The sequence below is a fragment of the Corvus moneduloides genome, chromosome 4, assembly GCF_009650955.1.
Source record: "Corvus moneduloides isolate bCorMon1 chromosome 4, bCorMon1.pri, whole genome shotgun sequence".
In the NCBI taxonomy this organism is placed as follows: Eukaryota; Metazoa; Chordata; class Aves; order Passeriformes; family Corvidae; genus Corvus; species Corvus moneduloides.
In genome coordinates, this window is record NC_045479.1 from 19,613,460 (window position 1) to 19,685,548 (window position 72,089).

Sequence of the window (72,089 nt, forward strand, 5' to 3'; positions counted from 1 at the left end):
AAGGCTGGTAAGAAAAGATCCTGGTATATGGCCTCTCAGTGATTATACAGACAAAATACTTTCTTTGTTTCCAAATTTTGAATCTGATTAATTGAGGCCTAATGCTATTAATGCAGTTTAAAAGCAAAAAAGTTAATCTTTGGAAACCCATGCCATAAATGCAATCTGAAAATCCAAGCAGATTTTGAAATGAAAGCTTTGTCTCCATTTCAGTTTCTATACAGAAATAGGTTGTAGGATTTATTTGTAGAATGCAACTGGACCTGTATCCAGATAAAAACTGTCCGTAGAAAACTAGTTCATAAACTTTTTTTTAAAGCATAGGCCTTGATGAGGGTGATCTTGGAAAATCCAGATTCTGTTTATAAGGTTGTTTTCAATAAAAGTAAATGTGAAAAGGAAAAGTGAAGACAGCTACCAATGGAGTCTGTCTTTCAGACAAAAGTTATCATAAGCAAAATAATTTTAGAATGATATATATATGTCCCTGTTTCCATTATTAATTATTAGCTGAAGCTCAAATAATTCCACCATGACCAAAAAGAGTTCTCATATTAGCTGGGTTGCAGTCACATTTAGGTTAATAATTCATCTAGTTTTAGTTTCTGCCTTTTTTGTAGGCAAGAGGAGATGTGAACTAGAAGCGCATATAGCATGTCCCTGCACCCATGTACATCCATGTCTATGTTATTGTTGTTATTATTATTAAAGTGCTTGGGAGCTTTAAACACTGTGCTGATACTGAATCCTCATAATAACATTGAGTTCTCTTGAAGAAAGATATCTCCTGGTCCTGTACATAATGCCCTGAGACCCTGATTGTAAAAAGCCTTCATGGTCCTAGATTTAAGTACAAGTGATTCTCTGCGTCCAGGCTTAAGCAAATACATCACAGTTTAGCCTGTGTCCAGAGTGAAGACACAGATGTCTCCAAGCCTTTGGGAAGAAGGCCTTTCTGATTCCACTGTAGGCAACATCAAGCCTCAGAGCCTGTTGCGTTAGAGAGCACCTGTTTAAAGAAACATTTTTTATGCTATAACACAAATAGGAAAAATACAATATGCAACTTGAAGACTCAGAGCAGTCACAGTTTCCTACTCCTTTCCTACTTGCAGGGAACAGGAGTAAGAAAAATCCAGTTAGGACCACAAACAAGCAAAGCAGCATTTACCCTGTAGGCTTTCAGCCTTATGCCAAGAGTCAACCCACAGCTATGCACTGTGGATATCCTACTGTTTTATAGGTTTTAAACTAATCTTTGCCTCAAATATGTACATAAATAAATAAAATCAGCTGTGAGCAGATTGCTGTACAGCCATGATAGTGTTGCTGTGCATATAAGTCTATTAATCTATGAATGGTTGTGTAGCTGACACTGCCTTCAGGGCAAAGGATTGGACTAGACGAGGGTCAACAGCCTTTCAGTGATGCTCTTCTAGCCTGTGGTTATCAGTACCAAAGTAGGGGTTAGGCAGGACAGACAGAGACCATTGGTAGCTGGAAGATACTGCCTCAGAGAGGCAGAAACCTGCTGCTGCAGTGGGATCATTGGCCTGAGCGAGACAAACACTTTCCTGAGTCAGGGGGTGAAGCAAAGGCAGCAGCAGGGAGCCCTTCCACTCTCAGCATGCCATGGCCTCTGGCTCCCAGCCTTGCCTATGCCTCTGAAAATCACTGACTGTCTTCTCAGGTAGATGGTGTCTCCAAGTCTGTTTGGGACCCCTTTGACTTCACTGGAGTCAGGAAGCAACAAAAGTATGCAATTTCCTCACAATAAAAATAGAATCAGAGCACACCTTTACAGAGGAAATATTTTGTTTGGGAGCCCACAGGTGATTCTGAGAAAGATGAAAAAGTCAACAAAAAATTAATGCTAATTTAAAAGCATCTTTAGTTGCTTCCTCTGTGTGAAAGTTCCTCCGCACATTCACATCCATATGGATAATAACTTGGATGGGAGCAAGGCAAGGGTCCCCACTGGCATCAGACCTCCACCACCCTCTGTATAGGATGGCACTAAGAGGGACACAGAGACTCCACCACAGCCATGTCCTTGGCTTTTCTACTGGAACCAGCTGTTACAGGTGGGACGTGCTTCCTGTGAGACAGCCAGCTGCCTGCTGGGCAGTGTGATCAGCTCAGCCTTGTTTCACACCTCTCACCCTCTGTCTCTTTAGCTAGCTTAGTCTGAACTGTTGCTTAAAGGTGAACCGGAGAGAGATTTCCAGAGATCTTGGGTGGCTGAAGACCATGGTGTCTGGGTATGCAAGAGACACAGTTTATATTCCAAGAATGACTTGCATATAGACACAAGAGAAATAAGAATCACTCCAGCTTTGCTCATGACAACTTTTCATAGTCCAGGTGTTTCAGGAGGAAAGACTGTGGTCTTCAGTGATGGCTCAGCATTTCTGGAGGGCCAGAGTTCAAGTGCTGGAATTCAAGTCTTAAGGAAGTTAGAGACTTTTACAGGTGCCTGCAAGGCACAAACTAACATGTTTTGGGATATGAGAATGACTTAAGTCATACTTCTCCTTCGGTGAAAGTAAATTTTGTACCCCCGAGAATGTGGACAGATGTGTAATTTTACACATGGCAGTGAGATGAGAAAACTGAATTTCATCAGAAGCTGAAAATCTGCCCCAGAATCACCCAAAATCACTTCAAGCACTGGCATATCTATCAATGAGTAGTCACCAAACTAACACACAGTGACTCTCTCAGCTAATAGATCATTTATTCAAAATGGGTGTAAGAGACAATCACACTGGCTGTTAGCAAACAGTGGCTGACAGCTGCAAACACCGTTTTCACGGGTTGTTTTTAAAGTGAAAATTGTATAATTTGAGACAGGCAAGCAGGGATGACCACAGACATTTCTACGTAAGCCTGTCCACAGAAGAACAGCTTGCCCAGAGTTGTATCTCTCTGTTCACTTGGGAACCATCATTTTTGCCCAGCTTACAGAATCACATTTAGGATGCATGTCAGCCACTTGCAAAGGCAGGAGCTAGAAGTTAACCCTTTTAAATAAATAGAAAGTATTGAGTGATCAGTTCTTCTATAGAGAATCCCTTTCTCCATGCCTTTTTTAAAGTTAGTTGAGCACCTTTATGTGCTAAAGATAGGTTAAATGGGGTCATAGGGCTAAAATAGCTAAGAACGTCAGAGAGACTTGGAAAAGGAATATAAATACCTCTTTCCTACACTGCCTCTAGTCATGCAGAAGGACAACAGTGTATGTTCCAGAAATAAAAATCTTGGCCTTCTGAAATATTTTGCTTTATAGTTGCTAACTAAACACAGGGCAAGGCAGAAATCCTGATTATGTCTTATGTACTTCATTGGTTTTAGTAGGAACTATGGGACAGACGTTCCACAGACCAAGCTGGTAGGTTTTGATGTATTTGCCCCAAGACAAGCAGTGTAATCCAGAGATTAATAGAATAAATATCAAGGACTGAAACATAGTATTTTTCAAAGCTATGAACAGTTGTGTTATATGGACTGTGCTAGAAATCTGAGCTTCAGATTACTTAGATAGGGGATCAGAAACACATAAAGGGTTAATATCTGCTCTTCCAGATGTGAACTTCATTAATTTAATCTAAAACATCTTGAGAGATAATAATACACATATTTCCAATTACAACAGTTATTTAAACAGCCCTAATCTTGCACTTCATGAAACCATTTACATTCACTGTAATGTCAAGCTCTACAGGGGAATACGTTAACAGAAAAAATTTAGCACCTTCTAATTACAGTACTTCTATGAAACAGAAACAAAACTGAGATTTGAAGGTTGAGCTGAAAGCAGGAACTATTCCATGGCAGATAGGAATGCAAAAGCACCAGGGCAGATAGATGGGTATACTACTTTTCACTTCTCTGTGGAGACACCGGCACACAAGTCTGGGAAAAGATGTGTTATCAAAAAACCCACATGTAATTTTGGAGTAAGAACACTTTCTCATTGAATGAGTAGATTCCATAGTTGTAGGTCATCAAAGAGAGCTACCATGTAGTTATATGCTCTAATCTTTCTAAAAGTCTGACACAGCTCATCAGAGAGTCACATCCCAAAATCATATACAGGATGAGTTGCATCTATGCAATATTTTCGGATTCTTGCTCAGAATGAGAAAGTCAGCTCTGATCTTGGCCATCTACTGGGGAGAGAGAGCAGCAAATGGCAGCACAGTATTTCCCTGTCAGTCAGACCTGAGGCTATCTGAAAGCACCAGTCCCATTTCACTCCTGGGGCTTTGCTTCAGCTCTGAAGGCCTCCATGCTGCTCCCATGACAGGCAGCTGACTCAGGCTGGCCTCCTGCTTGGCTCTGGGAAGCTCAGCTCTTGGGGCTACCACAGCAGTGTGGAAAGGACAGCTAAGAAAAAAGTCCCAGGGCCAGGATGTCACATTAATGTACTGAAGCCTAAAGGACATGTCAGTAAACACAGTGTGAGTCTGCAGATGGGAAAATTTCAGATTATTACTCCAGACGTAGTGCTGGCACTGCATCAGTGTGTTGTCCTCCATGGCACCGGGAATGCACCCACTGCTATCATGGATACGTGGGTGGGCAGCTCAGAGATGTTCATGGTCCGTTGAAATTCACAGTGAGTTGGGTACCACATGGCTTCAGCAGTCTTTGTAAATCTTGGCCCTACTTACATTTTCTGGTTATCTGATAAGGTTTTCCCAAAAGTGACAATGACTTTACTGCTTTGTAGCAGTAACAATCTGCAAGTGATACGATAGCAGGCAAAGACACCAGCTTAGGCTGGAACATTTTCTATGACGTCACACAAAGAACAAAGACTATTTCTATCAAGCAAGACTTGCTGTAAAAAGCTTTTCTCTCATATCACTACATTTGATCACCAAAATACACATGCAACTTTTTTGAGATGCAGCAGCTTAGTTCCCTCTTTGAACTTGACTGAACCACTGACTGTCTATAGCTGACAAAATGACAGCAGAAATGCAAGCATAGGAATATGTAATTCCTGAAATAAATCCAGTGCACCCACAACACGTGATTACCTCAACCCTTTGGTGATGTTGATGTTGGGGGTGCCATTCTATACTGCACAGGTATATAACTGACCCCCTTCCCACCCTACATCCCCCTTGGTAACTGGTCATTTGCTGGTGGACAGCACAAGAAGTATGGTGGTTCCTGTAAGGGCTCTGGCGCGCACAAAGAAATCAAAATCTGTCTTAAAATAATGAAGCAATCTTTTGTGCAAAAAGATTCAAAGTGGAGCAAAAGCTCATCCATCTAATAAATGGCCCCCACCCACCTGCCAGGGGAAAGACTCAGCAGTGCAGGGGACAGAGGCTGAAAGAAGATGATAAGGAGGGATTTTTTTTTTTTCGAATTGCAATTGTTTGGGTTTCTGATCCAAGGTAAATGACAAGAAATCGAAAAACACCCCCAACACACATATTTCAACTAAAGCAAGTGCTTGGGATTTTTTTTTCCCCCTCTGTGTCTGTTTGAAGGTATTCTCTGAAGTTGACAAGCACGTGTTTTGGAGACCATTGAAAAGTTTCTGCCATAAATAGAGGAGGCAGCTTGGCTTAAGTGTTGCTAGGGAATACCTGGCAACAGGCAACAATAGTCCTTTTAGAGAGCCCAGGGCAAACAGTGACCGTGGTAATGGGGTGGGCTTAAGGGAGGCTCCTTGCCCAAAGCCCCTCCACTCACACTGCGCCTCCAGCCCTGGGCTGTGTTCCGGAAATTCCCTGCACAAAGCCTGCCATTCAATGGGAGGTGGGCCCGTGCGTGTGCTTTTCTGGCAGGGAGGGGGCTTTCAGAGGGAGGGGGCCTGCTTACCAAAAAAAAAATCCAAATTTTTTTTTTTTTTTTTTTTTTTTTTGCAAAGGCTAAGAGAAGCACAGAAAGTGCTAGGTTTGTAAAAGAAGCTGAAAAGGTTCAGAAAGGAGCATAATGGGGCCAGGGAATGCCCCATGAATTTTGAACAGAAAGCAGAAAAGAGACCCTAAAAAGCAATTAGTGATGCTGCTTGTCGCTGAAGAGGGAGCTTGAAGGAGGTGGGAAGGCGCAAAAGGAAGAGGGCAACTCCAATCACTTAGTAAAGTACGAGGGAAAGGGGGGGCAGGCATAGAGAGAGAGAGAGAGACTGGCGCCTTCGGGAATTTTTATAGTAAATGTAGATGGAGGCACACGGCAAGGGCAGCATCCAAGGAGCATCTAGAGCCAAAGGCACATGCCAAGATGCCTTTTAGCTTTGCCTCCCCTGCCCATTTCTGCAAAACCAGGGAAGCAGCAGGGCCGGGCTGCTGTCTCTCTGCTAGCCCAATGTGCCACAGGCTCAGCCTCAAATCCTCACGCATCCCTGAGAAGAGGATTCCTTAGCCAAGGGTCTCTGCCTGACAGTTGAAGGCGATGGGGACATTTCTAAAAGACCTCCACTCTCTCTCCCTTTGCTTTCCTCACCCCATTCCAATTTCCAGAGCCTTGCACAGACGCCTATTTAGCCATATATTCCCTGCACAAAATAAAAGTAACGCTGTCTGCTCATTAGCTGGGAATTGTTAGGGGGAAAAAAAAGAAGGAAAAAAGGGCTGTCTGAACAGGGCTGAATAGCTATAACCTTAATGGGTTGTCAGAAGTCTGCAGGCAGCAGGGTGAGGGGAGCCAATCCCCCTCTAGTCTTTTGTCCTGGACATTGTTTAGGATCAGTGGTAGCTCATTAGGTCGGGACAGTAATATTCCTAACGATTCTGTGGGGCTGAGGCCTCAGAATGTGTCTTCAGCTGTTTTCCTGATGTCAATCTGATTCATGAAGAGGCATTTATCTCGACAGAGATCTTTGGTGGAAAGCGTTATTTACCTTTCATACCCTGATTACTAACCTTTGACAAAAGTTGCAGCTGGAAGGGGAAAAGGGGGAAGCCGAGAGTCCTGTTGGCATAAACTGAGGTGTGTTATAGTGAAAGGCAAGCTGGAAAAGCCAAGTGGATGGGGCCTTGGCCTACAATTTGACCTTACAGCTTGCCTCCTTGTATTTCGGATTCCATCGGTAAAGTAAGGATAATCACCCATTTTGTGTTCTGGTAGTGGTGGAGAAGAAAACACTGGAGTGTGAGGTTTCCAGGCAATGGGCCAGAGAAGTAGCTAAATTAATACCTTTTCTGTATTCAGGCATCCTAGAAGGGCTGGGATTTTTTTGTTAGTCGTTTGCTTTTTCTGGTTCCTAACAAAAACAAAAACCAAAACCCAACTGAATTAAACTGTAAATCAGAATGGATTTTTCAGTTGTGTATGATTTCGCTTACATCCTATACTTATTTTCAGCCTAGAAACATGAATCTGCTGAGGCAGGGAGCAAAGTTAAACTCCCACTTTCCCTCAGGTATTTCTGCAGGCATGGGGCTGAAGCAGATGCTGTTTACTGACACAGGCCAAATCCCCCTCATTGGTCATTTGTGTTGTCCAACAGCGTCACAAATCCAAAATGACATATTATTAAAATGATGAAATTAAAGTATAACTGATCACATGGCAGATTTCCTTGTGATTAGGCAACACATTACATATCCATTTGCCAGTCCTGCCAAACACAGAGAGCAAAGTACATTGTCATTCTCTACCCTCTCCAAGACTTTGCTTCTTGTATTTAAGGCCTGGGGTTTTCTAAGGAAACTCTCAAAGCTCCGTGCAGCTGCCCTACATCCCTATTAAAAAACAGCCAAACTAACAAGTAATGATGAAATTATTTCCTTATTTATTTTGTGTTAGAAAACAGAGTGGACAATGAACTGCTCTCTGAAACAAAGGGGCAAGAACTACTCGTCCCTTTCACTCCAGTAAGAGGAGGGTAAGTACGCAAAGGTCAGTGTACAGACACTGAAAGGTTCAAACCAAGAGCACGAGGCAATGGAAACAACATCCCCACATCCTCAGTGAGTGCAAAGCAGCTGCCTCTGTGGTGCTCCAGAGCTGGCCAGAGCTGGAGCAGCTGCCGTGGGCATCCCGTGAGCCAAAATAGCCCCCAGTGGCTCTGTCACATTCCCTATGCTAAGACCCTGGGGAAGGATTTGGTACCCCATAGGACACCATCAAAACACATGGACAGATGCAGAGAAAAAGCTTTGGGTTTCTCCACAGAGGCTTAGCTGTGATTTGGGTAACTCTAATACCTGGGGTGAGCTGCAAAGGAACATTGTGAATGATGAGGTCTCCACAAAGAACCCTCCCACCACCCCAAGGAGGGATGGAATTTCAGACCCACATTTTTATATTCTTCCTGTGGGAAGCATTATTCAGCTGCCAGTGAAAACCCTGCTGGGCTAAATGTTATTCTTCACAGGTTACCTATTTTTGAGAGAGCATGAGCAGCAAGAGGTATCTGCCACCAGCAGACCATGACAGAGTGAGCAGGTCATGCCTCTTGAATAGATCCAGAATGGTTTTCTAGGTGATGAGCAGCAAAAGAAATGCTGCCCAGAAATGAAGCAATGCGATATATCTCATCATCTGCAAGACAGCTTTTGCTCATCAATTTTACTGGTTTCTCTCTTACCAGAAATATTAAATATCAATTTCCATACCTGGGCTACAACTGGCAGAGGTGTCTGTGCCCATATTCACATGAATGAATCAAGCTTGGCAGGCTGTAGCAAAAAGGGTGTTTTTAGTAGCAAGCTATTAAATAACCAGCAGCACTGTTATTATATGACAGAAATACTACAATAACTAATGGGACACATCCTGCTCTCTACCAGAACCAAGCAGAGAAAAAAAACAATCAGCAGAATCACTCAAAGGTTTCTGAAATATTTCAATCTCTTTTAAGATGGTCTCTGTGTGGTATTTCTAGCAGGGGAAGTAAAGGGATATGAAGACAATACTAACTCATACAGTGTTCCCTGGTCCATACTGATTTTTCTATCTTGTGCGAGGCTTAATAACTGCAGGCCTGTAGGGCACTTTTGAGAGTTGCACTGAGATTCTGACTGTGTGTAATGATGTCAAATGATATAATTTTTAAATTTTATTGTAAAAAGAGACTTGTGAGGCACTGGGTCGGGTTGCCCGAAGAAGTTGTGAATGCTACATCCCTGACAGTCTCCAAGGCCAGGATGAATGGACCTTGGAGCAACTTGGTCTAGTGGGAGGTATCCCTGCTCATGGTGGGGGGGCTGGAACTAAGTGATCCTTCAGGTCCCTTCCAGCCCAACCCATTCTGTAGTTCTGTGATTCCATGATGCACCTAACGCGTAATCACACCCAGGGCCCATCTGCACACACTTATACCCCACTCACGCTCACACCCGTGCTCACACACGAGTGCACAGACCCGCGCACGCCTCCCGCTCGGGGCAGCACCACGGACAGCGCCCGCCGCCCGCCCGCGCCCGGCCCGGCCCGGCCCGGCCCGGCCCTCCCAGAAACTCTTCTGGGAGCCACAGGCAAAACCACGCTGGAAACGCTTCCAGTTCCCAGCAAAATGCGCGAGACCAAATCCCTGCCGGGTCCCTTTGGTTTCAAAGGGGCTATTTTTAGAATCACCTGGTTTAAACACTGAGGAAACATGCCTACCTGGAAAACATCCCTACGGCTGAGCACATCAAGAAAAGCTCCCAGGCTGCACCTCAGGACAGCAAAGGCACAGACATTTTGCCTGCGATGGCCTTGTGTTCTCAGGTACATGTCTAATACTTTTTATGCAGCATGGTGATACAAGCCATAGCAACATTGCACCCCCTCATGCTCCAGCATGAACCCACAAAATAGCTTCTCCCTTAGCCAGTGAAGACTTCAGAAGTGATCGCCTGGTTGAGATGACATTCCTAGCTTAGAGGTGAATGTGGCTGTGGTTCTTGCTGAACATGTAATGGTTAAAGCACGCTTGACTTTACTGGGACACAACAGCTGGAGTTCACCAGGCTTAGTGCTCACTACTTGGGCACAAAAGAGGCTGCTTCAGCAGCAAGACTGAATGAGCTGAGGCTGCTGGCAATGTTTAGAAAAGCAGATTCATAGATGGATGACATACAGTCTATGTGTAGAAATTAACACCATGACTGGCAGGCAGGTCTGAGGGACATCAGCACCCTGAGAGTGACTGGCTGTGGGCTGTGCAAATTCTGCATGGGTCTAGATGTACTGCAGAGTTCACAGAGCTCAGGTGAAAAGTGTAATCTAGCATCTTCAGCATCAACTACTCAATATCTTTTTTGATCAACTATACAAACACTATTTTCTATATCAACTCCCCCTTACATGACACCAGAAGAAACAGATTTTGGGTGCTATACAGCAGTATTCAGCCAGCCAAGCCCTGAGCTTTGTAGAACCAGGGATGTGAGACTGAAACCAGTTAAACTGTGATTCTCAGGTACCATGTGTGGCCATTTCTCTAGGATTTTTAGAATACATCTAACAGAAAGGGTATACTGAGTTTCTGTGAATGTGCTGTGCAGAGCATGGATTTTGTCCAACGACCATGAGACCCTTCAGAGTGCTCTGTGGTGTTCAGCCATCCATAAGCACCTCCAGAATCTCTTGAATTAGCAATGTTTATGAGAAATAAGGGTGTAGATGTGCCAGATACAACCCCTTCACAGCTGTAACAGATCTGACAGTTTAAATGAGCACCAGGTGGGAGAAAGAAAGCTTTGCATTCACACTTTTACAGCAAGTGACCTGTCCATTCCCCAAATCAGTTTGAAGCTGGGGCAGAGCCCAGCAGAGCACAGTGCTCAGGGGGCCTGTCCCTCCGTGGGAGAGCATGCTGCCATGCAGACACACTTGCAGCAGGATGAGCAGCTTTATCAGCCTGACACACACACAGGCTTTTCCTCTCAGCCAGGAGAATTTGCCTGGGCTCAGCTCAGCTCTCTGCCAACACATGCACAGCCTTGAACTAGCAAATTCAGAGCCAACAGGGTGTCTTTTCACTGAGCTCCCTCACAATGCAGCCATGATCTCTCTCACCCTGTCTGAGGCTCAGCCAAGCATGCAGAGTAAAAGACCCTCCACTATCCCTCCCCTTCATGCTTTCTGGTTGTTCTGTGAGGTATGATGGGAGACAGGGAAAGAAACTCCTGTCATTTATTACCAATCCAAACTTCTTTGATTTATTTGTAATCATCCTCCATGACAAACACAGTACCAGATACTGTGTACCATGCTGTAACAAAGTACTGGCTTTATTACTGCATTTTTATTTTCAGCCTTGTGGCTGTCAAACAGCATTTGGGTCTAATTCATGGCATCACCACAGAGGCTGAATGCAGGCAATACAGAGCTGGGCAGCAAGTGATGCAGCACGTGCTTAAAAAGCCCAAGCTGGCCTTTGCTCAGAGAGGAAGCAAGTTTGCAGTAGCCCAAAACCTTAAACAGCTTATCCCCTCCTCCCTGCTGCAGCACAGGAGGCAATAGTGCAGTAAGGACTCCAGCCCCTGCCTGCTGATGCAGAGATGCTTTGGACTAGTACAAGGTTAGGATGTTCAGCAGAAACCTAAGAAACTGAAGACGAAGATCTCTGATCTGAGTTCTCAGAGAGGAGAATTGAACACACATCTTCCAAAGACAGAGGACCAGGTGCACGAACATAGTTGGAGGTGAGCACCACTTTGCTCTGGTGGGTAGCTGGTTAGTGATGCAGACTCTGACGTCCCAGAATGAATACAGATCCTATGCAGCCTGGAAAACAGGGCACCTAGTTACAGTTTGAACCTCCTGGCTGGGACTAAACAACCTGAATATTACAGCCTGAAGAGTGGAAAACCCTTCAATGATGTGAGCCAATCTATTCCTACCTAGATAATCCTGTGGCAATTAAAACATCATAATCAAAAACCCTCTTAAGGAAGGGTGGGTTGTGATTTGTAGAGCTCATTGAAAGGAAAAGAGTGAGATGAAGAAGTATGAAGGCCTTAAAGGACAAATTATCATCTCCCAGCCTAAATCATTGGTCAAGAAACTTTCCACAAAAAGAATAAACATAGAAAAGCATTTTCAAAATAAGTGTGGAAAAAAGGCAAATGTCCAGTAATGTATTAGGAATATTTTTCTCCAAAGTAATATATGAAGTGGCTGCATAAAAGAGAGGAAATGCAATTTTAGGTAGAGCTGTCTGAAATGAATCTGACAAGAAAACAAGATAAAATTGCCTGTTTATACTGTACGAAAAGATGTTCGCCACTCTAGCTGTGATGGTGGTGTCAGATGTGCGCTTGCCCTATTCCCACATGGATTCATGGTGGCTGCACAGAGCCAGGCAAATGTGAGAGTGCTGGTGGCAGCTCCTCCGAACTCCCACCTGGCCAAGACCCATCACACGCCTGCCCAGATACGTGGTCTGTCAGACCTGGAGAAGGTTCACACGGACACCCTCATGAAGCAGTGTGGACCTAACCTTGTGTCCACCACAGCACGTTCCAGAGCTTCCCACTGATTCTGACCATCACAGCGCCATGCTCTGAAACACGTCAGCAACTAAAACACAGTATCCCCTCAGTGGCTGCTCTGTATCACGAGACATGTGTGAACACACCAGGGAAGAAAAGGAAAATCTTGTCCTTGATTTTAAATAGCCATAAGGGTATAGATCACAGCAGCAGCAGCAGCCAGCTAACAGGCTCTCTCAACTAGGAAAAAAGCTGTCTTTTCCCAGGCAGAAATATCAACATGGTTTTTTTTCTTTCAGCTGTTGGATCAATAAATCCTTTCAGACTAGGACAATTAGCCTCTGAAATAACTAATTCTTCAAGGGAGAAAAGGGACAGACTCTTTCTCTTTGCTGAGGTAAGTGCTGCAAAGGTAGGCCTTTTCTTGCGGGCTTACCACTTATTAAGAAATTATGTCCTTTCCCCTTGATGCTGGAGGCTGAAGCTGAATCCATCTTTTTTGCTTAGTTGTTCCATGCCAGTTTAAAAAGCTTTATTTGTCCAAGCAAAGTTTCTCTGTCACTGCAATTCACCTGAAGAGATACTTCTTCAATGGTGACCCATCACTATGGGACAAAAATTCCAACTCTAATTCTTGAAAAAGACTGATTTCTGTAGCGCTGAAAGAGAAATTGAGAAACCGCATATTTTGGGGCATAGCAAAACATTCAAGAAACAAGTGGGAAATCATTGTTCAGCTTGTTTTTAGGAAGCATATAGAACAGTCTTTAGTGCAATAAATGACCAATGCTTGCTGAAAATTAATCTTAAAATTTTCATGAGCTGTTTTCAGCACTGTTACCAAGTTTTGGTATTTTCTTTTCTCAGAAATGTAGACTTCTTTTCTCTCTGTCTCTCTCTCTCATTTTCTTAAAAAAAATTATAGCTTTTTTAGTAAAGAAAATCAGTGAATTTTGAATTCAAAACCATTTTGACAGTCAAGGATGCTGTCCATCTCCTCCAAACAGAAATTGTGTCTTCACTCTGATGCTCCCATCCCTCCCAACACTCACTTTAACACAGGAAACCTTCTCTTTTTGAAGTTTCTCTTGGCTTAGATCAGTCTCTAAGAAGGAGAAGATCCTTTCTGCCCCATCCCTTGTAGTGCTGGCTCTTTCCTGTGTGAGATCACTTTGAGTAATTGATTTCTAAAAAGCCTGTGCCTGTATTTGCACTGTAAACACACACACTGCATCAGAAATCTCCTTTCAGTACATTCTGCTAAGCTTAAACAAAATTCTTGATTTTGGAAACACTAGACAGGCCGTTGTAAATCACCACCTTTGAAGGCATAAGTCAATGCCTTCCTTTTGCTAAGTACACTTGTAAAAGTGCACACGGACATTTTCCAGAACTTTGAACAATTCATTCTACCAGTTAGACGAAAAATGGTTTGCATACACCTGTATGGAAAGTGATATCTAATCTTTTATGTTTGCCATTGGAGAGTGCTCAGGTCAATCAACATGCAATAGAAGGTAGTGGTAACTCTTATTTTTTATTTAATTTTACAGTCAAGGTTGAGTATTTGTTTTTGAAAGATTGGAGGAGTTGGTTGGCAGTGCCAGGGAATCGGACTCTTTTTATCTTTAGTGTGCTTGTTATGAGGAGGAGGCAGGTGCAAAGCAAGCTTTCTAACACCGTCAGCAGCAATAATCCCCACCTGAGCACTGCCTGGCCACCTGCTCTCCAGGCACAGAGATAACCCAAGCTCTAAGTTCGTGCACTTCTAAGTCTTTGCTAAGTAAAGACTCATAAAAGACTCAAATTACGGTAACATCAGTGGGTATGACAATATATCAATATTTGATCCCTGACAGTGATTTCTTCCGGATTCATCCCAAGGCGTGCAGCCCAGTCTGAAAGGGCCTAACCCAATATAATGCACCTGTGGTTTATGGAGAGCCTGTTCAAAGCCTTGCTGAAGATGGCATCTAACTTCCTGATAACCCTCATGCCACCAGCCACCCAGCTTGTTCTTACAGCCAAGGCATCCTCAAAGCCACTGAATGCTGAGCTTGTCTTTCAGTCAGTAGTTAAAATCCATAAGCTTCTCATGCAGAGACTGGCCTTCAATTTACAGTGGGATTTGTCATTTTTATGGGAAATTACTTTCTCCCTGCTTAGTGACACACCCATCCCAAAACACAGTGTGAGGTGGCTGCCAAGAGGTGCAGCAGACAGGAGAAAGCAGAGATGTGCAGAAGCAAGTTTTTTAGCAGGCAATGCACTTCTCTTATGTAGGGTAAAAAAAAGAAAAGAAAAGACAGATGAGGCTTGGCTTCATTTTTCTGTTATCTAAATAGATTCATTTATAGCCTGTAAATTACAACTGTCTGCAGGCAAACATTCCTTACTCCCCAGTCCTGATACAACCACGTTCCTTCCCACAGGTTGAACTACCAGGTTTTACTCTCCTGAGAGATTTTGAAGCTGCACTTTACAGAGGTGCCACAAAATACACCAAGGAAACCAACTGCAGCAAGGAAGCCCTGCAGAAATAGAGCTTAACCTGCCGGTTTGCTTATTCCCTTCACAAAAATATGCTACATGCCATTGAAAGACCTGCCAGCTAAAAATCCTTGTTTACATCACTCTCCTGCAGGGCAGACATCCGTGGGCTAAGGGGAGGTGGCAATAGGAGAGCAGTTCTGGAGTCTGAGCTCAGCTGAGAGGATTGGAGGAAGATGTGTGAAGTAAAAAATACTCACTAAAACCCTCGTTAGCACATAATTAAGAAGCAGAGAAAGTTATTTGAGGCTGATTTTACGACTATGACAGGGGAAAATGAAATAAAGGCATTGACTTCCCCAAGTTTGCAAGGGACAAACTTGTCCCTTGGACATGATAAAAATGAGACAGTAAATGAACTGGTCATTGCTGACTCCTTACATGGACCCAGCTCAACAAACCCACTGTAAAAATCTAGCCCAAACCATCAAATTTTCCCTCATCCACTCCCCTCAGGAAACTGCTAAAATTCACAGCCTACTCTCTGAACTGCAGGTGAAGCAGGGAGTTACCAGTACCACCTTTCACAATGCTGTTGGCTTCTTTGATATGGCTCTCTGGGATGAGCTGCAGGTCTCATTATCACCACAGTGCACACAGATAGGGAATGGAGAGGTTGGATGAAATTGGGATAAAAATGGAGGGGAGAAAATTAAGCTACCTGGTGAAAATTAATGACAGGTATGTACTGCTGGTGAAAGATGGACTAGCATGAAATTGTGAAGGTTTCTAGTACTCTTTCACTGGAGATTATGCAAAAATATTTTAAACTTTTAAACGTTTTGTTTTTTTTTTTTTTTTTTTATCAAAGCATTATTTATTCCACCCCACTCTTTCAAGCAATGGGGAAAAGTAAAATAAATTTAAAAATTAAAGCCAAAGAAATCAGCAACTCTTCTGCTAACCTTGTTAGCAGACCTTCTGATGCTACTATCCTCACTACCTATAAGCCCTTCAAACCTCACAAAAATTTTAAAAATATCTTAAATCCACTTGAAAAGCACCATTAAGAAAACAAAGTCATGGTCTCACATATTCTAGGACCTCTAGAAACTATAATTTGTGAACTCTGTAAATGTTGTTGGTCACCATACCGCATGTCTCCAGCCTATTGACATTGTGTGTTCCATTTGTCAGAGCTTGTCTTTCATTCTGTTCATACGTGATACCTTTCCAAAACAAGTGCTGCCAATGGATGACTGAGGATATGCAGGCAATAAGAGTACAGGAAACTGCAGCAACACTGTAACTTTCACTGTTCCTTAAGGTGGAACAAGGCCAAGGATATTTTAGCATATTCAGGAAGAAGAAGAAAAAGAAAACAGCATGCAGAGAACCATTCTACGCTCAGTAGAAGTACAGTTACTTCATGCTGGATTTATCTCAGCACAACATAACAGCTTTCCACAAAGTGGTTTGGATGGAATTCCCAGGTGACTTGTTGTGTATTTAAATACTGCCTGCCTGAGATTTAAATAAACAGCTTTTATATTAATTAGAAACAAATCCTCTCAATTGGAAGGTATTAACTGTTTCTAAATTGCACACACAACACTTACTCAGACTTTGATTCAGTTACATGCTTTTAACTTGCCAGCCACTCGTAGTCTAATATGCTATAACCACAGTTTACAGCAGTGCAATAAAATATTGATTCAACTGTTTTAACCTTTCATCGATCGGCATAACACGTAATTAAGTCCTAGGAGCAAGCGAGCAGCTCATTGCTAGCACACCAGCCTAGGTACATATTTACAGCCTAAGCCCAGCAGAATTGTTTGATGCATGTCTTGCAGTAATACACATGCCAATTATCTCTTTGCTGGCTTCTGATTGCAGTTTAATCAAAGACACTCCACACCGCGCAAGTAGGACCTGAACATGGACCGCCAGGCTCTTCACTGACCAAGTGCATTGATTTCACCAGCTGAGAACCTGACTCAGATGCTTTGTACTACACTGATTGCACAACCCCTGTAAAAGGGCCTGTGGCTTCCAGAAAGCACAGGAGTTTTTAGTTCCACCTGATACTGGGAATGCGAACTCGCTCTAAAGGCAGAACAAAGCTCCCTCCTTAAATTCACTGGGTTATTTAGCAGCTCTAAAGTTTTTAGAGCCTCAGGATCATCCCTCTCCCTAAAGTAACCACCTTGTCTGGCTCCCAGGAACAATGTTCTGCTTCTCTCAGCTTTGACCCCATTAGGTAAATCCATGTGGATTTTTTTTTCTGGCTGACTAGCTGAAAAAAAGATGTTTTTTCTCTTGGTTTACCTCACACCATTCAAAAAAGCTAAACAGATTCTCAAAATGTTTATGATCAGATTGAATAGGCCAAATTAATCCTTTGTGCTTGCAGCCTGTTTTTCGTTAATTAGTGGAAACCCAACCTGACAATATTCAATATCACAGTTTCCAGACTAAGAGTGCATTGCTGAGATAAATGGAGTAGAAGGAAGATGTCAGTTCCTGGCATTATCATCCTCCTGTACAATAGCATTTTGTTTGTTTGTTGGAATATATATGATAGGGGCAGATAATTTTTTTTTTCAGAGCCTAGGACATTTCAATAAATTCATGTAAATAAAATATACAGACAAAGAAAAATTGTGGTTATACAGCTCTTTTGGAAATCTCCATCATCTTGTACAAATCTCCTCTCTTTTGGGTGCCCTCACAGACGTGTTGAACTCTGCTCCAGCCAGCTGTGAGAGGTAAAGATGACCATGGTGAGAATATTACTTTTTCTAGATATTGTCCCTTTTGAAATGAACACACTGGCAAGACATTTTAGAATTCTTTAAAATGGCTCCAGAAAAAAAGACTTTCAAGTGAGGAGCAGGTATTAAAAAAAACCCAACTCAATAAACAAACAAAAGAATCCAACAAAACAAAGCTAAAGTTATCCTGTCTCCTTTGTAACCTTCCTCCCTTGCTATGGAAGAGTGAAAGTTTTTCTTGAAAGCCAAACCCCTGTGGGTTTGCAGATTATTCCCTGCACACAGTGATCAAAGAGCAGGCTGTGGTTCTGAGCAGACCACAGAAATGATGGCCAGAGGCCTTGGACTGTCAGCAAGGCTGACACGCTGCCCCGGCAGTGCTGCACGACAGCACCTCCATCACTTCCAGCCACTGGGACACCTGACTTTTTGTGCCACACAAGGCAGTCTGACAGCCAGCACTTTTCTCATCCTTTTTATTCCCTTGAAACTGGAAAATAAGCTGCAGTTTCTCTTTTGCAAGGATCCATTTCTCCATTAGTCGTAGTTTCCTGGACTTTCACATTACTTCTGGACAGAGTTTTACTCACTGTTGTGACAAGTGCTGTGCTCTGTACCCCACACATATTCCTGTCGTAGAGCACTTTTATAAAGCACAATGTACCTGAATTTTTTACTAAGGGGTTCATCCCAGCCCACTTGACCAATAGTCATCTCTATTTAAGGAAAATTCTCCGTGCTCTAAATGGGTCATTTTGTAGTCAATGTGTCTGAACTTCAATTACAAATTAAATGTTTAACAGATGCAAGGGGGTTGCCTCTGGAACAGAGTCTTTACTCTCCTAGGTTTTTTTGATGAGTCCTATGAACGCACTAATCCAAAATCTAGGCAAGTTCTGTGGCCAGACCCCATTGTTAATGGAAAACTGGAATCATCCATGCAGAACCACTGATTTGTGTCCCCTAGCAGTCTGGCTTATATTAAATGAGATTAAATAGTGGGTTTTTAAGCTATTGCAGAAAACACTAAGAATGACTTTCTCAGGCTGACAACAAACTCCATTTTGCTGACATCCTTCTCAGTGGAACATTCTTGAAAGACATGGTGCCCCACAAGAGGTCAAAGGAATGAGGTGCTGTCCCAGCAGGCCAGCAGGGGACTTGGATCTGCATTTTCTTCACCTCTCCGCAGATCCTCTGCCAGTAAAGTACAGCTGAGATTAGGTTTCAGGCTTTCTGAATCTTTCTGGTAAGAAAGATTCATCTGGCTGTTTCTCTTCTAGCCAAGCAGACAAGTTCAAAAAATTGAGACCTGGAGCCAGCTTAATCATGCATTGCTTCCTAGGGAACAGGGCTAAAAAGGAGGAATACAAAAGAACTGCACCATATCCATACCCATGCATCAAACTCCAGGCAAAGCAGCGAGGCAGAAATACTTTGATTGGCAAGCTTTGCTGTCAGCCATATCTAATGAAAGAATGTCTTACCTTGGACACCTCTGCTGATCCCAGCTACTGCATTATCACACAGCAGGTACAAATTTTCTAGCAGAGCTTGACCTTCAGGAACATGAAATATTCACCCACTAGAAACTGTCCTGAGAACCATATAACTAGACTTACCCTGCATTTTCAAATTAAATACTTTCTTGTTAGGCAATACAGATCCTGTCAACAAAACTGAGTTTACTGTTTGTTTTTTTTTTTTTTTTTCACTAAGAACAGGAAACAAAAATTTGTTTAGATAATGCCAAAACATTTTGTTTCAGTAAAGTTGTTCCAAAACATAGAGAAGTGCTATTTATTCAAATGTATACATATTCAAATGTATAGAAATGAAAAAGTAACTCAAAGGGAATTGATTCCTGATTTCTGAGTTCCTCTAAACCTAGATGTGATCTCAGATGTCCCCTCTTGGCTACATTATGACACAAAGTGAGATAATGACGTTTAGTTACTGTCATCAAGTCAACACCACTGCTTTAAATTCAGATAGAATCTGAATCAGATTTAAACTCAGATAGAATCAAATCTGATTGACCACAAAGCATACTGTGTGTGTTATCTCAGGGCTCTTTTTGGGACAGGAAAGTGCCAGTCCTTCACAGCCCTGGCTGGAGGATTCAAGAGCATGTCAGCTGAAGGAGTAGGATCAAAATGACAATCAGAAGGGTGACGGGTCTTGCTGGGATGACAGGCAGGGCGTGCATGGGGAGTGAGCACATACATGTGTACTCTGTTGCCCCTAAACTCCCCGCTGGCCCTTTTCTTGTGAGCCAGCGGGGCACCAAGCCCGCTGAGAGGACTGACTTGTGCAATTTCAATGCCCTTTAGTGATGCACAAGAACAGAGCCGACAGGAAAACAGAGGAGATGGGGCATCGCAAGGCTGCTGTTTATTTGCACAGCCGCAAAGCCCACGATCTGCCCACGATCCAGGGACCATGATTTGCACAAGATTCAGGCACCAGCAATTGCAGATATTTATACTGATAATTCTTTGTAGCAAATATTCTAAGGAGATCTCCTTTCAGAGACTGCTACATTCTAATAATGAAACAAAGCAATAGATGCCTTCGAAGTCTCGCTTAGAATCACAGAAATCCCATTTGTAGGCATTAGTCAGGGGGAACATCAATACGTCATCCCAAGCCTGTCCTACCCGCCTATTATTCTTACACATCTTTGGGGGGACCAAAGTGGTAGTCAGCAGCCTATAGTTACCCAGAGGTTTACCTCAAAAGCAGTCAGTAAACTAAAATATGCCCCTGTTCTCAGTGACAGACAGCAGACAAAGGTAACACAGAAATCTGAGATGGGCCGCTTTCCTTAGTGACCCAAATTCTTGCTTCCTTCCTTGACCCAAAGTATTGCTTTCTTCCACCACAAAATGTTCCTGAAGCTACCCCGTGAGAAAGAGGGCAGAATACCCAAATGTCCCATTCTGTCCCTCCCCAAATTATTCTAGATATCCATATCCAAATCCTCAGCAGCTTTGTTTGTGGTAACTAACTGTAAATACTGAAATGCATCTCTTGATACATTTCATACTCAAAGGTGGCACCAAAAACTTTCTCCAAGTTTAGTCTTGCAAAGTAACGCTGCGAAAGTACATCATTATTTTCTGAAGAGATTAAGAAATATCCATGTGGCTCTAACAAATAAATCAACACAAATACAGACAAAAAAGGTGACATCATGTGCTTATGTTGACTGTTTCGCTGGTAAAGATGTTTTAACTTCATTTAGAAATGCCTTCCTCTCTCTTTCTGGATACACATGTGGAACATTCAAAAAGGAGTCCCAGCTTGCAACACCCAGTTTGCAAAGGGAGTTCTTGGGAAGCAAATTTCAGGGTCCATATTCTTCTTATGAGTCACTTTATCCACTGCAAAACTATTGCAATGAAAAGATTTTTTTTTTTTTTTTGAGGTAAAGCACAATTAAAATGACCTCCTTTGCTTAAGTTAAAACAGGAGTGAAATGAAGAATCTGACCCATTCCTCTAATTTTACAGGCTCAATAGTAATCTAGCTATGCTATTCACTTAGAGAAACCATTAATTTTGCTATGTGACTGAAACTAGAAGGCTTCAGCTTGCTTTCTCTCATTTTCCTCCCCTCTTTTTGCTCTTTGTCTATGCACCTGTTTGCACCACTTTACCATCCCATCTGAAAAACTTTGAGTAATCCTCTGGCACTAACCCTGGTGTGATAATACTTCTGTTATTCAGCAGCATAATTACAAAGGACAACACAGATAAAACAAGTCTTTCACTTCTGCTGTGAATATGCCAGTTTTGCCAGTCTTCAAGGTGAATGATTTCTAAAACCTTCTGTATTTAATGTTAATCTAAATTCTCCACACAATGAAATTTCCAGCACTTTAGGGAAAAATGGTTACTTTTGATACATCAAAGTGAATGCTAATGGTCGAAACTTTTACAGCAGCTTCTTTAGCAGCAACCTCTTCCCCAAAACACTTTATCAACCTTGAACGGATCTGCTGAGAGACAGTTCAGTATTAGATTTTGCTTTGACAAGGGGAAGCTACAGCAGAGGGAAGTGTAATGCTAGAACCAGGCAGCAGACCAGTGACATAGGCAGAAATAATTCCTTTCGCTGCTGCATCATAACCCTTTGGACCTTTATAATATCACCAAAAATTATAAATTGGGTGGTGTTTGTTTTCTTTTGGTTTTTGGGACAACTTTAACTAACTTATCTTCCACCTACAAGAAAGTTTGCTACCCAGTTAAAAGTTCAGCAAGACAATTAAATCTTGCTTAGTTCCCTAGCTCCTATTAGGGATAGGGAAAGTCAACGTCTTCACATCCCTTTTTCCCTCCTGCTTTGTCCCTCTACAGGGAAGGTGAAACTGCATTATTCTGTGTTTTCTGAGCAGGTTTGGATCATTTGGGCTGGAATCAAGGGGGAAGAGTCCTGGTGGCTTGGGTCTCTCCTCATGGATTTCAAACTGGTGGCTACTCTTGTTAAACCCCCAGATGCATTTTCCTGAAGGTCTTATGTAGGTTCAAGGGGTGAAACATGACTCAAGAAGAAACCTCACTCCAACAGGCAACAGGGGGCACATGGAGAGCTATAAAACAAGATAAATCACCCTGTACTCTCTTTTCCATAGCCTAAACAAATCATCTAAGTTTAGAACCAGTTTTTCTCCCCCACAGATAGACAAATATTATTCCCTTGTGCTCCTCACGCATGCTGCATTTTTGTCAGACTGCTGAGCTGTTTGGGGCCAGACAGCTGTTCTAGAGCCATGCTTAGCTCTGGGCCCACATCTGGGCATGGTGATGATACAGTGATAGCAGCAGCAAATTTAACAGGTAAGAGGAATTACAAGTAAGTACCCATCCGCCATGAATCTTTAAAATATTTGTGATTGTTTTTTCTGGAACGTTTGCTCAGCCAGAGAGAGTCCCCAAGGACAGGGCTTGCCAGACAGGAGCCAGTCTAGCACAGCCTCCTGTGATCTCTAAGAGAGAAGAATAAAGTTATTGATCAGTGCCTAGAAGAAAGCCAACCACGTTTCGTGGTCCAAGTCAGCAGGGAGAGCTTCGGGTACTCTCAAGGTCATCTCCAAACTAGTGGATTTTACCTTGCCCCCCAGAGAACTGAATAAGGCCTAAGGAGAAGAAGGACATCTTCAGCTGGTTCTTCACAGGCTTCTCAACAACCTTTTTAGCCAAACTAGGAAAATTGTCACACAGGAGCAATAATTGGCCACAATGTCAGCAAAAGGTAAGCTAAAACAGAGGGAAACATTAACCTCTCCATCCATGAGTGTTTTGCTCCTCACAGGCTGTTCCAGCATCTCCAATTGCTCTGTGACAACATCCAGCCTAAATCAAACCATGTGTGAAGGGGAACAGATCTCCATATAGTCTTTCTAGCACTTGCAGAAAAGCAGTGATCATTTCCAAATCCTGTCATTTTCCACTCAAGGAAACCACGGGATTGAGAAGTTGTTTCAACGTCTGAATCAAACCAGAAACTATCTAGGTTTGCAGCTTATTGTCCATGAAAACTTGAAATGCATAAAAAACATTATCCCAAATAGAGCACAAATAGCCTGTGTATATATCAATTCCATGAGGAGCCTTCCAAGGGCACGAAAAAATAACATCTTCTGCACAAAAAAGGCAAAAAAGAAACCTAATGAGTTAATTCTCTGTACACAGGTTCATCAGGTGAAGGATGTCAGTTATTTTGCGCATGGGCATAATTTCAAAGTTTCAATTTAATTAGGATAATTTTCTAACAGTTTGGCTGTTTATCAGAACCTCATCAGGATAGAAATTGGGCAGAAACCCTTCTAGAACAGACCTGATTGTGAGAGATCTTTCATTCCATGGTCCTAGCCAGCTGGAAACACTGTGAATAGCCTCTTCAATGGTATTTCAGTCTCCTGCTTTTGGACCCAGATGAAACCAGGAAGTGCTGTGAAACCATAAATACCATTAAAAGACAGAGAGGGAGAAAGATTAACCAGATTCTGGCCAAGCTCCAAAACTCTGCATTTCAGTTTGGGGCAAAGGTTCAGGCTGGTTTTCACAGATCAGTTTGTCCACCTCAGTTATTTCCCACTCTGACATGATATAAAGTGCCTTTGCTTGTCTTTTGTTCCCTTATAGACAAAGTGCTGGTCATATTCCTTATACATCAGGCAATGCATGTGCAGAAAGAGAAAGAGGACTGAAAGCATGGCAAGACTCCACAGCTAATTTAGGATCAGAAATAGTGGGCGGGAGAAGCTGATTCCAGCTGCAAGGGGTTATATGGAAATATCCCTCTCAATTTTTCAAAGTCTTGTCCCATGTAGCACTGTTGGTCATTAGCTAGAAATAATAATATGTATTATTGATCACAAATGAATAGAGAAATTCATTACATAGATCAGCAGAGACAAAGAAAAGGTTTTTTGTTCTGGTTGTTAACAGAGAGAGGAGCCAGGAGGAGTCCTTTCCCTCTTACCTGGTCCTGTGTCCCAAGAGTCAGACACACGGTAGGAGCTGGTAGGAGCAAGGAAGGAGGGCTGCTGACTCCTTAACCCCCTGGGTTTTAAAACAGCTGCTCAAATGCCTTTAAACACAAATGTAAGTGGTGTCCTAAGCAGAGATTGGTGTATTCTCTTACATTTGGAAACACTCTTCTCAGATGCTGAGCGGCTCCTGCATCCACAGGGTACCTTCAGCACTCAGCCTCAAACTGCAGCGTGGGGTACTGCCTCAGGATTTGAAATTGTGTTGTGGGATCATCTGAATGGGATAAACTGACTACTTCAGTGCCCACGGGGCTCCAGTGAAAGCACAGCCACAGATCCTGAACACACCACTTGCCACTGCTGAAACAATACGGAGTGGACAGACACATCTGGAGCAGACTGAGGCAACATCAACAAAAATGGCAGGTAGAAAGCAGCATATGATTTTCCAGAAATGATTTTCACACAAATATATTTACTTTTCCTTTTGGGGAGAGCAGGGGAAAAGAGAGCTGCACATCCTTTACAAACAGTGCTGGTATTATTCACACTGCCAACCAAACCACTTAAGCTACAGAACCTTTGCAGTACCACAAGTGTAATACAAAAAAACAACCAAAAACCACTTACTTCCTTTTTTTCCCCCCTGAGTATTGACATTCTTGTGCAGTATTAGGAGAGCTAATTTAGCTTCCAGTTCTAAGAATTTTTGAATCTATAGCCAGTAATTATTTGCATTCAGGGGTACAAAAGAGGAAAACAAAGCCCACAAATTCTAGCACATTCATGTGGGATTGGGAGTTGAATTAGGATCCTCACACCCCATTGAATTATCGGCCCCCCTATTAGAGCCTTATTAAAATGGTAATGATTATAATGCCAGTCATAGGCAGGCTGTCGCACCTGTCAAAAAAAATACCCCGATTATCCTGTTCATTCAACTGTCTGGCATTCGAATCCATGTCTCAGGTTTACTGTTCTATGAAGTTTTTCTTTCTCTTTCTTTATGTTTTTTTCCTTTTTATGAAGAAAAAGAAAAGATACAAGAACAAACACTTTCACAAAGGTGATAAAAAAAAGTCCCCTCTAATTTAGCACATCTACTACACATGTGGTGTTAAGGTATCTAGGACAGCAGTCTGAGGACATAGATACAATTTCACTGAATTTCTCTATAATGAGGAAGAATACAGAGGGCTACACTAAAATCTCTTTATAAAAAGGAACACTGCTTTTTAAGAACAAAAAGAACTGTTGGCCTTCCTCTTTCCCCACACACACGCTCCATTTCTACACACAGCCATGATTACGTTACTCAGAGCATTAAAGTCTTCCTTCATACACAAAATAAACACCTTGGATGGTTTAAAGGGACAGTCCTGAAAAGATCAACATTAATCCACAGGCTTTGCTAAGGATGAAATTGCATTAATTCATTTTCTCCTTTGAAAGTAGTGAACATATAATTCGAAATAAGCAACACTAATCTAGGGTCTAATTGTGAGCACATTTAGTAAAAGGACACTGGGGCTTGAAGACCTCTACCAGCTTTCAATTTAAAATCCTACAGTGATTATTCCAATAACCTGTTGTTAATAGCAAAAACAACATTAAGTTTAATAAAGATATATGGATACTTGGCTATCCCTAAAGTAGAAAAACAGCACAGACATGTTCCTGAGAATTTAAGTGACAGTCAGGTGGAGAGAAGATTAAATATTTTCCACCCCATTCAAAAGATGCCTTTTTCCTTTCCTCCAGCCCCGTTGTATGAGTTTTTCAAATACCACAGCATAAAAGAACGTCAGTGGAAGAGCATTTAGGGGCTGAATGCCTTCAATAGCATCTAAGACAGATGCTGTGTCACTGAGTGCCCTGGACCCTTTTGGGAAGTGAAGCAACCAACAAAAGACCGGTTGGATTCTGTTTGTTTTGGTTTGTTCCAGAAAAACATTTTTGATGAAACATGAAAAAAAAAAAAAAGCTAGCGTTTTCTTAGCATTGGGAATAATGAAACGTGTAAGAACTGCACTTAGCAGCTCCTGAGTGCATAAAGCACTGGATTTTTTCCTGTTTTCACAGAAGTAACTAGGAAAAAATGCCTTTATTTTAGAAGACCACATGTAAACTTGCAATGACTCCCGTTCTAGGATGATAGGGGTTGTATCTAAATGTTATTTTTTTAGTCATTCATTGTGTTTCTAAATACAGTTTTTCTGAGCTTACAACAGCTAAAATAATATTTTTAAGGTGAAAGGGAACAGAATTTGAAGGATGTTATAGTGAAAAACAAGAAGTAACCATAGAATTGTAGCAAATAAATGAGTGAGCAAACAGCATGCAGCTGCTGCCAATTACCTCCTTGGTTTAAACACACACACATTTTTATTTTTGGACCTGATGCTCCTCAATATTCTGTTTTCTGCTTTTTTAGATGGTAAATACTTAACAGTAGAGATGGATGCTGCTTGTTCAGTGACTGCAAAGGGAACACCAGGCCTTAAAGAGGACTTTGGAATGATGCAGTGATTCCTTTCTTTAAAATCCCAGTTATCTCCATGCAAGTAGAGTTGGGTCAAGCTCAGAAATCCTGTCTATAAACAACCATGCTCACTCAACCCAATCACTCACACAGTCAGAGACATTTGAGCAATGTGTTTGAACAGTGAGAAATAAGCATGATTTCCATTCTCCACTCCTAAATTCAAGGGGTGACCAGAAGGCTGAAGCATCAAATTTAAGTTTGAAGATCAGATGAGCTTTGGCAAAGGGTAAATGATGCCCTGAGACCACACCACTAACCTCATAGCACGTGCTGTCCCAACCCTGCTGCCTACTCACTTTTTCTTGCGTTAACTGGCCTCTGCAAGCTCAGAGCTCCTTATCCCCCATCCCTGTCTCCTCACTGTCTAAATTGCTGGAATAAAGATTCTCCCTCCTGCATGCTGACCTCAGGAGAGCTGCAGCACCCAAAAGTGATAGCAGGGAGCTGCAAGTGCTTGAAGGAATGAGAGAAACTAGAGAGGATGGAGAGACTGGGACAGGATAGATGCAGGTGCTGCCTGAACATGTTTCTGCAGGTGGCACATTGCTTGGATCAGGTGAGGAGCAGCTGGAGCAGTGGGACCACAGGCTGTTTCCCACTATCTTAATGCACCTCCTTTCAGATGCTTCAATCAAACAGCTGCAAGAAAATTCAGCAATCTGTCTTCTGAGAGCATTACTGAGTGAAAGCTGGAACTGATTAAACACTACCATAGCAATGGTGACAAATGACTTCACTGAGAAGGGTCTCAAGATCACTTCACCAATGACTCCCAGAATTTGCCTGACAGAGTCCAGAATGTGAATATTTTGAGGCAGTGCCCCAGGTTGCACCCTCCTCTTTGAGGCATTTTCCCACTTGAATTTCACCAAGACTCATGTGGTTCTGTGGCTTTTAATCTTGAGTGAATGAGTGTTGCCACCCTTGTGGATGTAGCTAGAGAAACTATCCATTCCTTCAAAAAATCCTCAACCAGAAACAGACCACCTACCCATTATTAACCAGGGTTACCAGTTAAAAACGTATGAAGGGGGTCACATGAATGGACAGCAGTGTGTATGTTTTATTAGTTTGAACAACAAGGGAATAGATGGATGAAAGATAAGGTAATGATTTGTGACAGGAGCCCAAAATTTGATTTCAACAATTAAATTACCCTTCTAAGAGATCCCCAAGGAAATCTATTAAAATACCATCTTCCCCTATCCCCAAAGTATACAAAAGCTGCCTAGTAACTGTCCAGTATCACTGCCTTTGTGACATGTTGGATGATTCCCAAGACAAAAACCATATGCTGTCCGATGAATGGTAGAGCAATCAACAAGGAAAGGCTATTCTTTAAGTTACTTGCCCTAAGGAAATAAAAAAAGAGAGAGAAACCAACAACTACACCACAAAGTTTGCACTAAAACATAGGGTTTGGTTTTGCTCACTTGGTTTTTCACCAGATAATTAGAAGTACTCCCAAGTCACAAAACCACATCCCTAGAAAGTGTGAGAGGATTTTCACTTTTGACGCCATAAAACTCTGCATCAGTGGCAATCCCCCATGTTCAGAGGAGCATGCAGCAGTGAAAAGTGCCTAATGCTTGCTCATCATATTAACCCTTTCACCAGTTCCCTGGGACTGTTACTGAAGCCTAAGCTTTCCCTCTCACCACCACTCTTTAGTTACCTTGTAGTGTTATATTTAAGGTTACCCCTGCTGCATAAATATTGCTGTTTAAACTCAGAAATTTCAGATGTGCAGCAAAGATGAAACAAAAGAACATATTATGAACATCTGCATCATTACAGAGCTAAGGGAGATCCTTGGTTTGACTCAAGTTAGATATACCTGTTTGGCCTAAAAATAACACTTGCAGACAAATGCAGAATTCAAAGACTGAGCAACAGAGGGCTTAGGTTCTTACTTACCTATGGCACATCTCAGATCCTCAATTTGCTTACTCACACTGAAAAATCTGTCTGCTGATGATAAGAAGCCACAATTCAGAAGTGGCATTTTGAAATACCAGCATGGTATCTGCTACAAGAAATCAATATCATGCACTGATGTGGTTGGTATCAGGAACAAAGCTTGCTCCTAGTCAGTTGCCCAGTATAGCTCAGAGTACTTCCCTACAAGCTACTTTCATTATAGATTATATTTAAAGAAACCAACTGCCAATCATCATTTCTCTATGCAGTGAAACATTATGTGTTCAGATGTGATTTTAGAAGCTATGAATAAAAGGCATTTTTTTAGTGAGAAACCTCAATTTTTTGAGGCAAGCATATATTTCAGTTTACTGCTTTGTCCACACGCATCCTCCAAATCCACAAATTTTGGCATTCACATAACTTTCACTGAACGTCTCTTTCAGAATAACAAAACCTCATCAAAATGTGCAGAATTTTAAGCAAAGGAGACGTTTATGTCTAGGCAGATGCATACAATTAAGTGTTTGCAGGACTAGGACTTAAGAGGTCTGGTATCTAGCTGTAGAGGGCTACGCGCATCTCAAGGAGGAGCTTTGTAAAGAGCACCAGAATGCTTTACCTACCTAGCCTGGAGCACTTTCAATTCCAAAGCCCTCGAGTCTATTCAACTAATCAACAATCTCATAAAATTGCTGCAAAATTCAACAACAACAGAAAAAAAGAATAAAAAGATAATTTTTTACACAGCACGATTTCCCTTCTCTTAGAGAAAACTTTCAGCTCTTAGGAAAATGAAAGAAATTTTAAAGTATGATATCTATAACTTTTCCAGATACACTTTCCCTCTATATTATTACTTATGATACTGAAGCCAGATCTGAAAACCGCTCAAACCCTTCTTCAGTCTGGCCCCAAGTCTAGTTAGCATTCTGTTCAGAATATCCTGCTTTGACTGTGAAAAGGAGCAGTTACCTCTTTTATAAGCTGCTTTAGAGAGGGAAAAAAAAAAAAAAAAGAGAAAAAGAAAGAAAGAAAAGAAAAAAGAAAAATTCTGTCCTTGAAAAGCTTGAATAGATGCATACCATTATGAGTCTGGTAGGAGTGACTGGGACAAGTACCTGAAAACACACTGAGGCCAAAACCTCCTCTGATTTACCACAGCCAGGGTTTTACTCCATTACTCCATTTCTTACTACACATAAACACATAAATTCTGCAAAGCTGCTGCCTAACCCCAGGGACAGGTGGGATCCCTGTTCTAGTATTTCTAAGGCCCCCTAAAGATGATGTGTTGATATGGGGATGCCCATTAAGGTCCTGATGTCTGGAATGCACTTAGACTACACCTGAACGCAACGAGATTCCTTGTTGTGATGTTCTCCTGCTTATCTTGTCTGAAAGACCTGACAATCAGTGATCCCTGTGCCCATCAGTAACTTGCAAAATGCAGCAAGGCAAGAAGAATCACCTGCCCTGCAGCGGTATAGGTTGGGTGTAACTCTCGAATAGATAATTACGAATCTCACATACAGCCCACTTTCCAAAGCCAGTCCTTTGGGATTGCAGAAGATCTTAAAGTGACAACAAGAAACACAACACTTACAAAATCAACTGTCGCAGACTGTCAGTTTGTGACTGTTTTTGAATGGCAATGATCACATAAAACATGGCCTAAAAATGCTCATCATGGCATCACTATTACCTTTGATGTTGGAGACTGCTGTAGGTCTACACCCAAAACTTTTATAAGGAAATGTGTTTGATACATGTGCAATGCTTCTTGGTACTTTTATAATACTCCAAGCCATAAAGTGGATACTGACCTGTTAGGAAAAAAGAGTAAAGGCAGTCAATTTTTTTTCCCATTAGGATTATTTCAACAGGTAAAAAGAGAAGCCTCTAGTTGATATACAGCATAAAATGGAATAGAAGACCATTTCTCAGTGCTTGCACTGAAAAGCATCTTTGGCTATGACTGTGGTTTACAAAAAGCTTAATTTTTCAGTGACAGACAAAAAAAAAAAAATCACCTTTACTTTTCTTATGAACACCTTTTGTCATCTTATAACTTCCTGGCATGTTAAAATGACCGGGAAGAGACTGTAGGACACTCACAGAGATTTCCAAATGTTTCCAAAAATTTCCAAATCAAATCCTTTTGACTGGAATTTAGCCATTAGTCCTGACTCAGGAAAAATCAACAGTGTGAACTCCACAGAGCAGCACATGGTAAGGAAGGGGTGGAAGAGCACAGCAAGCTCTCTGCCATGTGCCCAGCCAACATCTGACGTTAAGCACCGTGGCCACAGCGCAGTCTTTCTGCATCATCCCAAGTGTATCATTTGGAGGATGCTTGGGGCGTACAAAGCATGTCTGGACAGTAGTCAGTACACGATAAATGAATGTCTGATTTGCTTAGCAGTTAAGCAGGCAGGATTCTGCCCACTCAGTGGCAATGTAGGAAAGAACACAACACCATAGAAGTAATACATAAACTGACAAACACACACACACACATGCATGTTTTAGCTTTGATTCTCATCTGTGGCTTTTACAGTATGACCCTGGTAAAGCCACTACACCTTCAGATCTCATGTTTCCAGGTGTGAGATATCCATTCACTCTCCATTTAGCACAACAAGGGCTAAATTCTAGCCTAATACAAATAACAAGCAGCAGGTATATGCTTCCAGGAAGCATTTTGCCAGTCATGTTTCCAGTAGCCAGGAAAAATTCTGGTTATCCCCATGAATGGAAGGAGGGGAGCTTGCCCAGGGGCACCCTGTCTCTATACCTTTTGGATCCCAATAATGTAAGAGCTGCCTGTGCCTCCATGCCAAAACCAAGGGATTGTTTCCAAATCTGTGAGCCAAAAGCGTGATTATACTTTTTTTGGACACACGTCCATTTCCCTGGTTGCTCCTTCCTGCACCTCTAGTTCCAGCAGAAATCTCATTGTCTCTTATCTTTCCTCCACAGGATCTTGTCTATTTTTAGCCAGAGCAACGATGGATTTTATTTTCTCTTCTTTCCCTCCATCCAATCCCCTCACCACAACCCCCCCCCCACTGCCATCCTATGCATTTGCAACAAAAGTGGAAACTTCAGAAACTATTTGTATTTCATGGGCATTCACACATTGTGCCAAAACGATGGCCCAAAAGTTTGGCGGGTAATCTCAACCCTAGAATTCGTGAGCTGATGATGAATGGCTGTGAAGCCTTTGTGATTGCTCAGGCTCCATTGTGGCTGGAACAATGGAGGAGGACACAAGTCTGGCTCAGGAGAGCAACGGATAAAACTGTTGGGGAGAATAGCGGGCTCCTGCCGACATGACCACTTGTTGACATTGAAAGGATTCAAAAACAAGTGAGCAGAAACAGAAACGATTCTGTTCGGCAAGGCTATTAGTTGCAACGTGTGGCAGTGGAGCGGTCACTCCTGATGTGTTTCCTCGCTAATGAGCCCTGAATGCCCTATTAAACTGGGATGCTATAGGCCCAGCGCCACTGGGACAATGCTATGCATGAACGACTCCCCCAGCACCTATTGGCTGCCCGCACGAAGGAAGCAACTGGCAACACTCAGATTTAAACAGGGCTGACAGTACAGTTAAATGATCATTAATTAGAGTTGCTGAACAGATAGGGACTCCAAGCAATTCTTAATGACAAGATAACAGTCTAGTATTACTCAGCTTTGCGCAAGTTCAAGCTCAGACCCCATCTCGGTCTTTGTACTGTACATGATGAGTGTCAAGTTGATTTTGGTTTCATTCCTATATTCACAAACCGTCAGAAATCCTGACTGCGTGTTGAGGCAGAAATAGAGATTTTCATATGTAAAGATGAAAAAAATCCTGTGTTAGGAATAGATTTTGTGCAGAAAAATTCATATTAGAAAACCGAAAATAGAACAGTAAAAAGAATATCACTTCTATCAACACGTCTGTAAATGAATCCATAGGGAAGTCACCACTCACCCATCTTCTGTGCCCTTTCATCAGCCTCTCTCCCCAGTACTTAACACGATCTATTCATGCAGCTTCACTCCAGCCTTACAGCTCAAACCCCTGGTTTGTTCCATCAATTACTCAATACTAATCTGGGAAAATAAGAGAACACATCACCAAACTATCAAGCATTAGAAGCAAAAAGTCAGAGCAAGACATGAGCTCTGGCTTGAGGGCATCATTCCCCAACCATGGGTTTGGGAAGAGCCTTACTCTAAGAGTACATTACGTCCTAATCACCAGCTTCTGAGCTCTTCTGAGCTGGTGACATCATTTGGTGAAACAACATGTATAGCCCCTCCTTGCAACAGGATATGGGATTAGCACGGGTCTGATTTTCTACAAGAAATCCTGTTCGCTGAAGATTATTATTGACTGTATACAGTCTAGGATACAGTATAGTTCAAAACCACACAGTACAGCTCCTAAAGGCTTACAGGCCCAGGGCACTTGTGAAAGTTCTCCCACCAGGGACTGAAGTGGTGAGACAAGCAATGTGCATTTGTGATTAGAATAGTGATTATAAGTATTTGGCATTCATATTTTCATTTGGCATTGTGGGTTTTGTTAGAAAGTCTTCTTAAACCGTGAAAAGTATACTGCAATAGCCACCATAGTTCTGCAGTAGGTTAGGTAGGAACACATGTATATAAGTGATACTGAAAACTAAGAAAAAGTTTCTTGATTGAAACATAAGATTACATAAACTCTTAGTAGCACATTATTCTGAAACTTTTTATAGCTTTATTTGCACATTTTAACAAAGATACTGTAGAGAGGGAGGTAGATCATGGCTATGACAAGATTGTTGCAGATTGTTGAGCAACTCACTTTAGCAATTACTCATATTTCTTATGGAATTCTCTGACATGATGCATACAATATAACATGAGTACGTTCTACGAATCTTAAAGCACCTCCATATAGGCCCTAATACAAGTAGTCCCTGATCCAGAGGATTTCTGAGGCAGCACTGAATGCAACTGCCAAGTAAACAAATTTCTTCTTTCATCTCTTCCCTCCTCATCTCTGTTGAAGGAGGTAGCCTTTTTAAAGGAAATAAGAATGTCATGGTAAATGCTATCATATCACCCAAGAAATGTCTTATCTGCTTTTAATTTTTCTTATGGCAGATTTGGGGGGGGGGGGGGGGGGGGGGGAGGGGTGTTGTTCTTTTCCTTTGCAAATCAGTCTGTGAAAGCCTTCCCCAGAACACGCAATCTACATCCAGAGTATTAATTTCTCCAAAGGGAAAGGAGGTAAATGACAGTCAAGCCTGGGATTATGGGAGGAATATGGTTCTTCCTTTAGCAGCAGGGCAGCAGGCATTGCTCTACAATCACTACTGAGGTGCAAAACAACTTGTGAAATGGCATTCTGCTTAGTAGGCTCTAAACCTTGATTTCTAAGTGTAAAATTTTCCCAGCTAAAGAGGAATCAGAAAGATTCCAATACAAAGAATAGTATTACTTTTCAAGTAGTGTGAGTCTTATCATGCTCCACTGATCAACAGGATGAGTGGAGACAAGGATGAGGCTGCCTCCCTACCTCCCTCTTTATTTCTCCTTTCTCCCTCAACAGTACTGCATCCTTCCAGCACATACAGACTCAGCAGCACAGAGTGGACTTACACATTTTGATCCATTAAATGCTGGGCCAGGACATGGCAAAACTCACTCTGACATCATGAGATTGAGGATCTATTTTACAGAGGCAGCAGGTGGTCGGGCTCTTTGTCTGGCAGGAAAGGCAGTCTATCTACATCAAATTCCAGCACTGAGACTCTCAATCACATCTGAATTTTCAATGTCCCAAGAAAATCTGTTCTTTTATTTCTGACTTCTAGGCATTAAACATAGTCTCAGATAGTAAATCTCTAGATTTGTAGAGCCTGTCATAACATTGGGGTTTTTCTAAATGAACAAAATTTAGGCACCTCCCTGGAACTGTGAAATACTAGGATTGATTGACAAAGTGAAAACAGAGCCTAAAACCTTGCATTCTTCTGAAGATGCTCACGGATTTTATAATTCTCTCAAGATTTACATGACATATTCTGTGGGACTTTACACAAAGCAGGTGAAAACATGAGGGGACCCTGTGAGAAACACAACAGGAGTGACATAGATAAAGATTTGACTATTTGGGTATTCATTTCTATTTAAAGTTTTACAGAAACTGAGCTACAACTGCGCCATTGAGCACTTGCCTCAGACAATTTGTAAGTCAGCTTGTTGTGTTATTATTTGTACAATAATCCCCAGTTTACTTTTCCAGTTCAGGCCTCTGTCACACATGTGGTTGCTGCGATGTTCAGAGCTCCCATCTAAGAGGGGCCCCAGGAAGCTGGGTGCAGGATGAACATATAGGCTTTATTATGTTAAAGCCCACACAACAATTACATCCTCCTCTTGGCAAAGGGATCATTGAGGAGGTGTATTGTTCGTTTGCTATTGTCTCTCCCTCCTTTGATGCCTGGGTTGAGCTCTCATTAGGCCTAATTGGACATTTGCAGCATGCCCTCAGTGGAGGGTATACCTGTGTGTTCTCCATGCCCAAGGGCTGACTGGAAAACGGGATGGCTCCTTCAGGGAGGCTCTGGGGCCACGTTGTGCTGGCCAGATGAAGATCTCTGAGGGCCAACGCTGCCAGAGCACAGCTGACAGGCCCCATGAGCAGTGCTTGGGGTTGAGACCTCAGCAAGAGCAAGGCAGAGAACTGCAGCATCCCCAGAAACCCCCTTGCTTCATCTGGAGAAGGAGAGGGATGTCTAAGCCATGTGCAGTTTGTCCCAGAGGGTTTAATTTTTTCACTTTTTCTAAAGCAGTATTACAGCTTTCAGGTCAGACTTCCTCCATGGCACTCAGGCAGCCTGTTAGATTGGGTTTATTTATGACAAAACCAAACAAACCTTGCCCTTTTGCTTATGGTGGGCTCTGTTTTAGTTGTTAAGATCAGGAAAAATAATATTGCATTTAAGGTAAGCTCGGAGGAAATACATAGCCAGCCTTCCTACCTGCCTAATGTATCTGTTACAGGCCTCCTCTGTTGATTTAAACCTCCGTGTTCATTTATACTCCGAGATGAAAACCAACACCAAAACAAACCCCACTTTTGTCAAGGAATATTCAAAGGAATGTCGTGTCAGCAAAACTTCAATGAAAGCAAGGAGCATTGAGATGCATAAAACTATAATGTCTCCAGTTCCACATAGCTCTGTACCATATGGCCAGAGAGAAGCAGATGGGCCAGGTCACAGCGGGGGAAGAGAGACAGAGGCTTGGGATTGTTATCTGACCCAGTGGGCCAACACTAACAGACTGTCCCCAGTGACCAGGCTATTATTATCAGAAAGAGTTGATAAGAATGTGATCCCCACATTTATTTGCCCTCAGGTAGTTTTCACATGGGACACCTCATCAAAATGACCTTTTTTTTGCAGACGTTTATTTTGAGGCTGGAAGATTTGACTCATGAAGAAGCCATGAATTGCACTGCACTTGTCTTTTATTGATTTTAGATACCAGCTATTCATATCTGTTTACTTGACTAAAGTTCAGAAACTTGCTTGTCTAAACAAGATAAATTCAATAAATAATGCAAAAATTTTTTTAAAAAATTATTACTATTATTGCTGTTACATGGCTGTGTAAACATCAGCCCAGCAAAAATAGAACAGAATAGCATGGTTAGTGACAGAGAAATCCTGGGATGTCTGAAATGATTTCAGCAGGAGAGTTCTATGTTACTGTGTTTCTCAGTGAGCTGCCCAGTATTAGCAATAAGAAAAGTTCCCCAAACTATTAAAGTTCAAGGTATAGTTACCTAAATGTTGCACGGGAGGATTTTTTGAAGCATTATTTCAGGAAAAAAAAAACCACAATAAAACCAACAACAAAAAGGTACAAAACTGCGTGAAAAAATACTTGCATAGGAAAGTTGGAGACAGAAATCAGCTATTCCTGCTTATGATTCAAAGATGCCAAATATTTCACCTGAGATGCAGAATGGACCCATTAAGAGTAGTGACACTGCAGGTTTTACTCATGAGATTATCTGTGTTGCATTTTATGGCTTTTGCTCTCAAACACCTTACAGCTCCCAGCTGACACCTTCCTGGAGGCTCAAGTACCACTACTCTTAACTTTGCATCTAAGAGAGCTCAGCATCTGCCCCATGGGAGGGTGCAGACTTCCTAACCTCCTGGATCCCAGCTCTTCAAATCACAGCCATCCTTGTTCCTACTGCTGAAAGAGGGACCTCAGCCACGAACATGAGGGACCGATGCTCTTGCTAGAGCCAGGTGCCCCTGTGCTTGGAACAGTGGGGATCATGTCACCGCTCGGTATGTCCAACCAGCTGGAACATTTACCATGGTTTCTTTTTGCCCAGGACTGGATGCTGACATTCCTTTTGGGTGAGTTATTTCTTAGCTGTGCGACTTGGATAAACAATAGGTGGAGATGGAGAAGTCAATTTTACAACAATGATATTATTTGTTCCTCCCATTCTAAGCTGTTTTGCATAATGGAGACTTTGCTGACCAGACTTATGCACAACTAACTAGTTATTATGGGCTGCAAAAGCAGGAAAGCTCTGTGTCCAGAATCTCTAAACCTTATTAAAATGGCCATTTGGGACAATGTCACTCTAATTTAAACAGAGACTTATTGCTGCTAAATGACATTACTAGAGCTCATGGAATTTAGGCAGATCGTTACCTCTTGCTGAGCTTGGAGCCTCTGGCTGACCTCGATGTGCATCCTCTCCTCGATACACCATCCTTGGGAAACTCAGCACTTGCACTGAGCCAGGGATTTGGCATGGAGAGGGGTGATTTTCTGTTTCCCACAGCACTTACTCCAGGTTGGAGATGTGTTAGGGAAGGGGGATGTGTCTGTGTGTGTGCATCTGCATACGGGTAGGGGAGGTGGACAAGGGGTAATCAAGCCCTTCAAAGAGAATTTTGTCTGTCCAGGATAGTCTACACCACTCACCGGTGTTTGGGGCCATGGACTAGCTTAGGATTAGGATCCAATGCATACTGTGGCTGAGCACAGATTTTGCTGAGTGATACATCATAACTATTCATTGCAGCCTTTGTGGGCTTGAATTAAACTTTTCCGCTATTGACTTCCAATAGGAAAAGCATTCCTAAACTACAGGAGCATGTAAGGAAAGCCCATTTCTCATCTGTAGAAGTGTCAAGAGTACATCTAAGAGAGAAAAAGGAAGATGTTTGTTGGCTTATCACTCCTGGATTTTCTCCTCTGCTGAAAATGGTAAGGTTTCTACTGAAAACTAAGGTTATTCAAGGTAATTTGAACATTTCTGGGTAAAAGAAGTCCTGGAGTCCCTGCTGTGAGCATGGATGTGAGGACACAATACCTCTGGACGTGCCCCAGTGGAGCTGGTAACCCTCTTGTGGGAGACACATAGCACCTACCTCAGCCATATGCTGCCAAGTTACACAGACTGACATAGAGATACAGCATAGTCACAATAGACTACCTTTATTTTCAGTTCCATGGAGGCTCATTTCACCTCATCTCTACTTTTGTAAAGTATTTTTGCTCTTGTGCCTCTGAGGTAACTTGATCCAGTTATTTTTATTTAGTCTAATCTTAAAAATACTATAAACCAGCTCTGATTTGAATACCTGACTGATTTGCTTTAAGGATACTCTTTGCTCTTCTGAACTGACTGTCTTTTCTCTCCATGTCCCCTACTTTACAAGAAAAAGCTTCCATTGACTGGTCAGACACAGAAATACTTCTGAAACGCAAGCAGCTAGACTTCTGGGAAAGGGAATGATATATTCAGAAACTTCCTAGAAATGACAAAAAGCTATATGAGGGTGCCAAAACTCTGATCACTTACAAGAACTCTTTCAATATACACACAGAAGCAAGAATGACAAAGAACAAAGAAAACAGAAGATGTAAAGAGGGCAAGAAAACTAATTCCCAAAGTATTAAATGTTTAGAGACAGAATATTGGTCATTTAGTGCAAGTGATTTCCCCTGGTGACCGGGAATGCCGTAGAAACAAAAATCAAAGTATAACTCTGCTTAATATACATTGTCTCAGCTTGATGCTGCAAAGTACATTTCATTACAAGCCAAAAGAACAGCCCTCACTGATGCTTGCTCGAATGCTTCAGTTTCTGGATTAAGCTGTCCCATTGTTTTGAAGCATAGTTATGGTTTAGAGATCAATGGGACATAGACTATCCTAATCTACTATGAACAGCCCATAGCAGAGAAGGGATACTCTGCACTAGAGAGCCATCTAAGTCTTCTAATTACTTTGGCTACTGATAGATTGGCTCTTACCCCCTTGAATTCCTTTGTCACTGAGGAGTTAAAATTCATGAGCGTCTATGCTGCTGAATGCTTACTCCAGTGCTGCTATTTTCTGCGCCAAGCTAGCCATCACCGCAAAGAGTCGGAGGTCTGTCAGGCCATCTGTTACATAATAGTCAACAATCTCTAAAATCTGGGGAAACTGAGATGGAGAGAGCAAAGATGATGAAGGGTTTAAAAAGAACAGATTGCTGCCTTGCTTGGAAGGGAGGGAGGCTGGGGGAAGGGGGAAATAAAAAGCCCTGATGGAAGCAGAGACAAACCCGATTAGCACAGCCAGCAAAACAGTCCCCCCAAAATATTAATGCACCAGACTGGTGGGGAAAACAATGTTTTAGCGCTGGACAGCTGAAGGAGGCCACAAAAAATTACAACTGTAATTTAGGCATTGTCATAGACAAGCAGACACTGAAGATCATTTGAGAACATCCTCTAAATCAGTAAAGAAGACCACTGCAAATATTTCTGTCTCTGTGTTATACAACACACTGTTGCTGTACCACAGGGAAGTAAGTGTAGTATTTTCATTCCACTCTTTTCCTTTCCTAATTTCCCCCTCCCTTTGCAAAGGGGTGTTTGCTGATTTTAAGGCATCAGAAAGGTGATGACTCGGAAGTAGGGCTCAGCTACCTTGCATTTGTCTTGCTACGTGTCCACATTTTAAAAAAGACTGACTCTCAGAAGAAATATTATCCATTTAACTGCCTCTCCAGCCACTGAAATTGTACCAGCGGTAATACTGGCTGGGTGAGCCACCCAGCTGCATTTAAATTCTCCTAACATGAGCTGACTTCTAGTCTGCTCTGCCCAGTTGTGTCTGTTCTTATCCTTGCTCCCCTCTCTAAAGCTTGCAGAGCTTACTCTACCAGCAATAACCATAATGCTGGTGTCTTCTTGATCTCCTCTTATGGGGATGTGTCAGACTAAGCACACTGCAGGTCTCAGCACCAGACTCCTTGGAGCTTCCTCCAAATGGATGTCCATTCTACATCAAGGTACAAATTTTACCCCCAGACTCTCTTGACATGAAAATCCACTGAGAATCAGAGGTCTTATGGCAGTTTCAGGAAGCTGTTTCTGTTTGAACAGAAACGTGAAGCACCAAGCAGACTCAGGCTGTGGTTCTGTCAGCCCTCTGTCTTTCAGGGACTAGGTCCTACCCACGGGATTCAGTGGCCTCTCACATGAAAACACATGATCTTTACTCCTGTAAAGTTCATGTGCTTCAGACCATTTCATCAGACAACACTGGAATACCCATTATGTATGTGCTCTCTAGCTCAAGTGCTTTGCTTTGTTACCCCTTTGATCAAACAATTTTTAAACTACAGCAGAAAACACAATACATGGCAGTTGAGGAAGGCAGAGGAAAGGGATATTTTCTGAATGCACATAAACAACTAAAGATGCAGGGATAAATTTGCTGGTTAACTTTTCATATGACAGTAACCAATGCCAAAGCAAACACATCATAATGGAAGCAAGTAAAATCTGTGTTCATTCACTCATTGCTGCTACTATAGGTTAAGGTGGTTCATTAACTGATATACAAGTGCATAGTGTAATGCACCCCTCTTAGCTGTGTTAATGGATCACATAAGATAATGCTGACAGATGGAAAAGATGAGCTTTATTGGTCTGATAAAAATAAACAATAAATGCAGGCAGTGCTGAACTGGATTATCATAGTGCCACATGAGTTGTGTAATGATGTTAGCACTGGCGCCTGCCTCAGAGCTGATGCTTCGGAATACTAACATTGAGCCACTTGATACGTGTTTGATGTCTAAACAAGTCACATCCTTTGCTGAGAGGAACAAATTGCGATGGAGACTGGCTGTGGGGCTTCAAGTTTCAGATAAAAACCTGGCCAGAAGAATTCCATCCAAATAATTGTCCAAAAGACTTTCTACTTTTAATCGTATGAAATATGTGGTTGGACCCTTTTTGCTTCTTTTGTTGGTTTTTTTTTAAACATCCAAATAACTTGGTCCCTGCTCTAGTGCTAAAGCCTTGTCTAACATTTCGTGCTGGGAATGCAAAGCAGGGCACCAAGTACAGTAGTACAAATAACACTTTATTTACAGTTTCATGGCTTTCAGATTTCCTGTCTCCATAATCACTTCCTACTAATTTCCTTCTGTTTTGTTTGAAATGGTAGTCTTTTCAAAGAAAGTGCCCAAAGAAACAACGCCTTTGTAAGGTTTGGATTAAATCACGGAGGTTTTTATACTTCTTTTTCTGTATTTCCCAGTACCGGTTTTCTGCATTAACAGAGTTTGTGCTGTATGTCTGGATGGTTCAAACAAGATCGTGATAAGAGAACTGCAAAAAGGCCAGCACTGAAGGGCCAAAGTCTCAGCTGGAGGAAGCTGGCACAGCTCCATCAATGTGCATCAGCTACAAACCAGCCTCACTTGAAGAACCAAATAAATGTTTTAATGCTGGACATGAAAAACTTTCAAGCACTACCATGACACTTGGAAAATTTGCTAATACTTGAGCACATACAAAACATTAAGATAAAATCAAATATCTGTGCTGTTGGAAGTAAATAAAAGCAACTACCACAGAAGTGGTGTTTCTATACAGGGAGAGTAGCTCAATCTGAAATTAAATCCGCAGAGTATTTGACATATTTTTATCTTCTCTAGTGGTTTCAGTTGCCTAATGAGCAACATCTCCTACAGCTATATTTAGACTCCTCTACATTATGCCAAGTTGGCTGACCAAAATGGGACAGATCCCAAATCCTCTGTCACTTTTCAAACTGAAGCTAACAATTGAAAAAAAAAAAAAAAAAATCTGTGCAAAGCCTTAACGCTGAGTAGCATGAGTAGACTGTACCCTTAATATTACCTCCTTGTTATATCCCAACTACCTGGCCAAAATTACCTGTATAAAAATGAAGGCATACACCCCGTTTCCACTGCTGACCTCTGGCCTTCCCCTTCCTTCAGAGCTCTGATTTTTCTCCAGGCCTTCCAGACCCTGAACACTACTCTTACTTCCGAAAACGGAAGGGTAAGGAACGTGTGTTATTTAATTTATTAGTGGGTTATCTATAGAATTGTTTAATAAAAAAAAAAACCTCATACATATGCCAGTGCTGCTGCTGGTCAGTGTTGACCAACCAAATATCACAAAAATGAAGGTATGAATACTGGAAATGTTTGCCACCCTTCTCACACTTTTCCACGAATGGATCTTTGACTTTACTTACACTGTAAGTCAATAAAGGGGCAACTTCTTTCAAGACCATCAAAACTTGCTAGGGGTTCAAGTACCCATCTCATCAGCATCCTCTTGCAAGGACCCTCACAATATATTAGTTTCCAGAAAATTAGACAGTCGCCTCTGGGCAGAGCTCCAGTGTCTCCAAATGTGGCTTTTACGATGTGTAGTTAAGCTCTGCTTTCATTTTTCAAGTTGAGGGAAAACCCTCAAAACCTCTTACTCTTTCCCTTCACTGAACACAAAAGCACAGAAGTTTAGCTTTTTTTGGCTCCACACCACCTTCTTCATCAATTAGTCATTTCTCAATATGTAATACAACAGTAGTAGTAGTAGTAGTAGTAGTAGAAGAAGGAGAAGAAGAACTTTGAAAAATCAAAAATTTTATGAATACACAGAATTTCTGAAAGAAAGGAAGGATTTGATATCTGTCTATGGCTTTCCATTATACTAAGCTAAAATGCACTACAGTATTTCTACAGAGATACTAACATTCATTACTTTTCTCAGTGAGATGATACATCAGATATTTACAGGTACTGCACAGTCCAAATGGCTTTATGATCTTCTGGAGAGGACATAGAGACAGAGAAGAAAAGATCCGAACAGGCAAGAAGTGATGTGATTTACAGCTTCTTTTAAACAAACCAACACTTTTTACTTAAAAGTCATTCACATGTAAGACTAATACCTTTTTCTTTTTTTTTTTTTTTACCCCAGCTATCTCTCATGGAGCTTCACTGCTTACCTGGATAATTATGAGGAGCACCCAGCTTTTGACTGGAAAAATCCTTACAATAATCTACAGCACATTTACTAGATTTGAAAGATCCAAGTCACACGGGAGATGATGGTCATGCCTGCATCGCAAACTGGAGGACACTGCAGAGATTCCACAGCAGATGGAGCCCTGAAGAGCTATACCTCTAAGTTTCAGTGCCCCACAGCCTACACCAACCAGCACGGTTCTGGGAACAACTTATCCACAGTACAGGCGGTGCTGCTGTTGAATCTACACGTCATCCTCCACAGGACATGTTAGACTGTGCACCTTCTAACACAGCTGCTGAGTGTCTGGGCCTGCTTTGCCTCACACCCAGCTGAGTTGGCTCCCTCTGGACCACAGATCCTTACATATCCACTTTGAGGTTTACATGAATTAAGGTAAGTAAATGTGATCAGTGGAGACAATCTGTTCATATTGAGAGTATATTCTCTAATTACGCTTGAAGCTTTACCACTCTCGTCTTAGTCAGACCGGCATACTTAAAATACACATTCCTCACAGGATCATTATAAAACATTCCCTCTTTAGATTCAACAATCCATGTAGGACATGGTGTAGGGTTGTGAGCTCTCTTAGAAGTCTGTGTTCAATCTTCTGTTTACCGTCTCTGGGAGTTAGAGCAGAAGCAAGATCAATTTTCTCTCATTGTAGTGATAGGCAGAAAGACTTTTCTGGAGAAGAGCTTAAATAGGGACAGGACTGATCTCTTAGAGACTTTTATCAGACTCTGCCGGTGCTTAGAACCTCCAAAAATAATTAGTAATGGCAATTTTAAAAACCCAAACAAAACCCCCTCCATACTAAAATAGGTCTTGGTTACAAACCAGGAATGTCTTTTCTAGGAAAAGGACATAAAAGCTGAAGTTGTAATGGAGACATTGGGCACGGAGAGTATAGTTTCTGTTTTATGGGGAGAGAGAGCACATATGGAGGCATTCCATGCTTCTTATAACCACAAAGTTGTGGGCTGCCTCCCCTGCTCTCAAGTTCACCAGGTGTGCTAGTTTATACTTGCAGTTCAATCAAGATGAAAATGAAGTAATAGCATTCAGGAAATGACACATAGAAAGGAAGAACCAAGTGAAAAAGTAGTATCAGGCATAACCTGAAACTTGAGCATCCTACTTCAATCAACTTTATATCCCAAGTAAGTGTGAGAGCTTAGCAAATCTTTTAAATATGCCTTTGATCTGTTCAGATGCTCAAGAGAGAGTCCAAGACCAGAAACCTGGCACCCAGGGGAGCTTTTGTCTAAAGAAAGGTGCTCTTCAGGTCCCCACTGAATGAGAGAGGGGCAGAAGCTCTGTGGGAGGTGTTCTCCAGCTGTGGAGAGACGCAAACACTTTGCTGCTGTCCTAATATTTCACACTCCAGACCAGGCCACAAGACAAACAACCCGGGTGTTGTTTCAACTGTCTAATTTGACATGGTTTAACACTACAAGAAGTGAAAGAAAACCTTAGCACCCCTCCCACCCCTCTCCTTGGACCAACTGAGCTGTCACTGTCTGCACAGAAAGTGATTATTCGGTTGAAAACACATTTCGGCCTGATGCGAACGGAACAGACTTAAAAAGTGGAGTTTCCTTTTGTGCCTCTCCTCCAAGGAGAGTGAAAAGCAGCAAGAAGAGATGCAGGAGGGAGGGAGGTGACCACTGTGCACCATCAGCACTCCATGCTGCCTGTTCTGCAGCCCACCCTCAGCAGGCAGCCCCAAAGGCAGCCAGCTGTGGCCTTGCCAGTGGGGTGAAGAGTCTTGTGCAGGCAGTGACAGATATTTTCAGGGGGAAATGTACAGAGGGAGCTGGAAAAAAGTGTTGGCGTGATGGAGTTTCAAAACCAGAGCTTTGCTAAGCAGCAGGCTGCAACCTTTGGTTAAAGTTTATCTTGCAGAGGTTGGTAGCTTAGCAACAAGGAGTATTTTCATTTGTTTTGTACAAACAGAAGAAGCAGCATCAGGCATGTCAGAGTACAGACGTGTCAAGGCATCAGGGGAGAATCACTGGGGAGCAGTGATTTGCAGCACGGATGAGCAGGGATACCCATCCCCAGCAACATGGGACTCTCCTTCACACATGAGAATGAAATTGCCAGGACACAGAAAGGATTTTCAAGATCCCATCCAGAGTAAAGCCATTTTACTTATACATGCTAAGAGTCTATTTTCGATTTTAAAGATGTCCATGAAGCAAACTTCATGGAGTTGACTTCCTATTTTGAAGAATATCCCTGACTACTAAAGCTCACTTTAATCTGGGTGCAGAAGGATGTAATATATGAGGAAAAAAAAAAAGCAAGTCATATATGCAAGTAGCAAATAGCTGCTCTGCCATCATACAAACTGAGAATTTGTATCTTGGGGTGTTTTTGCAGCCTAACTGGACAATTGACCTCTGTCCCCATTCAACATCTTTCCAGGCAGCAGTTTTTACTTTCAGCTCAGTACTGAAAATCAAGAGTGAAGAAGCTGTCACATCCCACCACATCATGTCCTTCATTCACTCCCCTAAAAACCTGCACACACAGCCAGTATCTCTTCCTGTTCAAGTCAATAAATATTTTGATGGCTGAATACCAGTGCATTTCACAAACTCTCAACAGAGAAAGTACAGCAGCAGAAAGGAAAAGATGCCCTAATTATTCACAGGTAATGATCTCAGGTTCTCACTACACATTTATATCCCTACCCTCTGTTAATGAATTCATAATGTGGTAAGAGTTGAGCAACAGCAGAAAGCACACCTTACACAGCCAGTCTGATGTATAGCTGTGACACTGTTGCATAGGTCCTCCTCTGCTCCAATAAGTTTTCACCTTAAAAAGGTGAAACAAATTTCTCCAGAGCTTTCCATTCAGCAGAACTTAGGGGAAGCAAAGCCAGAGTACCCTACACCAGCAGATGCCTGGGGGACCACTCAGTGCTCCCATGGGATACTGCCTCCTCTCCATGTACCTGCCAGACATGCAGTGAACAAGGCAGAGCTCCAAAGAAGAGGGGAACTTTCACCATTAACACCAGGACATTCCTCTTAGACATTTTGAAGAGAAGCATACTGTACAGAAATGCCCTCTGACAAATTTGTGCAAACAGCCCTCAGACCACAGGCTGACACAGGTCTTACTGACACTGGCAGCACCACGGGGTCGTTTGCACACGGATGGTCGGGGCCTGGCAGCACATTAAGGACTAAGGCTTTTGTTACACTCTGCCACAAAGATCTTGTTGTATGGAAGCGTGCTTGAGCAAGCTCAGTTATCAATGTGGAAACTGATGTAACTGAGTGATTAGAAAGCATAGTCCCTTCTTCCTATCCAGTCACTAAACCACCTTTCACTGTCTTGGAAAACACTGTTTTTTCTGCAAAAATATTGTGGAAAGAGAGTAAAGTGGACTTAAGACACCACTAGGATAAGCTTGCCAGCTCCTTACATTCGAACATCTTGAAGTGGACCTTCCTAATCCAGAAGTCTGGTGAACATGTTATGGGTTGGTAGTGCTGGGGACAGGGGAAGGTAAAGCGTTGGTGTATTGCTTGTTTTAGTTTTATGTATTCAACTTCTCTCTCTTTTAGACACACACACAAATACACATCTTTCACAATTTGTGTGATATACAACAACATGAATTTTGTCAGGTTGCACAAACATTTATCCTAAGAAAACAAGTGTTTCTACTACTTGCACGAGCTCCCAATAAACAGAAGGTTCCAGCAGATCTACAGTGGCACCTTACCTGAAAAAAATTTCAGCGTCCAACTTCATCTCACCCAAAGCTTTCAAAGGATCAGAAATATGAAAGCAAATGATCACACCTTAAGAATTCCATTGGATTCAAAACTTACAACCTGCCAGATTAAAATCTTCTATAGCAATGATCCATGCCATCAACACCTGAAATTTTACGAACAGTCTTGTTTTCTTGAAAGGAAAATCTTGTTTTCTTATACCCATTTGTGATTGTTTTGCAGATCTACAGAAGGTCTTCCACTTCCACAGCAAGGCCAAAACACCTTCATTATGCATAGCACAACCCAATAAAATGTCCCCACCATGATGTAAGAGAGAGAACTCTCACTAATCAGTCTGAAAGACACAGCCCAAATTACATGAATCAAAATCTAAATGTAATTCCAGACTCAATATTCTAAATTCAAAGTGACTCCTATAATTATAACTTTTCCATATTTAAAACAATAGGTTGAGTGAACAGGAGAAAAGAAGGGTGTGGAATGAAATAAAGAGAAGAAGGATCTCTGTGTCATAGTGAGTCACAGATTTGTCTCATTCAGTAATATTCACAGATGAACGAAACACTCCTCTTCCTGGCCGGAAGCACTAAGCTCGAGTGAGCAAATACCTAGCAGGAGAAGCAGTCATTCAATTAGAAAAAGTTTAAAAAAGAAAAGAATCAGAGTCTCTCATAGAATTGGCAATTATGGAGGACTGGAGAGGCAAAGTTCAGGTCAGCGTCTGAAGGCTCATAATTCAGGGTTAAGAATAGGATTTTCTGCTGTTAGACAGGGACATGACCAATGAAGGTGACAGAAGAGATGGAAGTTCATGTGAGATCGGCCAAGAAAGACAGAAATGTGAGCTAGAAAGATGATGCAGATGTGAAAAATATGATGTAAGGTCTGTTGAGGAAGGTATTTACAGTAGAGAATTACCAGTAAGTAGCAGCGGACTTATTTTGTGCTGATGGCTGGAGGTCTACTTACCCCCTTCCAGATTGCCAGAGACCCCTCTCTGATCACCCCAAAAGGCTTGCTGCCAGTCCCCTGCTCCTGGGGCTGAGCTGCAGGGTCAGCCCTGATGTGGCACCACTGGCCAACATGGCTGATTGGACTGAGGGGAGCCTCACCGGGGCCTCAAGCAGGAGCTCCGGATCTGTGTTTAAGCTCCCACACTTGCCCTTGGACCCCACATGAGCGACATTGTTGACCCTGACCTGTGGTCTGACTCCTTGGCTTGACCTCAGACCTGCCTCATTGCTATGGATGTGTCTAGAGCCATTAGGCTGCATTTGACCCTGGTGACTGCCAGTGGAGGATGTGACCTGCTCTCCTCTCTTCAGTGCTGTGGGGCTTGCCAGGGAGCTCACTGCCCTGCCCATCCTGCTGCCCTGCCTCACCTTTGATTCCCAGCTCTCCTGCCCTTGCTGTGCCCAGATGCAGGAGGAGAGAGCCTACCTGGAGCAGGTTCAGGGTGATGAAAGGAGCGCAAGGGATACTGACAGGGCCTGCTTTGGCCAGCCTGGCAATACCAGAGCTCTGAGCTGGAGCACAGCCCCCTCACTAAATATCTCTAAGGTAAGCAGGCGGAAAAAGGAACAAGCTAAACAAGCTGGCAGTGTTAGCATGAAAACAAATGTCATTTGGAAATTAGACACAGATTTCTTACCATCAAAGCAGCTTGTGTCTTGAAAGGCCTGCTAATCAGTGCAGAGGGAGCAGGAACGACAGCTTTTAGATAGAGCTTGAACAGCTCACAGAAATGATTATATGACAGGCAGAGCAAGTGCCAGATCCAAGCTCTTATTTGTGCAATGAACACAACAATGCTCAGCACATCCCTAGGGCTGGCAGCAGACTGGATACCTGAGGAAGCCAAACTTTTTCTTCTCACTTGTCTTTTCACTACAACCTTTGTGCCTTGTTTCCTTGCTTCCTTCTCTACACTGCACATTCCTGGCATTGTGACCCCACCACAGCTGGCTAAGGGGAAGGAGAGAGAAGTCCCCATTTATCTTTTTGGCAAATTCCCCCTTGTTTTAAACACTTTGCTTTTTTTGAATATTAGTGCTACCATGCTCATATTAGATGTGCCTGATTAATTCCTTGGTGTTTTACCTGGTGAATACTGAAGTTAATTACAGTCAGCATGCTCACTGCAATAGACATTTTTCTCTGCACTGTTCTCTCACAGTGAGCTAAAGAGAAAGCCTGAGCCCATATTTGAAATCCTCATTCAAATACTGCATTCAGTCAAGCAGTTTAAAATTGCTTTTAGGGAGGGAGGGAGGAGAGAGGGAGGAGGCTTGGGGGGAGTGTGGTCTTGTACTTGGTGACTGCTGCAAGCTGGAACAGCACGGAGAAGGAAGGGCCTGTTTTTTGATATTCATAGCAGGGAATTTAATTTAAGGCTGATGTGTTGCTGGTTGGAAATATGTATTAAATACCCAGATGCAAGAGAAATGGGTAGAGAAAACAGCAAAATAAATACAGGATATTGGCTCATCTATGCCGAGTGCTGATTTCCTAAACCTGGCACATTGGGGATTCACTGCCTGCCCTGATTTTGTGTGTCACTGATTTGGCTAGGATCTAAACACAGAGCTTCACAGTTACTGAACCACTGTCCCAGACCCAGCCAAGGCTGAGCACAAAGCAGGCCTGAACAAACCAGCAGGCAGACTACAAAGGAAAAGCAATTGTTCTGCTTAGCAGCAGCGCTGTTTCTGCTATGCTTAGCATAGGAACAAGTTAATTTGGGAGCACAATCTTCTTAAAAGGAAGAGCTCCTTAGCCCAGCTATCCCTAGGTTTCATGCAGTGTGCTGCCCTTTTTACTGTGCATGAGCCATGGATGTTACTCACAATGTATTTTTTTATTACTCAAATAGTATAAAAGCTTCTGATAAAAATCAGCTCTCTTAAACCTCTGGCTGGCATCTTGTTAAAAACTGACATCATGTTTGCCTGTCATCATTGGCTCACGAGGAAGTTTCTGCCATGATTTAATAAGCAAGAAGAAGGATTTTACTGTTAAGACAAAATAAACTGCAATATCAAAACATTCATATAATTTTTCTCCAGTGCCCTTGGTCTAAAGTATTTGGTCTTAACTGACTCTCCACAGAGGTAAAGATACATCATCGTGAGTACAAAACATGCCTAAAAAATATACAGCAGAGCCTCTAAATGCACACAAGCTGTCCACAGCTCCATCCGTATTAACAGAGGTGTGGAGACCACCAGTGTCCAGAAATGAGCCCCAAGACAGTTAAGCAGCCGAGAGCAGAGCAAGGAGGGGGCACCTGAGCACACAGACTCACTGTGCTGAGATCTGCAGTGTCCAGCATGGCCAGAGGAGCCTCAGGGTAAACAAACTCCCTTGGCATAGGGGATGGAGGGCATTGTCCTGCTAGCAGTGCAGCACAGGCACCCCCATTCTCTCCACAGGGTGTGCAGGCAGTTCTGTCAGGAAGGAAGAGATACAACCTTGTCTCTTCTTTGCTATAGTGATCATCTGCAGATGGTTTCACATTTCTTGGGGGCAGCTAATATAAATTAGAGCAATTTTCAACCCCCTCTAAGACATCCAGGGCATCCAACACTGGGCTGCCAGAGATGCAGCTCGCACTTTTCACTCACTGCTGGCTTAAGCTGTGCTCTCCTCAGCTGCCTGAGCTGCTCCTTTGCTACCCTTGACAAGCTATCCCATAGCTGTGTACCACTATACTTTGTTCTCCCACATTTTTTTGTAACAGCCTGCAAAATGCCACAAAAGGAGGACAAGCAGATCCTTGGACCCACTGTTTCTCACCTGCCAGGGAGCAGGGGACACTGCAGGGAACACAGGGCTAGATGGTGAGACTTCCTTCCCTCCTCTGCACAGCAGCAGAGGTCTAAATTCCACTCTGTCCTCATTCAGCAGAGCCAGCAGCTGCACAAGGGCTGAACGAAGACCCCAAAGCCCAGCCCCACACTTGGTGTTGTGCAGGCAGTGGGGCAGTGCTGCCCTTCAGCCGTGCCAGGGGCCATTCCAGAGCCATCAGCTGCCGTGGATGGAGCGGAGGCACCGAGCCCTGCTCGGGCACTCAGGGAATGAACAAAGTGAGTGCTGGATATAGCACCCTCATTCAAACAGCATGGCATTTTAGCACCAGAAATAGTATCTTTCTCTTTTTCTTTCTTTTTTTTTTTTTTTCAGTGAAACTACTGGCAGAGAAAGATACAACTTAGCATGAAAATAAGTATCAGAATAAGGCCCTAGCTGAATAGTCGGTACTCTGCATAATTCTCTCTTTTCATCCCTTCAGCCTAGATCCTCTCCAAATATTCAGATCAAAATTTGCAAAGTAGGTCCAGCATTTTGGCCATCCAAGTAAAAGCTGGAACATTTGGATTCTGCCTCCATCATATCCCTCTACTTTGAATAAAATCAGCTCTCTGATTTTGCCATCAGGCTAATTATGAAGTCTCTGTCCCTTTCTTTCTCTCTCTCTGTCAAAGATCAAAGAGCCAAAAGATATACACTTACTAGTAATAAAGAAAAGAAATATACCATTTTAAGGAATGCATTCAATTCTCCTCTCTACTAGTACTTTGTGCATTCAACATCTTACTTCATCTTCAGCATATGAAAAATCATGTAAGAGGAAGGACAGAGAAAACCACAAGTCAGGATAAACTGTGGAATGATATTCCTGCCATTTAATGGCAAAAGTCTGTTTCAAAGATCCCAACATGCTTTACAGAGTCTACATTTAAATGATGCATTGTTAGACAGTGGAGAAGACCAGCAGAGGGAAGTAGTCTCAAATTATAAGTGAAAATTAAAAATTACAGGCAAAAATACAGAACAGGAGACAAATCCAACCACACAATTTTCATTTTAACTCTCTGGACAGTACAGTAAAAGGGCCAGCACACACTCCCATCAAAAGCAGTGGGCATAACCTTTAGAGCCATCTTTCTTAAATCACAGATGAATTCAAATGGGAAGAGGCACGCAACAACAAAAAAAATAGTTGTTAATGCATAAAACTACTGTATGACTTCCAATAGCTGGACTCAAGAACCCTGGTTAAATACTGACTTTCTTTCAGAGTCAATCAGATAATAAGACCCCTTTAGAAGCACAGAATAGTTAAATTCATCACCATAATTTAATTGTAGAAGGTTATTAAAGAGCACTTCGACTCCCCTCCTGCTTCGGCGCTGCTTTTGTGTATTAAACTCAGACTAATCAAATTGCAGATTCCAAGAGTACTGTATTAGTCATCCCCATCCCTTTTAATTTGTTTAATGGCCTCCTTTTTTCTCCCCCCTCTTGTGTGTGTGTTCTGACTGGCTGTGCAGCGCTTAGGCTCACGACATGTAAATAAAGACTGGATAGGGGAACAGTTCGTCGAAAAGAATAAAGCGTGCCTCCATTCTAAAGTTACATTTGATGTCAGCGTAATTCATGGGACGTGTACTGCAAGCAATGGTGCTTATTATTTCTGCTTAGCTGTCTACAGACACAGGAGAAGAGGGAGAGGGGAAAAAAAAGGAAGAAAGGAAAAGAAAAGAAGTCTGAATTTACACTTACTGCTTCAAAAGCCCTTTTGTGCTTCGCCAACTTCTCCTGGCTGAAGATGCAGTATTTTGCCAAAAAGTCGACCGCAAGAGCAGACAAAAAAAGGATAAAATAGCCCATTTTCCCCACTTTTCCTTAAGCATTTTTGTAAACCACTATAAAGAGAACTATTTTTTTAGATGCACAACAACACTGGCCACAGACACCTCCCCTTGCAGAAATTTCAATTTATGGTTTGCTTCTTGTGTTTTGGTGGGTGTTGTTGTGGGTTTTCCTTTTTCTTTTCCCCTTCTCTTTCTTATTTGGAAATGTCTTTTCACCTGGCCCAGGGCACAAAGTCAAAGTTAGCTGTGAATAGGAGATGTTTAACATGTATAAAGCATAAGAGCTCCATCCTGGTCAGGCAGTAGGCTGGGAGTGTGGCGAGGGCTTGTTGTTGTTTGTTTTAAATGTTAAAGAAAATAACCTCTTCAGACTCGAGATCTGCAGAGTGGCATCCTCCATAGATACTCCCAAAGATACCACTAGAAATTAAATTCCTTTGGTTTGTTCCAGTCAGAAAAGACAGGTATTCAAATAAACTTTTCTCTTTCAGTATTAAGGAGCTATATCACAGAAAAGACACACCTTTTCCTACTTCTCTCTTACTGAGGTCAAGTAGGACACATTAAACCACTAAAAAATACCATGCAGGATTCCCTATCCTCAAGTTTTTTGCTTGTTTCCAGGTCTGTCACCCAAGAAGACAAAGTATGAAGCTGGCCTTGCTTCCTCACACCCAACACAGAATGAAAAACTGCTGAGAGTAGGATGAGAAAATTGGAGGGAAAAGTCTGGTCATGCCACGAACACAGGCGGAGCTCATGAGCTCTGTGGATGGGACCAACTCTGCCACCTCTGCATTCAAACTCCTCCTAATACTTATTAGTTCCTTTCCAATGTCTTTCTCTCCGTCCCTAGGCTGCTACTTCTACCACCTCATCACCACCTTCATAGGAAAGAAACCCTACTTTCACATCAAGGGAAACCGCCAGGAGATTCAGGACCTGATGGGGGAAAAGTGTTGGGTCTCATCTCTTGCAATTTCCTGTTCGTTTAGAATGAGAACTGGAAAATAGAGATAATCATTTGCAAAAGCGTGCCAGAAAAATAATCTGAATTATCATCATCATCATTATCAGTAAAATTATTTTACTATAAAGAGAGAAGGAGTGATTCACAGTGCTGTGGCAATGCGGTATTCTGGCTGGTATCTAAACAAGCTTGCAACATAAATCTCTTGTTTCCTTTTAAAAGAGTACATTTGTCTTCAGGTTCTGTTTTGGGGTATGAGCAAGAAAGGTTCCTATTGGGAGGGAATGTTCATTGTTTGTTTATTGCTGTGTCCTGAATGGTACAAAAGGACAAATAAAGATGCCTGAATACCATTGTTTCATATTCTATATACCCCAGATGAACCAAATCTGTGTGATAAAAACAACAAAAATATCTTGGCTTTTCATGTCAAAACAGCAGCAGAGATTTCTATTTCAAGCACAAATTGACAGATGCTCCAACATTGTTGTTATCACATGGTGTTTTTTCTAATTCTAAACTAAACTATGACGCTGAAAGGAATGAGAAAACTAATTTCTGGCCAAACTGGTTTTGCACAGGTCTATCTTACTGTCAGCCTCTAAGAAAGTTTTAAGTCAAAGACAACCAAAGCACTAATCGCATAGGTTCTGGAAAAGAATTGCACTGTGCTTAGTATTCAGCACTTCCCTAGGACCTAATACCTGTTTTTACCACAAAAATTTTCAGAAGTTGCCCTTTTTTTGTTTGCACACCGACATGGGCTTGGGAGATGTAGAGTTCCAACCCTCTGGGAAGCATCACTTCTGGGAAGATCTGCATTGGCGCCCTCTGGTGATTCTGGAAAACAGCAAACCATGAAAGAAAAACTGTCATTTCACTTGTAATAAAACCTTGATGTTTCTTCTCACCCAAGTATTTCATAAAGTTGCAACTCCCCTTGCAACTGAGTGGTTAACCAAATAGCCCTGTAACAATTTCAGGAGGGGAAAGATGGAGGCTCATGTCTCTCCCAGAAATGTAGGATCAGGAAAGAAAACTTCAGTTCTTATTTAAGCAGTTTTAAGGTCAGATTAGGATCTTAAACAATCTATTCTGCTTTGGTGAATGACGAAGGCCAAAGGATGCAATATATTCCTGTGTAACTGGTCCAATTATTTGTACCTAGCCAAAGCACAGTTTTCAGGAAGACTTTCCTGTGTTGGTCTGAAGCTGGCAGAATATGGAGAATCCCATATAGATGTATGGTACACTTTTTTGAAGACCAATGTTTGGCTTACATGACACTTGAACTTGTTTTAAATCTCAACAAAATCAGTTTTTCCAAGGTTAAAGAACCCTTTTTGTAGTATATCCCCCCTGCAAAATGACTTACACGCTGTAGTTAAAGATGATGCCTGGAGGAAATTAAATGAAGGTCAGTCAGTATTTCTGTCAGACATTTTTACCATTCCTTAAAAGATTTTTTGGTGATTCTTGTCCCCCTAAAAAGACTGACAACTTTTTAAAACATGGACACCAAACGGTATGGACAGCCTCACCAGCACCATTGATCTCTCCTTACTTATTCTTTTCCTCCAGTATGGCCAAAGGGGCAAACAAAGAGCAGATTTCTATTCCAATCTTGGGCAATAACTTCAGCTTTAGGAAAAGGTTTTTCTCCAGCCATGTTCCTCACGCATCTGTTTCTCTCTCTTTGTTTATTCTCCCCATCCCCAGGAAGTTTTTAAATCGTTGATCAATTTTGACCAAGTGAGACAGAGGAATAGATGGTTGACAGGAATTAAGTACCTACAAGTTTCATGAAAATAGGCAGCAGAGTAGAGGGAGGGAGGGAGGCCCTATTAATTCCCTCATTGAGGGAAAGACCTCAGCATGAGCTCAACCTTTGTTACAGCCTGGAAATCCACACGAGAGAGAAATCCTGGAAAGCAGCCATCATTAGTAGCACCGCTCATGGAACCACCTGTTTAATTAATTATTCTCTGCTGTAAAGAACCGTTTAAAAACAGCTCCATAGCTTTCAATATAAGCTTGCTTGCAGTGCCCCCAGTAGGAGTCACAGAGACTGAGGTCAGGGGGAACTGGGCCCCATGTGCATTGTACCTCTCATAATATATACCCTAAAAGGCAGCTAGAGGCCTTTGGGCTCAGTCAGACCCACGTTTGGGTCTGCCATATTTTTCCTACTGTTGCTCAGCACTTTACAGCCAGGAACTCCTCTGCCCTCCCACCATCGAGCTCTGTCTCCTCTCCCTGCCTCCAGGGAGGGAGCCCAGAGCAACTGCATCCAAAGTCATGCTCAGGCCCTCACTCTGTAGCTACTCAGTTTGCACAGAGGAGGAAAGCCTAAGAAAAACCAGCTGCCAAACTCTAAATAAATCCATCTGAGCATGTCTGCACTGAAACAGCATCATGAACAGACCAGATTTATGGGACAGAGATAGTGTGTCCCCTCGGGCTGGGCTAGTTAGTCACCCTATACCAAATGTGGAGGCATAGAATCATAGAATATCCTGAATTGAAAGGGATCCACAGGGACCATTGAGTCCAACTCCTGGCCCTGCACAAGACAACTGCAAGTCGTGACTCCAAAGCAGGTAAGCATTCCACCTTTGCAGAGACATAGTAGCGAGGCTATTTGTTCCTTAGGTACAGGTAGAATCATATTGTCTTTATTCAAGCCAGCAATAATTCTAACAAAATATTTCAAAGGGGGTTGCAAAACTAAAATTTAATCCCTTCGAAGAAAAAAGAAGTAACTAGTAGTAGTACACTTTTTTTAGTCCAGTATTTCTAAGATCATACCTCACAAAGGCACTTGAGAGAAAAAACAAGCTTTATTACTGCTACAAAGAACAGGAAAATTAGTGTTGGGTTCTTTGTTCCCAAGCTGAGCACAGCCTGTAGCATTTCCTTCATGCACACAGTCGTGCCTGTATATCTGCTTTCTGAACCCCTGAGTGCTTTGCAGGGTGCACAGGGCATGATCCGTGAAAACAGTCCTAAGTTTGCAGAGAAGGGGGCCCAGCAAGTGGGTGTGAACAAGGGTAGTGAAGGGAAAGGCAAGGGAAATACAAGAGGATTCCAGACACACTCAGGGGAACACCCAGGCGTGGGGGACACTTGCATGGGGATCTTGTGGCTGTGCAGAGCTCACAGGCTGTGTCAGCTTTGGCAGCACACCCCATTCCTGAGGAGGGGAGGGTGGCTTACTTTGCTTTTGTAAACTAAAACTCTCGTACTTGCAGTAAGCTTCTCATATTAAAAGAATATTAAAACTGAAAAGTCAAGTACTTAAAGGCCAGGAAATTATGGAAAATACTCCAGTATTACATTCTGAAAGGCCACATCATGATGCAAGAAGGAGGGTAGAAGTCAAACTGTACTGGAAACTTTAGCTTTGGCATTTCAAAACATTTCAAAACAAGATAAAAACTGAGGGAGCCATATCATGAAATCAGTCCCAACCTCTATTCCTACCCAGCTCTATAACTTCCATTTAGTTTTTTATTGCATTTGTTGTCTGTTCTTAAAACGATTCAGAAGATCTTGGAACATTTTATGAACATCAAAAGATTAACCCTTAACCTTCCCTGAATAACACATTTTTCCCCTTTTACAGACAGGGAAACCAAAAGATTAAGTAACATTTCCAAAGCCAGTGAACACAGTGGTAGCAGACACAGAAAACCACTGCTCTTCAGCACCGTGCTTTAACTGGAGACAATGGTCTCCCATGGGATATCTGTGTCAGAGCTTTGAAGGACATCAAACTACACCAGGCTGTCAATAGAGATAATGGAATAATTGGCAACTGTGTCTAGGATGCTTTTCCTTTCAGGAAAGCTGGATTAGGATCTTCAGCCAATTAAGTAATGCTGTTGACTGGGCAATCATAGATTGCCCAGATAGAAAGGAAACTACAAGGGAAAGAATAACCAGGGGCTCCATTAAATTCTAAAAACAGTATACTACTTACAAGAATCTGAAGAAGTTTTGCTGGAGTAGAAACTAACTCATATTGGGACTTTACCACTAAAACATCAGGGCTGGGAACAAAAACCTTCAGGTTCCTAGCAATAATTCTGAATTAACACGCCTGCTTTTCAGAACCAACCCTTACATATGAAACCAGGGAAGAGAATAATACAGTGTAAAAGACATAAATTGAATGTCAAAAGTATATGCATAGGTATATACCTTTCTTTCCAAAAATCAGCCCCTTTTAAAGTGCATCAGTATTTTGTAAATGCGAGGGGATTCCCTTCTCATCTGCATTTGACTGACTTTAAAATCTCGTGGTTTTAACCAAAATAAATCCATTTTATGTACCCTATTGCAAGAAACATATGATAATGAATTCAATCAAAAATGTTTTCTAAATGGGGCTGTCCAACGCTTTTACAGGCTTTCAATGTTTGCCATGAACCTATGGGCAGAGCTAGCTAACACACCACCACTGGCAGATAAAACACAGAAAAAGTTCAAGAGTCTGTAAAGTTTGTACTCCCATATGAAACAAGTAAAAGTAAATTGAGGCACACAGCAACACTTTCATATGAAAGAGGAGACCTCTTTTCTAGGTTAAGGAGGTCCAAAGGGCACCTCATTTTACAGGCATCACCAACAGGCAGTCCTGTAACTCCCAGGTGTGGAATCCATGAGGCATTGTAAAGAACTCACTTTATTCACCCTTAGAAAGAAATACACCTTATAAATTTAAGATTCAGACTTTGATCTGAAACTAGTTTCTCTGCTCTTCTCCCCCCTCCTTCTCTCTCTCACACATACATATAAACATAGAAATCTTAATATTCTGGATACCTCTTGCTAGGTTACACAAATATTACCTAGTCTTTGCAAATAAGGGTGTGGATGCCATTGTAACAGCAAAGGACAAGCCGGTCTGTCATTCCCAAAGCTCTGCCATGAAATAGGAAAGGCCTAAAGAGGAAAAATTCAGCTGGATATCACCAAACTCAGCCTCCCTGGGCATTAAATATATAAGCGCAATCTCTTTGATAAAGATTGCACAGGTTAAAAGAAGATTCCCAGTAAAGTGGGATGAAACTGAAGAAGGTCCATGTGTACCCCTCCCATATGCCCCATAGATGGGCAGGACAATCTATTTCACAGCACCTTGATAAAACTTGCACATTACCATATTGTGTAGCTCAAACAATGACAACTGTCATGAAGAAACGCATTTCTCTCAAGACCCCATTCTTTTGGACAGCTTTAATTTTTAGCACCAGTTTTTCCTTTGCTAGTCCAGCTGCCAAGTCCAGTCATGCTTTCCTTTTACACTTTGTATTCACTTCTGCCAAAGTAGAAGTAGACCTGTACTTTTCTAAACCCTCCTAAAAACTTTCTGCTGATTTTGGAAAACGTCTGGCTCTATAATATCAGGCAGGCATTCTGATTCATGCTACCCCTGTCTCATGCTTCCCTGGTTAGGCACCAGTTCAAGAATAAGGATTTACAGAAAGTTTTTTACCTCATTAGATCTTACCCTTTCAGAGTGTATTAAAGTTCAATAGCATTGGAGCTTGATGTCTGGCTTTGCAACTAAGGTTTCTTTCAAGATGCACTGTCCACAGAGCTGTGGGTCATTAAACACTTTTCAGTTTCTTACCATCAAAAATGCGTCAGCAGGAAAAGCCTCAGCGATCCTACTTCATAAAAACAAGCAGGCAACCAAACTCACAACAGATACTGTCATCCTTGGCCCTGATATGAAGGTTTACTAGTGAGTTGGAGAGAGCTTGGGGGCTTAATTCTTCACTTGCATGAACTTTTGGGGTCAGCTGGCAAAAACTTGATCAAATCAAATCAATTCCAAGGCAGCGCCTGTCTTGTCAGGACAAAATGGGAAGCCTTTTGTTTCTGTGGGACTCAGGCCTTATCAGCTCATTCTGTCACTCACGCTTCCTTAGCCCACTTGCAAATCCTCCTGGATTTACTGCAGATGTATGAAGCTTGCTGGAAATAATAGTACAAGCAAAGAGGCTAGTCCAGCTATCGACTCCAAGCTCTGGGTAATACCAATGGGAAATTATTCACACAAAAGGTGCGCTGGGGTGACAAATGAAGAGTGTGCTTTGGCCCTTTGGAGATGCTGGGAGCTTGGACAAAGCTAACACACTAATGCCAAACAGCTCGCTTTATCTGATTACATACTGAGCACTTGCCTCCCCTTCCCGGTACCAGCACCCTGCCCACCCCTCACACTCTCCTTTCATGCACACAGGTTGCCTTCTTCTATGCAGTCTAGCATGAAATGGAAATCTACAGCAAGAACCTGTCTAAAAAAGCATTATATACTCCTTGCTTTTCTCAACAGACATCTTCAATGTTTAAATACAGCAAAACTGAATATTCCTCAACAAAATGGGAGGAATACGAGGAGAGATTTATGCCATGTTTTCTCACATCTGCCACCCACACCACTGAGACAAGTAAATAATTCTTTTGCCCCCTTTTTAACATCTGAGTTTCTTCTACCCCATCGGTGCATGCCCCTCCCTTTCTTTTTTATTTTTTTTTTTCTCAAAGTTCATAAATATATTTCTAATGGGTGTCCTGCAGCAACTGCATGGAAAGACCAATTTAGTCCTTGGGTCAGTTAGGAAGCATTACAGTTCACCAACTACCACACTACTACTGTTTTGCCCCCAGTAAAGGATGCACAATGAAACCAGCATGGGCTGAGCCTCCAAAGGCCTGACTGCTCTGGATCTTCTGTGTGAATCACACAATACTGCATTAGGCATGGCAGCAACATCGAGGTGTGCTGTGAAGGACTCTGGGAAACTTGCTGACCTTCATGAGGCTGAGATCCTTAGTCAAACTGTGGATAACTTCAGCACTTTCAGTATTTCAACAAAGCTTATAAAAAAAATGGTAAGCAACTTTTTACATGGGCAAACAGTGATAGGAAAAGGGGCAATTATTTTAAACTAAAGGAGGGGAGGTTTAGGTTAGATGTTAGAATGAATTTCTTTGCTCGGAGGGTGGTGAGGCATTGAAACAGGCTGCCCAGAGATGCTGTGGATGTTGCCTCCCTGGAACTGTTCAAGGCCAGATCAAATGGGTTTCTGAGTAACCTCATCTAGTGGGCAGCATCCCTGTCCATGGCATGAGGGTTGGAATTACATGATATTTAAGGTCCCTTCCAACCCAAACAATTTCTATTCTATTCTATCCTATCCTATCTTTGGAAGTCTGTTCACCTGAAGCTCATGAAGTGCTTTGAGGTAAATTCCCATAATGGAAGATTTCAACTATATCAGAAACAGAAGCTCCTAACAATGGCTTTACTCTGCTGATTGTAAGAAGAAGGGACACAAATGCCAATAACAGCAATAAAGCAAATCAGACATGCTCAATATATAACCCTTTGGTGTAGTTAGGAAAAACCACCAAACTGCTATATTGAGCTCACTGACATAAATAAAATAAGAGGATTATTATGACACGTCTTCCATTGCAATAGCAGCTCATAGAGGTATGAAAAAGAAAACACAAATTTAGACATCAGCCAACCTGGAAAATTATTTCTGAGAGTTTTAACAGAAACTGAAGCAGTTCTTTCTCCTCATTTCCCGAACACCGAGGAAGCGCCAGAGCTGGGAAGAAAGCTAATATTGTGCCACAGTTTAAAAAGGGTAAATGGCACGACCTAGGTAATTATAGACCTGTCAGCTTGACATCAAACCCAGGCAAAACAGTGCAGCAGCTGATAAGGGATTTGATTAATAAAGAATGGAAGGAGGGAAATATAATTAATGCCAGTCAACACAGGTTTATGAAAATAGATCTTGTCAAACTAACTTGATTTGTTTTCTGGATAAGATTACTGGTTTGGTTGATATAGGTAATAGACTTAGGACTTCTACTGTGTATTTCACTTGGTATCACATGAAACTTTTGTTAAGACACCGGAATAACATCAAACTATCATGCTACCTATTCAGTGGGTTAAAAACTGGCTGACAGGTTCAAAAATGTCATTACAAATGAACAACATTTATTGAGCTGTATCTTGGTCCACTCCATTTTAACATCTTTGTTAATAATGTGGAAGAAAAACTTGTCACTAAAGACCACAGAGGGTCAGTTGATCAGGAAGATGATATATTATTAAGCAGCTTTGCTGCTGGTTCAGAGTAATCAGGATTGTTTAGCTAAAACATACGGCACAGACTCAAGCTCTATCCCTAAATGTCCTGTCAGTACCCAGACAGCCTGGAAGGCAGGACTACAAGGATGGTGTCTCTCCCTTACTGCATTATTCAGCACATCTACTCAGCAAGCATTTCTTCCATCTAAAGTTGCTCAAGTTGGCTAAAACACCCACACCATGGCCAGGTCACATCCACTCACACTGCTCCACAGCTTGTGCAGTTTTCTGTGAACACAATCCTGCTTTTGTTAGCCCTTTACTGAGATTTTTAGGAGTCCATGGCCTGGGTTGCCTCCTGTTCCCAAAGCGAAGCCCGACTCCTTCTCTGTATGGATGATATATCTACAAGATGACATTACAAATTTGTCAAAGTGTTCCAAAATCAGAACCTGCATGAGCACCTTGTTACCTGGCTGGTCCAACAGGGATGGAGGCCTGGAGCAGACTGAGGCACGTTAAGGGTCTTTTACGCAGATGATAGTTCAGGTGATGACATGCTCACAGAGACAGACCTCAGAAGTGAGCAGTGCCCACATAGCCTTAATGTGATATTGATGCCAATGTCACAGAAAAAGTGTCCAAGTCCCTCTCCACAGCCCATTTAAGAGGGGACCAGAGAAAATCCTTGCCATACTCAGCAGAGCAATTCTCATAACCATGTAACTGTTAAAGAGTCTCTCTTTATGACGCTGAGTGATTATTATATGAAATATGCTCTGAGAAGCAAAGGAGAATCAAGCCACTCTCCCAGCATGAAGTTAGGAAGCTGCCCCAAGGGTCTTCATTTAGTGAATTTTTTTCACTAGGGTAAGGATTAGGACAGGGTATTCACTGACTTTCACAATTCCCAGAAAGACAAAGCTGAACAAGTGACATCTGAGAGCAAGACTTGGAATTTGCCCATCAGATTGAACTGCTTTCAGTTTTGTGTAAAGCAAAAAAGGGCTCGTGACACCACAGAAGTAAAGATGCACTCCAACTGTTGAAAAATTCTTTATGGCACCCCAGATGCCTCCTGATGGAAACAGATTTATAAGCAGTTGTTAAATTTCTGATTTGGACTTCATGCAGGAAAAAAAAGAAAAGACAGCAACTTTTCTGGTTTATTTTAGGATTCTGTTAGGTACAGTTCTATTTTAGACTTAATGCAAAAATTTCTTTCTATCAACACTTTTGGCACTGAACAAAACCTCAGCCTTTGTTATATTTTTATGGGGCCTGTTGTTCTATCAGAGGTATTTTAATGCATATTGTTGTTTCTGTTTTAGCGAGTGTTGCTCATTTTGTCAGAAGCAGATGGTGTTTACTGAATTTTGTTTGTTCCAAAAATAAGCAACATCCAACTGTTCAGTGTGGAGGTGTGAAAGAGGAAAGGTCTGATGCATAAACACAGCTTCTCCCTCTTACTTCCCCTTGCTATTCTTCTGGTGAAAGAACTGCCAGTGTCTCCTTACAAGCCTCTAAAACTGAGGAGTTTGTGCTGTCACTCTACCAAAGAGGGCACACAGCTTCAACCAGCGTTGCTGCCAGAGCAAAGCAGTAGCTAACAGCTCCTGAGGTGCCAGCTCAGAGAGCTTTGTAACAGCTTCTTTGCAGCCCACCAAAGGAAGAAGACACTTCTTACTAGCTAGTGTTAGCAGTCAGCCTAAATTAGGACACATCGGGTTCCCTCTCTGGTCAGCAGAGGGAAGGCAGCTTTTTTTTGGGTAGCACAAGTAAGGTGTCTCTGCTGGCTAAAGAGACAACCTGTCTTAGAGTTTCACAGGCAAATGACTTCTCCATTCTGCTGACTTCCCTCCATGTGTTGCTGGGTAGGAAAAGCAGTGCAGAGGCTGCACAAGGTCCCAAGGGATGGATGCTTCTGTGCATCTTCAGATTGCTCAGAAGAACACAGAGCAACCATGGTTTTCCAGGACTGGGCTCTACCAGAAGGGGTAGAGATAGATATATTCTATATATCAGGGGTGAGAGGATAGATATATTCTGACTCTCATCTAGAAGCCCAGAACAGCACACAGGAGTCACAAGGAGACAGTTTTGCAGTCAGCATTATAAAAATGAGCAGGGACAGAACTCTGCCAGGATCCCAGACACCAGCTCCACATCTGAGGTTTACTCTGCAGGGACAGGCACAGATGTCCAGGAGTACCATCTAACCAGGCCTTGGAATTGCACTGTGCTATCCACACACACCTGAAAAAAAGCAGCATCAAGCCTTCCCTTGGTATTCACACCTTTGCTGTGGGCTCCACCTCATTAATCCTCCTCCTGACCTGAATGACTCAAGGCCAGTTGCTTTGCTTTGATTAGATTGTTAAAAAGTGCCAATTTTGCCAAACTATCTGGCAGCACACCTTAACATCCTTTTCTAGATAAGGCTTCTTAATGACTGCTGAGGGCAGCTGCTTGCCTGCAGACAGGGCTGAGAAAGGATCTTGGAACACCAGCTGCTAGGTGCTGTCAGGCAGGAGGACCTGTGGCATCCCAGAATATCTTTTCTGAATAAAATATTAAAAAAGATAACCACTGCAGGATACCCTCTTATGCTTTTAAAACACTCCAAGTTTGCTTAGTGTTTATCCAGAAAAGCTAATTATACTTGCTCCTTAAAGTAAATTGCTCGATAAATAAACACAGAAATATGAGCTTAGTGACTGCCACGCTTTCTTTAAAATGCTGTCTGAAGGTTCATCATGCTAAACACAAAAGAGAAGGGAATTTCTTGCAATGCACTTATTAAAGGCACATTTTCTACAGAAATGATTATAGCACGATATAGCATGTAATTTGCTTTGTTAGCATTTTCAGTGCGAACCTTGCCGACAGCAAGTGTGGATGGGAAAAGTGGCTGCAGAGCCACCACTTGTGTTGTTAAGAGCTGTCAGCAGCAATCAGGAGGAGGATGCCCCAGCCCAGAAGAGGAGCACTGGCACAATGAGCATGGCTGACAACGGGGCAAGAAACCCCACGGTTTGCCCCATTTGCCATTTACATGGCACTGTTTCGATCACTAACAGCAGAACATCCTGTGGTAAGTCTCCAGGGATACAAATGGGATCCAAACCAGGCATGTCTATGTAGCTGTATTTTTATCAAGGCAGCCAGAAAGGTACAACTTGGAGTTATGTGACACTAATGTCCTCGTGCTCACTTAATGCCACAAAAACCAGTGTAAAGCACACCCAAAACAGGAGAAAAACAAAGTGGCTCACATGACAATCACATTGCATGACATAAAGCTGGCAAGTACAAAACTGACCCATTTAAAACAGTTCATGACTTTGCATCACAGCCATGGTACTTCTGGCACAGCAGGTGGAGGCCTGAAGTCAGTGGTATCTTGTCATCCACCCACCACCTGGGGAGAGACTGTCCAGAGAAGCAACAGGGAACACATCTCGGTGGGGTTTGAGTTGTGGGCTTTTTTTCTCGTACAGACACGACCAATTAAAAGGAAGAGATAAATATAAAAAATTATAAACCTGAGATTGACCCCTGAAATGCCTATTGACTCTAAAGAGCAAACAGTTGGATATGAGTTTGTCCCCACTGAAGTTAAACACCCACAGGACACAGGTGCAATTTTCCCTGCAAGGCACCAAAACAGTTCCAGAGCCACCAAAGCCTTGGCATACACAGCAAGGAAACGGGGCTGCTGAGGTCAGGAACTGCTCTGGGCAGGCTGTCTTTTTCATGCCTGGCCATGGCCAGGCTGCAGGTCACTGGGTAGATTGAAACACTCACAAAAGAAATTTGTCTTTCACCTTTCTAGTCTCTTGAGAGACTTTTATTTGCCACCACTTTCAGTCTGATGGATGTTTTAACTTTGTCAAACTGTTCCTAGTAATTGTATATTAGTTTGCACTGCCTTTGAAACTCAGTTGTTCTCCTGAAAGGGCAGGAAGTGGGGATTAAATCCACTAGATGTTGTTTGAACAACTTTCTTTTCACTCAGCATTGTGACTCTGCAGCTTGCCAGCACATTTCAGCCTCTTTCCAGGAACTGGCACTGCAGGATGAAGCATGGCTGTCTGAAGACCTGGCATCTGTACTGACTTTCATAGGTACCACACTGGAGGAATTGGAGAAGAAAGCTCAGTGGCAGAGGAGAAGGAAACATCCCTGGCACCACCTTATGCAAGTGGAACACAGAGGACCTGGGTTTCAAAGAAGCCCTCTGCTGCTTGTGGGATTCAGCAGCAGAGTACAGTATTCAGCTGGAAAATGTGACAACCTAATCATCCTGAAGGGTACTATTATTGTCTGCTTAACATGCTTTACAGTCCCGATGAACAGGAAAGGCTGGCTGACAAGTGTAGGATGATGTATCTAATGGCTCCATGCTACCGTGATGGATCCATAAAAGGAATCTAATTTCACAGTTTGGGGAAAATACAGACCATACAGTCGGCTCTTTAAGGCCACAGACTTCAGCAATCTGGACATATAATTCCAGTTTAGGATATTCTGGTCATCCAACATTTTGCTTTACTTGTTGCTGCGTAATTTAAAGCTGGGACCAAATCCCAGAATCTGTGAAGACTTACACATTACAGAATGTAAATCATGTTTGCCAATCACAGGCTGAAATCAACAAAAATTTTTTCCATTCTAATCAGATGAAACAGTGCATTTGAAAGCTCTGTGGGTCAGGATTATACAGCAAAGCAGCTTAAATTGCACATGCAAAAAAAATTAGAACTCTCATGCATGTGACTGGTGCAGAATCTGAATTTCTTCTGGGCAATTGCACATGACAATCTAATTATTTTATAGACACAAATAGATTCAATTGTGTAAAAGGAAGGCCTGCTCAGGTTTTGAGTGTATTATTTAGTTCTTAAAATAGACCCCTTGTCTCTTCTGCTATCATGAAAGGTATCACTTTACAGAGGACATAATCTTCAGAAGTGTATTTGCGATGATTAAGGGTTATTTGGTAATCACAATCACATCTGAAGTATGGGAACAGAATAGAAAATGGTGCAGGCAGGAGTTTGATTCTAATGGTGCAGCTCTTCTCCTCTGATCTGGGGAATCAAATACAAGCTTAAAATTAAAGCTCACTATCTTGGAGGCTGGAGATGGTCATATCTTCAGTACCTTGGCAAGAGCTATCTGAGCCTTCTTGAGTTATGAATTAATATGAGTCACAGAAAATAGAATATGCTGAGTTGGAAGGGACCCATCAGGATCATTGAGTCCAACTCCTGGCCCTACACTGGACAATGAAAGACTTGTGCTTCTTCTTCCTCTCACTGCTCTGCACCTTGGGGGTTTCTGTAATCCAGGCTGGCAAGTCTATCAAAGTCTATGTAAATCTCATTAAGACCTTCTGCAGACTTCAGAAGTCCTACCTGCAACAAAAAACTATCTTTCTCTTCATGTGAATCTTAAGTGGTTCTTTCACCACTAGTAACAAAAGGTAAATCATACATAAAGATACAGATTTGTTTCAAATCAGGAAAAAAAAGTCATTAGAGACTAGTGGGGCATATCTTTTGATCCTTCCCTGCTCAGCAGTTAATAAAATCAAGATGTTAGTAGTTCAAAGTGCTGAGTGCTCATGCTTCCCTTGTCAAGTAAAGAAGTTGCCTACCTCATATTCCCAGCATTGTGAGTGTTATCATTTCAGCTGTCTGCTCAGAAATTTTGTACAATTATCTTGGTGTGTGTTATTAGAATAATAAATGTGTATGTCCTGTTCATAAAAGTCTAGAAGATTCATCTTAGAACCTAAACTGTCTACTAGAAAAAAACCCCATCAGACAAATCTGTCTAGGGTTCAGCCCTATCTCATTAAAAGTTGTGTTTATCCAATTAGTTTCATTTAGCACTTTAAACTGTCCTTTAGGAAACCTTCAGCTGGGTGACCATTGTTTGGGGGGGATGAAGGACCTCTAAAACCCCCTGGGCACTGTAGTGCAAAGAATCAGCCCAATGTAGCTGTTCTTTTTGGAAAACCAAAGTTTTTTTCATGAGGAATTTAAAAATTGAGCCAATCAATGAAAGCTGTTGGTTGGCTTGCTAGAAGCTCAAAGCAAATACATGCTTTGAGAAAAAAAAACCCTTCAATACAAGGGCCAAGATGATATTTTTATTTCTAACTACAGCCAAGTGCAGTGGTTGTAAGAGTGAGAATCCTGGACTTTGCTGAATGATTTTAAGAAGTACAGAATGCCACTGGACATCTAATCCTTCTAATCCAAAATTTATGCAATTATTTATTTCAGTGGGTGATTCCCGTGAATAAAGTGAGCAGGATTTGGCTCTGGTTATGGATAAGTGAAGAGGATACCAAAGCATAAAATGGCAGCTTAGAATGACAGAGGAGCTCCTAACCCTGGGGAGCCCATTTAAGCAAGCCAGCATGGTTCAGACAAAGCACCGAGAGGGGACACGGTCCCTTTCTGAAAAGAAAGAAAGAAAATTGCCCCTAAAAGAAAAATCCATAATCAGGATGACCATCAATAGAGGAGATTCCCTGTTAGTGAGGTACCTTCTTTCCACTGAGAAAATTCCCCACATTTGTTGAATCTGATCCAGCTGGCCTGACCTGGATTTTTAACCACCAGATGCATTGCAAACAACTATGGATATTCTAAAGAAAATCAAATAAAGGCTTTTTTTAGACTAATAAGTAGCATTCTTGCAGATGGATGCAGAAGACAATCAGTCACAAAATGGATAAAATTGCTGCCCCCCCTTCCAAAATATTTAAGGCGCCTGCATCAAGCTGCCTTTGGTTTGTATACATATCAGATTATAGAAGATCTGTCTCTTTATAATTTTTCTTAAAAAGGATGGCAGCCTTAGTTCAATTGAGTTAGTGAGACAATCCTTTAAGCTGTGTCAAAATGCCAGTTATCCTAAGATGCCACCCAGATTTGAATAATTTAGAAAGAGACAAAACCACAGAAAGGAGGAATCATCCTTTGACTACTTCTGCTTTTGACACGGCTGCCTCCCTCTCCTTTTTACCAAAGCATCTTCCTCTCTCTATCAGTCATGACAAGTGCCAATCAAACCTTCTGTTTCTAAGGTTCTGGGGGAAAGTGAAACATGAAACATTTTCTAACAATCAGTGACCAAAAGTCCACTATCAGTGTGTGGTCTGGGGGAAGCCAGCCTTTTCCTTTTTCACTTCTAATCTCTGACCCACTATTTACCTCTTCTTTTTTTATATACTTTAATCTCTTTGTTGCTCCAAAGGATCCTAAACAAATTGTAGGTCAGTGTGGATTAAGCTGCTTTGTTACCAATGATTAGTACATTTACTTTTGCTTTAACATCTTCAGCAACAGCTGAATGTCAAAAAGATCCAGCAAAAGTTTGTTTAATCACAACAAAAACTATACCCACATAGTCTTACAATTGCATTGTCAGTCTCAGCATAAAAAACTGGGATACAATAGGAGACAGAGACCATGGACCTGCATTGTTAACACGTGTTTTCAGAGGTACTATTCCAGTAATTCAGTATTACTACAACCAGATTCACAGTAACCATTATCAGATAAGGATAAAAATTAAGCTTCAGATATTTGCCTAAGAGTCTGAATTCTTCTCCCATTTGCACAGTAGTTGCACTGGATTCAGAAACAGTTTATGCAGCTTGACAATTGTGGAAATGTATTCAGTAGAAAAGTTGAAGTTGCTCGACAATCATGCAAATACATGGATCAGAATTCAAGAGGGGAATTATCAAAAACTGGGCTAGTTTCAAAAAGATGTACAAGGATCATAGCTCTTAAAGCAAGTAGATGTCATCTAGACATCACTAGGCATTTCTAGACTCAGGTAAGCTTTCTTAAACCAGCATGGCATCTGCCCGGCCTATGTGCAGTGGAGTGAGTATTGCCATGATTTACCATGTAATAGGCCATAAAAATCAAAAATGGAGAGAAGAGGCAAGAAATTTTATTTGAAGTCCCTTGATGCTGAAATTGCACCTACTTACATCACTTTATATATATGCTCTCTAGCAAGGCCAGGGTCAGGAAGTTTTTGTATGATGCTCAGAGCAAGTAAGACCGTCTTTACTCCCTGTTTCCCCATCTTTGCACATTAAATTCAAGGGTTTTGCCATCAAAGTGGCATTACCAGTCTTGGTAGTGTTTTGCTTTTACCTGACATTGTTTCCTATCCTCCAAGCACCACCAGAAATACCAGACCTGGCCCCTCTTTTTTCATGTCTCTGACAACTACTGCCATTGTCTTCTCACATTTATTTGATGTAGGAAGTGACAGTTCCAATCTGAATTATCAAATCACTACCTTCCTCTGCACCAAACTGCTCCTGCCTTCTGTCACCACGTAAAAACCCTTCTCATTCAATTTTCTATAGGGAATTACCCAGAAAAATACTGCTAGTACAAGAAGTTGTTGGCAGTATCTGATATAACTGAGAGTTTGGTAAGGTTTCCAGTTGCTTTTAATTTCAGAACTTTAGTTGCTTCAGAGTTTTCGCCAACAGTGGTAATGTGGTGATATGAAGGTTTGTATGTCAACAGCTATTCCTATGCTCCTTTTTACTGACAGAAAAATAAAACTCATGCCCAGGGAACTTTTAGAACTGTTTGGGTGATTTGGAAATTGTAAAAATACACACAAATACACAAATACACGTACAGTGCCTTATAAGAGAGACCCAAATTTGCCCATTATAGCATTTTTGAAGTATAATATCTGTGTAAATACATCACTACACTTGAGGCCAGAGAAAGAATGAACACAAATGTGTTTAATATTGGAGAGAAGAAAAGCCCAATCATTGGATTATAAACCATCCAAGAGCTGTAAGGCCCCCAAATCGAGCAATCAAACCTTCAAAAGCAAGTGCTATCTAAGACCAGCCTTCATTCAACAACCCGTGAGATGTGTAATAAAGACAAACTGAGAGATCAGGTGAATAAAACCCAACAGCAAGCATGAGCAGAGATCAGATAAGAAAAGGAACTAGAACCCAGGGATAAACCAGCAGTTTATCAAGGGAATCAGAACTGTTTGTTATTAGATATACAGGCTGGTGCACTTTAACAAGAGTGTAAACACAATATATAAAAGTTAAGAACGCCTTACCAAAACAATCCTCAGCTTACCTGTACCATCCTGAGTCTCGGGCAATTGTGCAGTAAAGTGACTGTCTCAGTTCTCCAGTGTGGATTGAGTCTCATGAAAACCTCTCAAAAAATATTACAATAAATGAGACTGAGCAAGGACCAAGAGATTTTTATCATTTTCTAAATATTAACAAGTTTATCAGCAAAAGTACCCAAGCCCTTATTTTAGCATAATGGTCTTTAGTTTTCATATTATTCCAATCAAAGGTATCTGAAGAAATACTTGACAAGAAAAGCATCAGAAGATTTGAAGATCAGTGGAATAACTGGGTCTTTCTTTCATACCATCTTTAAGAATTAAAAGGTCTTTCAAGAAGCCTATTTTTCTTTATATATATATATATATATATATATATACACCTGAGAAAGGAAAATGAAGCCATATCAAAAAAAAGAACTGCAATCTGGATGCTTTGTCAGTTTTGGCATGTTAGCAAGAGTTTCTCTAATGAAGTGATGGACACAGTGCAATTTTAGCTCAGACAGTTTAAGGCCCCAACAAGTTTGCCACCCTCTGCCCAGCAAGTCATGGGGAGGTAGACCCAAGAGCAAGGACTAAGTGCAGGTAGCCTGAGTGGCTCCAGGGCCACTTCTCTCCCCAGCCTCTGCAAGGGCTCTGCAAGCCATTTGAAGGCAGTTTGCCAGTTGTTGCAATAAGGACCACTTCCTTAGCACAGTGGAAAGCTAATTTTAGAAGCTATTCCTGCCGGTTGCCATCACCTGCCATAAATTTGTATGTGACTCGCTGTTGCTTTATTCCCATGCATGGGGCCCAATCTGCCTCTCCCTCTTGAAAAGCCCTCAAACCTGAGCTATGGGACAAAATAGTCCGGCTGTGAGAGGGTAGCTGGATAGACAAACCACAAGTTACATCAAAAATTTGGGTTCAGACCAGAAACAAGCCTACAAGGGTGTCTCTCACACTGAAACACCAGCTTGCAGGCTGCATCATTTCAGTCACCTCACTTCCACTACTTCTCTTCCCCCAGTCTGGTCAGCTTTGGCAGCATATCTTGCCCTGCTGCTGCCAGAGGCAATGAAAATAATACGCTTAGGGGTCTTGGCTCCTACACAAAATCCTTTAAACTTTAAAAAGTTTGGACTGAGAGAAAGGGTCTTTACCTCCCCACAGTACATGACATTGAGGACAGATACCTATGATTATTTGATGACTCTTTAAAGTCAAAAGAAATATTAAATAACACATTAATAAAGAGCAGCAAGTACCATCATTGCAAAATAAGCTGTATCTTCAAGTCACTTTTTACGGACAAAAATGCAGGGAACTGAAAATGCTGTACTTTTGAATGTGAGGACTCACAAGGGATCTCAGGGGAAAAAATTATAATCTGTATCTTTTTCTGCTGCTGGCGCATT

General features: G+C 42.0%; 2 long non-coding RNA genes across 2 annotated transcripts; both read left to right on the top strand.

The window, feature by feature from the left end:
- The first annotated feature begins 5,929 nt into the window (after positions 1 to 5,929).
- LOC116443433 lies at positions 5,930 to 17,540 on the top strand. Its single transcript, XR_004239895.1, has 3 exons — positions 5,930 to 7,852; positions 12,692 to 12,789; positions 16,782 to 17,540. It is a non-coding gene; the product is annotated as an uncharacterized LOC116443433 (long non-coding RNA).
- A 6,762-nt stretch (positions 17,541 to 24,302) lies between these two features.
- LOC116443434 lies at positions 24,303 to 37,904 on the top strand. Its single transcript, XR_004239896.1, has 3 exons — positions 24,303 to 24,587; positions 36,740 to 37,058; positions 37,785 to 37,904. It is a non-coding gene; the product is annotated as an uncharacterized LOC116443434 (long non-coding RNA).
- The last annotated feature ends 34,185 nt before the right edge of the window (positions 37,905 to 72,089 follow it).